Source organism: Mesocricetus auratus, unplaced genomic scaffold (genome assembly GCF_017639785.1).
Source record: "Mesocricetus auratus isolate SY011 unplaced genomic scaffold, BCM_Maur_2.0 Super-Scaffold_100004, whole genome shotgun sequence".
NCBI classification, from domain to species: domain Eukaryota; kingdom Metazoa; phylum Chordata; class Mammalia; order Rodentia; family Cricetidae; genus Mesocricetus; species Mesocricetus auratus.
The window spans coordinates 89,130,603-89,201,512 of record NW_024429189.1 but is presented as its reverse complement, the minus strand read 5'-3'; the positions used below and the strand labels follow the sequence as shown (position 1 = coordinate 89,201,512).

At 44.3% G+C, this 70,910-nt stretch overlaps 3 protein-coding genes and 1 pseudogene across 4 annotated transcripts in view; 1 reads left to right on the top strand and 3 right to left on the bottom strand.

The window, feature by feature from the left end:
- Positions 1-10,817: 10,817 nt before the first annotated feature.
- CUNH15orf48 (chromosome unknown C15orf48 homolog) lies at positions 10,818-13,894 on the bottom strand. Its single transcript, XM_005068540.4, has 5 exons — positions 13,757-13,894; positions 13,571-13,632; positions 13,331-13,416; positions 12,406-12,466; positions 10,818-11,196 (listed from the first exon to the last, which is right to left on the bottom strand). The coding sequence occupies exons 2-5, from the start codon at positions 13,604-13,606 to the stop codon at positions 11,128-11,130; spliced, it is 252 nt and encodes an 83-aa protein (XP_005068597.1). The 5' UTR covers positions 13,607-13,632; positions 13,757-13,894; the 3' UTR covers positions 10,818-11,127.
- A 5,199-nt stretch (positions 13,895-19,093) lies between these two features.
- On the bottom strand, positions 19,094-33,096 carry Spata5l1 (spermatogenesis associated 5 like 1). Of its 2 annotated transcripts, none has more exons than XM_040746193.1 (8): positions 31,946-33,096; positions 31,154-31,339; positions 28,588-28,746; positions 25,777-25,926; positions 24,582-24,774; positions 23,030-23,160; positions 22,060-22,185; positions 19,094-19,275 (listed from the first exon to the last, which is right to left on the bottom strand). In XM_040746193.1, exons 1-8 carry the CDS (start codon positions 33,023-33,025, stop codon positions 19,111-19,113), a joined length of 2,190 nt encoding a protein of 729 aa, XP_040602127.1. In that variant the 5' UTR covers positions 33,026-33,096; the 3' UTR covers positions 19,094-19,110. The 2 variants fall into 2 exon arrangements, with proteins under 2 accessions (XP_040602127.1, XP_040602126.1); XM_040746192.1 differs by having other exon boundaries at positions 25,717-25,926; positions 31,946-33,095.
- Positions 33,097-33,174: 78 nt separating this feature from the next.
- LOC101839990 lies at positions 33,175-46,096 on the bottom strand (annotated as a pseudogene).
- A 12,914-nt stretch (positions 46,097-59,010) lies between these two features.
- Positions 59,011-70,910, top strand: part of Gatm (glycine amidinotransferase) — a 16,681-nt gene continuing 4,781 nt past the window's right edge. The window contains exons 1-6 of the mRNA XM_005068539.4: positions 59,011-59,165; positions 60,322-60,540; positions 66,725-66,920; positions 67,825-68,015; positions 69,802-69,939; positions 70,069-70,233. Coding sequence (XP_005068596.1) covers positions 59,097-59,165; positions 60,322-60,540; positions 66,725-66,920; positions 67,825-68,015; positions 69,802-69,939; positions 70,069-70,233 — 978 coding nt within the window. The 5' untranslated portion in view covers positions 59,011-59,096. The remainder of the gene's footprint in view (positions 59,166-60,321; positions 60,541-66,724; positions 66,921-67,824; positions 68,016-69,801; positions 69,940-70,068; positions 70,234-70,910) is intronic.

Sequence of the window (70,910 nt, the reverse complement as noted above, 5' to 3'; positions counted from 1 at the left end):
ACGAAAGGTTGGTTCTGGGTCCCCATGAAGACATAGATAAATATTTCTTAAAGCAAGAATGTTTGCGAGCCCAAGGACTCTCGGGTGACTGAGTAAGTTGGTAAAGGACAGTTCCAGTTTCCCAAGAGAGACTAGAATTTCCCCCTCACCTGGGCTTCATGCACGGCATGCACAAAACACCTTTGATGCGCAAACGTGGGCGAGGCAGATGCTTCGTGAGAGCCCGCTAAGGAGTAGGCGGCCCGCTACTGCTGAGCGCATGCTTGCCCTCACTTCCTAGCACACTCCCATTCTCAAGAGTGCGGTCTCCTTCATGATAGACTGCCGCTATTTTGTTTCTGATCGTGTGCTCCTGGCCCAGTGCTTTGTCCCATGGATGACACAGGAGTCTGGAGTCAGGTGCCCTCTGTCCTCAGACCCACCCATGTCTGTGCCCACGGCTGCAGGAAGGGCAGGCCCAGCTGCTCAGCCCTTCACCACCGGCTTGTCTCTGGGCTCCAGGCCCAGAATCCCCCGCCCCTCACCTCTGGGTGCCACCTGTCACCCATCTAGCAGACCTACTTTGTGGGTGGATCCTGAGGAGACCCATTTCAGACAGAGTCCTCCCTCGTGCACTTCAGAAGACCTCGCTGCATGGAGAGGCCAAGGAGAGTCTGGGCAGGCCTTGCTGTGCACCCCACCTCCGACCCAGCACAGTAGATCACACCCTTCTGTCCAATCACATTTCCACTCAGCTGCCATGCCTCCCTTAAACGCAGGCAATGAACCATCTATAGCCCCCCAGAGAACAGTGTGCAGGGAACTGCGGGCATGCAAGCTTGCAGGAAGGTGTGTAGGGCTTATCCACAGGCCAGGAAGGTGATGAACCCCAAATCCACCGGGGTAAGCTTCTGTGACACAGACCTTTCCAGACCCCACCAGGTTTCTCTCCATCCGGCTGCTCATCTGTATCCTTTCTAACGCTCTTGACGACAGGCAAGGAAAGTGTTGCCCTGAATTTCTCTGTGCTGAGATTAACCAAGCCCAAAGAATGGTGCTGGGAACCCTGGCGGCAGCTAGTCAGAGAAGGGTCTGCAGCCTGGGCCTGGGGCTGTAATTGGGACGAACCGGGCTCTCAAGCTGTGTCCTGTGGGACCTGCTGCTACGTTCAGGAACCAGGAAAACAGTAGCCGCGCTGGAGGGAATTTGACGATGGAAAGGAGTAACTGAAGGGTTGGGGATCGCGGAAGCGAAGTGTCTGTGCATGCAGTGCCGGGTTTGTTTTCCTCGTGTTCTAAGACCTACCCACTCAGCAAAGGTATGTGGAAGAGACTTTGTCCTGCCTGGGAGTCCCCACCCTTGGCTCCCCACGCTAAACAGCTTATCTAAGAACCCACAGACATTTTGAACTTCCTTCTTCCTGGGAATTAAGAGTCAGATCACCTGGTCCACGCCCTCTAGTTTACAGGTCAAACTGTTAGAGACTTGGGCCTCCGAATGTCACAGCAGGAAAGGGCAAAGAATAAGGGTGCATCTGCCCCTCAGGCAGTGCTGGCTGCTTCGCACAGGCCACCCCACACCCATTGCTCCAGCTATTTGGAGCCCCAAAGGCACACTTCCAATGAACGAAACAAGGATTATAGCACTGTTGTTCTGCAACTCTCTGGGTGGAAACAGGCTCAACACCTCCTCACTGGCCTCTCCCAGGCAGCACAGGAGAGACTTGCCAGGGCCTCTGGATCTCGGGCCACCTAGGCGAGGAGCGTACCCAGACCGGCTGACAGGAGGAAACGGAGGTGGGTGTGTGCGGCTTCCTTGTCAGCTTGGGTGAAGTCCCTAAGTCCAGCCCCGAAGCCTTCCCCATTCTAGCCACCATCTCTCGGTCCAGCCCCAGTGCTGAGCTCTGCGCTCTTTCCCAGCATTCCACACTATTCCACAGGTGCCCAGGCTACCGTGGTTCCCTTGGCCTCCAATGCCCTTCCCTGTAGCTCCCTTCGTTACACCCTTTCTACCAATGTCCTTCCTCTCCCTCCTCCTCCTTCCCTCTCCCTCCTCCTTGTGCCATTTACAGCACAGTAAACTAACACTGCTATGAGCGCGTGTCCTGTCTAACTTCAGCGACGGCAATGGTCCCTTTATCTCCTGATTTGTGGGGCACATCACACTGAAGATAACTCGGTAAAAGGGAAGAAACTGCTAAACAAATGAATGCATGAATCTATTTTTTTTCAGAGCTAAGTTAGAGAGCAAAACTCCATTTATGCAAGGATCTCCTTCTGATTCATTTTTCATCAAATGTTTATTGAGTGCTGCATGTAAAGCAACGTAAGGACAAAGATAGATACGGCTCTGTCCTCGGGGAGTTTATGTTTTCAAAGTTGAGGTGTGGCGCCGGGCGTTGGTGGTGCACGCCTTTAATCCCAGCACTAGGGAGGCAGAGGCAGGCGGATCTCTGTGAGTTCGAGGCCAGCCTGGTCTACAGAGCGAATTCCAGGACAGCCTCCAAAGCCACAGAGAAACCCTGTCTTGAAAAACCAAAAACAAAACAAAACAAAACAAAGTTGAGGTGTGGCAGCAAGAACAGGAGTTAAAGGGAAAAGGCTCATGCTTGCTGGCCACCCTGCTACAGGTGGGTTGGTACACTCAATTGTAGAATAACTATTTCAAGTGGGCATTTTACTATTCCATTTCACGGATGAGAAAAAAGAGGCTTTTAGTGTTGGTAAAGTTATTAGTGAACCACAGAGACAAGAACTGAATTCAGGAAGTCTCCAGATTCCTCCTGCCCAACCACAACGCTTAATAGAACCAATGATGGGTATGCCAGGGGAAACAGGGCTTCCAGGAAGGCTTTGCTGAAGAGGTGGAACTTGAGATATGCCATGAAGGACAAGTGGGATTTCCACACATGAAGAAATACGTCCCAAACTACAGAAGACAGAGTGTCTACATTTAGCTTAATATACTGGAGGCCTTTAATAGTGTTTGTCCACTGCCAACAGACACTTGAAGGAAGAGCTTGTGAAGGTACAAGTGCCCAGAAGATCCTAGGCCAGTATTTCTCAACCTGTGGGTCACAACCACTTTGGGAGTCAAACAATCCTTTCACGGGGATCACGTGTCAGATGGCCTGCATACCAGCTATTTACATTAGGATTCATAACATTAGTAAGGTTAGTTATGGAGTAACAACAAAAGTAACTCTATGATTGGGGTCTCCACTACATGAGGAACTGTACTAAAGGGTTGCAGCATGAGGAAGGCTGGGAACCACTGTTCTAATATGTTGAGTCCACGGGGCAGCCTGGGACCAGGGAGTCCTCAGGAGCAGGCAAGCTGAGAACATTGCTCCAGATTCAGATTGTGTATGAGACCCACCCCGAAGCCCAGGAGCTCCCCGGGGTGCCTTGGGACCTATCTGTGGAGAGGCAAAGCTACCCTGCCTGCTCCACAGAGGCCATGGCACCGTGGCCAGGTTTCCTCGTCTTCTTTCTGTGTCTCAGCAGCTGTGACTGTCCCATGGCCCACATGTGCTAAAGATGCCTTTGGGAGGAAACTCCCTGTGTGAGTCCCGTGGTGGCACCACCCAGCTTCACGTAAACAGGAGCCCAGGCTGCCAGCCGCAGTGACTGCAGGACCAAGTAGGCAGTCTGTGGGCTACAGACCTGACTTACCATGGAAGGGACTGGAAAATAACAACTAAAACACTTAACTCCAGCAGAGCCCCGTAGGTGGCTGTCATGGTACAGGTGGCAGAGCCAGGGAGGGTTCCTGGCTTCACCATCAGAAGCTGCTCCCAGAAGCCTCCAGAGCCTAGGGAACCAGGCCAACTGGCCTGAGTTTCACCTTCCCACCCAGGCATGACTCAGGGGCAAATATTGAAAGCAGACAATGACTTCAGCTCCCTCACCCACAGGACAGTGTGACCATAGCGGAGAGTCCCCTGAAGAGCCTGGAGCCCAGTGTCACTGAGTCTGACAGTACAGGGTCCTTGGGTGCAGGGGAACACGGTATATTCACCAGCGTCTGCATGCCATGAGTCTCCCGCTCCTCACAGAAGGGTTTTGGGTGTTCAGAGGTTGAAGCATCTGAACACTGAAGTGACACATTAAAAACATGACCCACTATTATCTACTGTTGTGATAGGCCTCAGCTGCCTACCAACACACCACCTGGGGTCTAGAGAGGTCCTGCCACTGGGAACGGTGGAGGGAGCCCACCACTGGGATGGGAGACTTGCTACCAGACAAGAGCTGACTGAGGAAGGAAGGCACTGTGTCAGAGACAGTCACCCTCCCAACTGGCTAAGTCGTCCCAAAACTTTACCCTTTGCCTCAGAAATTCTTTCTGAAGGACCTGAATCCCTCCCTCCTACACCTCAGTCCTCACACCTACTGCTGATGGTGACTAAGGGAGAGGTCATTCTCTTCAGCAGCTGTTTTTTCCAGGTCTTTTGTGGAAACTCACATTGTTTCACTCTTACGTTTGCACCCAAATGTGTCTCATTACTTTAAAAGATTTCCTGTCTTTTGGAGAATGCAGCCTAAAGTACTTAAAGACACAGCAATGCCCTGTGTCCTGTCTCCCACTTAGTTGTCTTGAATAAAAAAGAGAAAAGATGACTAGTATAGACATAATAGATAAGACAGACAGACAGACCGACAGACACTGCCACACAAACATGAGGACCAGCATTTACATTGCTAAATAAGCTCATAAATGTGGAGTCTGGTAGTTTGCATCCGTAACACCAGCACTGTGAAGGCCAGCAGACCTCCTGGAGTTCACTGGCCAGCTAGCCAGTCTTCCTAGCTTAATCAGTGAGCTATAGGATCAGAGAGAGACCCTGTCTCAAAAATGAGGTGGGGAGTAACCGATAAAGACACCCAATGCTAACCTCTGACCTCCGCCTATACTCACACAGGTGTGCTCCCCTAGGAACACATATGTGCATACATACTTACACATGCCACACATACACAGCAGGTGGGTACACAGACAGGAAGATAGATGATGGATGGATGGATGGATGGATGGATGGATGGATGGATGGATGGATAGACAGACAGACAGACAGACAGATATTAAAGAAAATTATAAGGAAAATGAGGTAAAATGTTTATGGTGGAAATCTAGTAAAGAGCATGGAAGTTCTTTAAACTCTTTTTATAACTTTTCTGCATTTGGAATTACTCCAAAAATAATATGAGCTTAAGAGTACATTTACACCTTGCCATCCCTCTTATCTGTCTCTGCTCCCAGCTTTCACCAACATGTTACTGAACACGCAGCTGTGCCCCTGGCCTCTCCTGCCCTGCCCTTCACCATCCAGCTTCCTTGTAAGGGGCCGCACATCTTTGCCATCTTCAACAGGTGCACTTCATGCGGACACATTTTCACACCCATGTCTTAATTTCAGACTCCCATAAAGTCTCATATTTTAATGCCACGCGATTTTCCTGTTGTGTACTTCTAAAAAGCACCTTGCTCCCACACCGTGTCTTTGTGGGAATGTTGCCCACAGAGGCCCTTGTGGGTACCATGGCACAGGCTGCACCCCAGAAAAGATGATCCAACACACTCCTGGTTCCCCAGGAGCTTCCTAGTCTGACTTGGTTTTGAGAACTGGGCGGCGTGTGATTCGATCTCAAGCTAGTTTGCTTTGACAGTCACTTCGCTCCTGCCGTTGGGCCGCCCTTTAGAAAAGGAGGCCCCTCTGCAACAGTTCAGAGTGGAGCGTGTGGGTGGCTGGAAGCCAGCTCTGGACCCAGTACAGCCTCCTGTCTGTGCCCATGGCCCTGTCCCCTGCCCTCTGCCAGTCGTCTACCTAACCTTCCGTGTGCATTTGGGAAATGACTTCTCCCACCACAAGGTCAGAGCCCTGCGAGGACCTAGACTGCTGCCAATTGATCACTTACACCTGGCCTGTGTCTAGCATTCATTCATTTGAATATCCAATGACTACGTGGGTGTCTGAAGATCTTGTGATTACATATAGCAGATCTTGGTTGTAGCACGAAACTTCACAAGTGTTCACGACTGACTACAATCAGAAAACACTGAAGGAGCACTGACCATGTTCTAGGCACTCTGTAATCAAGGGCAGGTGGATAAGAAAGTAAAGAAAATAAGTGTCTTAGGGAAAAAATGTTCAGGACAGCAGTGGACTGGAACCCTCGCCTCTACTGCCATGGCCCCACATTCCCTTCCTGTGAAGGAGACTACGTGATGCAGGGGAAGCTGGTTCCTCCTGTCACGGGGCTAAAGCTGTAGCAGACATCCTGCCCCATGACCAGAACAGGCCTGTGGTCTGGTCTAAGGGTGACTTCCAGGGCAGGTGGTGACTCAGAACCAGAGAGGCAGGAAGTTTGGGGGCTCTATGGGAGAGCTCAGAGCTGGCCCTCACATCAGTCACCCTGGACTTCACAGTGCCAGTACCAGCTCTGAGGGTCACAGGTCTGAGTGAACAGGGCAGAGCACCCACCTCTCAGTACAGGAAAAGGGGACGAGGGATTTCCTGCCTTTGGGCTGTGGGGAAGAAAGGACAACTTGCTGTTTGAAGTAGGCTTGGAAAGAGGCCTGGGGCATGGGGAGTGCTCAGCATGGGAGTTAACCTAGTGATTTCCCAGAAGTCTCTAAGTGAGAGGAAATCCAAGTATCATCACCCAAGTGTTAGCCTCGATACCACACTCTAGGGAGTTTAGGACTAGGAAAGACATCTTTTGTTTGGTATTCAAAGCATCTCCAGCTGAAACCAACCATTATGAGCATCTGAATTTGTTTTCAACAGGGAAGGAGCTGTTAGCCAACTCTCCAGGTATGGAGGACACACCCAGTGTGCCCAATGTGGAAGGGCAATAGAGCAGGTACTGCCCAGGCCTTTCTTGGAGCTGGGGCCCTGGGGGGAGGGGTATCCTTCCCACCACCAGTTCCTCCACAGCCTGAAGTCTTCAGAGAACAAACCCAGGATGTGCCTTCCATGGGGCCAGCACAGAGTGAGGTCACAGGCAGGTGTGAAAAACCTTAGAACCAGCCAGTCATAAGACACATAGCCACAATGTCCATCACCAGTAAGGACAAGTGTGGTCACTCTGTCCTTGTAAGGATCTGCCTCCAAAGCTTCCCTTGACACATTTAGTGCTCACAGGTGATGGTATTAATCCTGCCATCCATGGACATCCAGGGTCTCACCTTGGGCTCTTCCTGACCTGCTCAGTTCCTGATTGCCTTCATTTTCCAACTCCGTACCCTCAATACATTGGGGTGCCAAGAGACCAATGACAGCCTTGAGGTCCTCTTGTCTCAGGTGTGCGCCTTTGCTATGGTTTGGGGAAATGTCCCTCAGAGGCTGTGTTATGTCTTGGTCCCTGCATGAGGTGCTGTTGGCAGGGCCTTTAGAGATGGGGCCAAGTGCTGGTTTTTCCTTGGCCATTCAATGGTATCCTCTTTTCTCCCCATTTCCATTGCTTTGGCTGGCCATGGCTCTACCATCTGTCCTGTGGACACTGGCATTGATCCTTGATCTTCAAAGTCTGGATCAGTGCACATCTGCAACCTCCACTTACTACGGTCATGTGTCTGTTGAAATGTCATCTCCTCCTTTAGTCTAACCTCCCCTCTGTTCCCTTGTAACTCAGGGATAATAGGCCTTTCAACCTCTCCCACTTCATTCTGATTTGAAAAGCTTCCATGCAGTAAACACCTTCAATTTCCCAGCTATTATACCCCTCTAAGCCTTGGGAAGACATTCTAAAGGGTGATCAGAATATTGAAATAATGGACCCCAAGCTGTTGGAATTTCCCCAGGAGTCTCGTGCTGAAAGGGACGAAGGATGGAGCCTGGTGCCAGCTGGAGGAACTTGTCTCCCTGAAGAGACTCCATCTGCTTCTCACTTGTCAGAGCACCTCACAGGGAAGGCTGGAGCCAAGACAATGACAGTGATGAGGTCCACACCTTCCCAATTGCTTAGTGATGTAACTTTCGTCCTCCCTTTAGACCTGAATCTCATGTCAGAACCCTGGAAATGGGCTTGAGGGGCAGGGTCACTAAACCTCTTCCCAGTGTGCCTATATTGATCTTTAATTGACCCGTTGAGGATGGGTGGCTGAGCCTAGCTTGTTGGTGACCACCAGGACCCAGGTTATCATCCTAACAACTTTGGTAACCTAAGTTCTTTTCAAATATTTCATTTTGAAATGACAGACATAAATAGCGAATATGGTAAAATATCAGCTGAAAAGTATGCATATTCCTAATTCTAGCCTTCCCCCTTCTCTGCATAATTGAAATTAAAGCAGGCTAAAAAGACTTTAGTTTGTTTTTTTTTTTTTTTTTTTTGGTTTTTCGAGGCAGGGTCTCTCTGTATTGTTTTGGAGGTTATCGGTCCAGCCCGGCCTTGAACTCACAGAGATCCGCCTGCCTCTGCCTCCCGAGTGCTGGGATTAAAGGTGTGCACCACCACCGCCCGGCCACTTTTTTTGTTTTTTATTTTGTTTTTTGAAATAAGAACCTACCATGCTGGCTTTAGAATTCATTATGTAGCCCAGGTTAGCCTTGAACTCTTGATCCTCCTGCTTCTGCCTCCCCAGTGTCGAGATTACAGGCAGATGCCACCATATCCCTCTTAAGATCACAACTTTAGGAACCAAGTCTCTTTGAAACTAAAGTGTTGTGGAAATGATACCCCCAATGAAGACTCCTGAAGCAGTTTCTGTCTGACTTTCTCCTGCCCAACTATCCCTTAACCCTCATTCTTTCCCAGAGGCAAATGATAGAAACTAAAATTCCACAGTCTCAAGATGGGACGTAGAAATGAGAGCTGCTGCTCCAAAAACCCAGCCATCAAACCTGAAAGTATTGCTTTGACTTCCTCCCACTTTTCTATATGAGAGCTTGTCAGAGACAAGTTGTCTGCCCTACCTTGTATGTGCCCTACCTTCTATGTCCTAGGGAGCATTGGGCCCCGTTCTCAGGAGGAGGAGGGTAGCATAGAGCAGCCTAGGAGAGTCTGCAAAACCTTGCTGTCCCCCTCCCCAAGTCTAGCAGTAACTGGAAGCCTTTCAGTGCAGTCACATTTCTACCCATATGATCATGGAAATTAAGCATAAATGTAGACGGTTCACCCTAGCTGCGCCTTTGGCCCACTTTTCTACACCTTTTGTCACAAAGGTGTGGGTTTAAATGATGGCAGGAGACAGATGAGCCCTTTCCTGCTCCCACAGCAGCCACCATTGCTCTTGGGCTCTGTCCCTCACAGACCTGCAGACCAGCACCTTCCATCGCCATGTTCACGATGCCCACAGTCAGCTTCATGTCTGAAAGTGAAATGTTCAGTCTTTCTCCAAACAGCACTTTATACTTTACTCTCGGGGTTGGTTAACCATTACTAGGCCATTCATTTTTATTTCCCTAAGTGGCATCATATTCTACTTCAAAAACTTAAGCAAATAAAAATGTAACTCCCAACAGTTATGTGTGATCCCTGGGATCAACCATCAGGGATTTCCCTAAGGGAGGATTTGAGGTGATAAGAAACAAAGGTTGAGCCGGGCGGTGGTGGCGCACGCCTTTAATCCCAGCACTCGCACTCGGGAGGCAGAGGCAGGCAGATCTCTGTGAGTTCGAGGCCGGGCTGGACCGATAGCCTCCAAAACAATACAGAGAGACCCTGTCTTGTAAAAAAAGAAAAAAAGGTTGAGAGAAATAGTCTAGTGTAGATCCTTTCAGAACTTCCAAGTGCCAGTGGGATGTTATTGGTAGGAAAGGACAAGAAGTTAGCCCTTTTCATATATTTCCATTGAATTCCTATAAAAATTAAGTATATTTATCACTATAATCTAATAGTTAGTGACCTTGGGTACATAATCCAGAGAAGTGAACATATGTGGCCTGGAAAAAAATCTTGCTCACAACTCCTCTTAATAGCATTGCTCCCCCCTATCCCAATATAGAAACATTGCCAATGTCCATCAATCTCAAATGGACAATGTGTGAGGTATCTATACAACATAATAGAATTCCTCAGCAAAAGGGAGGGGATGCTGATAGTCTGATGCAACATAAATGACTTGAAAATCCTCCCAGAGTCAGAAGCAAAAGTCCACACATGGTCCTGTATACATGAAATGTCCAGAATAGACCAAGCCCAGAAAATAAAAGTTGATTAGTGTTTGCCTTGGGCTGGGAGCAGAGGGGTCAGGGACAGTGATTGCTCATGGGCACAGGGTTCCTTTGAGAATAATGCAAAGGTTCTAGAAGTAGATGGAGATGATTGCCTAACTTTGTAAACATAATAAAAACACTGAGCTGTGCAATTTAAGTGGATGACTACTAAGACATGTGAATTATATCTCAATTTATTTTACATTCCATGAAAAACAACTTCCTACGTGATCCCATTTTTATGAGCAGTCAAGGGAGCAGGGGCATTCGGGGCACCCTGGGCATTCTCACTCAAGTCCCTGGCCAGGGCCCCCTACCTCTACCCCTCCCATCCGTCCATCTCCATCATCCTGGGAGCAGCAGGGTTCCCACTGGCATCTGCAGGGTATCTCTACATGCCTCCTGTTCACCAGCTCTTCAGACAACCCTGTCCCTGTCTCCACCTCCCTTCTCTCCCGGACTCACCACGCTCCCACTCTTCCCAATGCTGGGCTTGTCCTTTGATTTACTACAAACAACACATGATCAAAGGGTTTCTGGGGGGAGGGTGAATGAGCTTGGAGTAAAACTTAGAAACCTCCACTTGATACTTAAAAGATGGAGTTTTACACTTCAAAATGTGCTTTTTCCCACAAAAAGATGAACCCCCACTTTCAAAGTTAAATAATTTTTGATATGTCTTGCATAAATAATATTTTATTACAGGTAGTAATCTAATTTATACACGTTTATACATTTCAAGGAGTACACCCAAGCATCAGGAACATAAAATTTCAAATGTAAAATTGAAATTTACACCAATAAACACCGAAAACTATTTTCAGACTATGCGCTGCCTTCAGTTGCTTACACGGGATCCAAAGACTGCAGGCAAACCCTAAAAACGTAGCAGAAGCATTTCCGCACACTGGCATCAACATCTAGTTTGTGCGGAAGTGTTTCCACTAGATTCATAGAGTATTCTTCGGAAGGAAGGACAAGAGCCATCATCTGGTTGCCCTCCGGACTTTCTGCAGCTCTTCAACGGGCTTCCATTGCTGGTTGATGGTTATGAGCTTGAGAAACAAAGCAAGCAGCTGTGTTAACATCTGCTCTCTAGCCTCACGTTCCTTTAGGGGATCTGTCCTTACTCCCTTAAGGGAAAACATCACCATTGTCACCTAAGAACCACTTCTCCTGTCTCTGAAACAAGCACAGACTAGCAGACTGGCCTGTTCCTACCACTCCATCCCCAAAACCCCCAAGCCTCTGGGTGCCATAGGACCAGGGAGAGCAGTCACGCATCTGTCTTCCGTTCATTAGTAGTGTCAGAATTTCTAATTTGCTAAGACAGCATTTAAATTCAAGGGGTGCATCCACTCCTTGTAAATGGATGTACAATGTTCCAAGCACAGGGCAAGACACACAGTAGGCTCTTAAAATTTCTTCCTTGCAATTGCTTCATGAAGGCACAAACGATCCAGTCAGTCCTCATTCAGACATCCCCATCATTCCCAACAGCGCCTCCTCATCCCAGGCTCTGGGAGACACTTCTAGACTCTTCTAGACTTGAGTGTTCAGATCCTAGCTTTTTGTCAAGTCTTTACTAATGGTCCTCAGTGATGTTCATCCTGACCCCATGCTTCTAAAGCCCAGGCCAGATGGCCGGATGACTGGCTGAGTGGGCGAAAGTGCAAGCACCCAAGGCTGACAACCTGAGTTTGATTTCTGAGATCCACGTGGTGGGAGAAGAAAACTGATGGCCTCAGTCGACCTCTGACCTCTACAGACGAGCCATGGAGCAGGCATGACTCCTCACCTCCCAACAAATAATTAAAAATAAATGTTTAAAAAAATAAGACCTTTTGGAAAGGAGTAAAAGGTAGCTAATTCCACTGGGGGAAATGCACTCCCATTTTCAGGAATTCCTATCGTTTGTCCCACCTTACATTAATTTTAGGTAAGTAATAGGGAAGCAAGGTATATATTTCAAGAAAGATTCATATTTAGGTGATAAATATGGGCTGGCCACTGGGCTAAAAGGTTCTGTATTAATTCTTTAAGCTCTGAGGGCAAGTTTTATTATCAGGATCATTTCACAGATTCAGAGAAGCCAAACTGTCCAGAGTGTCTGCGCAGAAAAGTGCCAGGACCTGAGTTAGGTCTCTAGACCGCTGTTCCCAAAGTGACACTGAATGTCACTCGGTCAGTGCAAAGGCTACAGTCTGCTTTACTGGGAAAGGTTCCAGCAGGATGCCAACTGCATATTATAACTCCAGCAATACCTTTTGGGGTTGACTAGGATCCACCATTTCCCAAGGTTCTGGGTTTCTTTTTCGATCAATGCTAAAAATAAAAGAAGATTGATTAAATGAAGGTAAATCCGTGTACACAAACCTGAGAGCGATTGGATATAAAATTTCTGGAGACAGAGCTCGGTCTCCACAGTGGATCTGTTACCTTTAGTCACCAGCTGTAACAGCTGAAGTCAAAGACGCATCCACTGATAATTCGGGGTTTGTGTCAAGTTTTAAGGATCCCTTCCTCTGCAGGGCAGGGTAAGAGGTCAGTTTGCTTTACTGGGCAGGACTGGAGACTGCTCCCATAAGCAGGTAGCAATGGTGGCGGAAGGACAACCAATAAGGACCTCCCTGGGTTTCTAGAAGGGGGGGGTGGGGGCTAGGCTTGAACCGTGTAGGCGCTGGCTCTGGGTACCACCCTCCCTCTACCTGTTGTTACCTTCCTTCCTGAACCTTGAGTCAGCCAGCTACAGTCAGTTTCAGAGATATCTCCTCCCTACACCCCAGGAGACAAGACTTACTATTTTCCTTTACCCAAAGTTGAGAATAGAGTGCTTTGCCGATAGCTGAGTGTTTCAATTCTACCACACAAGGAAAGAGCTTCCTAGTAAGTTGAGATTTTGAAATTTAAAACGATTATGTTTGATGATATGTACCCCCTAAATGTTTTTTTAATATTTCAATTTCAAAACTTAGGTTTAAAAAGAAATCTAATTTTACGTTGCTACAGGAGAATTGAGGATTCAGACATACAAAACAAATGTCACTGTCAGCCTCTCTGATACCAGAATTCTTTTCTGATTCGTAGGAAAAACTCAGGCAGGCACTGACAGCATGTGTTTCAGAATCTGCAGGTCGGGGAAAAGCAGACGCAGACACCCCTACCTCCCCAGGAGGCCTTGGTACTTACACCACATCGGTTTTTTTCAAAGCGTACAAAGCAAAAGATGAGGCTCCAGTGGCTGCCACGGTTATGATGAAGGCCAAAGGAATCAGCTGAGAGAGAACAGGAGGGCAAATTCAGTATGAAGCCTTCGAAATATAGCAAAAGAGCATAAAATTCAAAATCAGTCAAAATCACCATCTTTTCTCTCTCCTCAAACAACAACAACAAAACAAAAACAAACCACTCAGAAGTTAAGAAACTTACTTCCTTATTTTTCATCAATCTCTGGAAAATGCCCATGATGACTTTAGTGTAGAATTTCAAATCTAGAAGAAGGAAAAAAAATCCAAGATACTGGTCAAAACATCCTCCTCTGGAGTCCGGGCACCCAACAGAAGCAGAAGCCCGGCGAGGGCCCGCTCCGCAGAACTTTATAGGAAGGAGACGCACCTGGTGCGGCTGTGGCCAGGAGATGTTAACGCCCAGCCCGGAGCCGGCTTTATATGCAGTCAACCGCTCGCTCGCTCGGGAAGGGCAGCGTTCTGATCACGCGGGGACCGGTCCGACCGACTCGCAGTGAACCAGCTCACGCGCGCCCTCTGCAGGATGATAGCGCAGCGCGGCCGCTAACCGTCCTTAACCTGCTGTCCCTGCTAAAGTCCCCATAGCTTTCTGTCCAGGTCCTGAACCTTCAAAAGTCTGTAAGGTTCAGGTTCCTGTGTGATAGCCAGAGCCTGGGTGAGAAACACCCAGCCCTTCTAAAAAGAAGGAATGGAGGGAAGGGTAAGGGAGGGCAGGTGCTCCAGAGTTGACTGCTACCTTCTCCCAGAGTACCACGAGAGGTTGCCAGGTGCAGGGCAGGGTAAATTTGACCAAATTCAACCTCATAAAAGTCCTAAAACGTAGCAGGGCGTTGATGGCACACGCCTTTAATCCCAGCACTCGGGAGGCAGAGGCAGGCCAGCCTGGTCTACAAGAGCTAGTTCCAGGACAGCCTCCAAAGCCACTGAGACACCCTGTCTCGAAAAAACAACAACATAAACAAACAAACAAAAAAGCCCTAAAACGTGGCACGTCGCACACACGGAGGTTGCTAAAAAGTAAATTGTAAAGTTCAGATTAACTCCAACAGCGTTACTATTTCGTCCAAAAGCGGGGTGGGGGGGGGGGGGCGGGCAGTAAGGAAAAAGAAACAAAATTCAATTGCAGAAGAGTCCAGGTGCCCATTTCTGCTGTGGACTCCGACTGTTGGTTTTGTCTTTGCACACCTCCCCACCCTCCCCACTCCCCCCCCACACACACACCCGCCACCCAACTCAGCAAATTGGACTGGCAGATGCAGAGATACTCAAGGCATGCAGATAGTGAGTGGTAAGGATTAAATCAGAACGGAAGTCTGATTCCTAACACCAGAACTCTAGTAAGTTAAATAAGCCTGGTACTTTGAAAGTTGTTTTAAATCACGCTGAGGGTGACAGTTGTGTCTCAAGTGGAAAAACCCTAGTTTAGGGTGTACTAGAGTGCACAGCCTATAGCCCCTGGACCCTGAGTTGCAGGATAGCCCAACACATTTACAGATGATATTATGGCACAATGTCAAAAAGTTGGGTGATCCTGTGGCCTGGGTTAAATTTCCAAAACCCTTTGCAGTAAAGAAACTTTTGGGGGGGAGGGCACATTTTACTACAACACAGCCCAGGCTGACCTCAAACTTAAGATCCCGTTCAGTCGACTGAATATTGGGATCATAGATGTGTGCAAATAAAAAAATAATCTTTTACATTTTTATCTTATTATTTGAGAATCTCATTCAAGGTATGTTGCTCATATTCACCACTTCTCCAGCTCCTCCCTGATCCATCCCTACCTCACTACCCTCCCAACTTAGTGGGATTTTGCGCGTACTCCCACATACGCTGAGGTGTGGGGTTATCCACTGGAGCGTGGCCACCTGCCGAGAGGCCACATTCTGAAAGAAAAGTGATTTCCCCTTTTGGAAAAGCCATCAACTGTCTACAGCTCCTCAGGGAAGGGTGGGAGGCCATGGACTCTTCCCTGTCCACACTAAACTGTTGATTACTTTGATCTCCCTCGGGTCCGTGGAGGCACCCAGCCGCCACGAGCCCACGAGCGCATGGTCCTGCCATGTCCAGAAGACAGCTTAGTTCCGGTTCCCCACAACCTCTGGTTCTTTATAACCGCCCTCCCCCTTTTCATGAAGATCTTGGGGGAGGGTGCAACACAGACATCCCATTTGTGGCTGAGTACTCAACTGACAACTTAGCTTCTGCGTTTTAACCAGTTATGGGTTTCTGCACGAACACTGTCCACTGCACAAGGAAACTCTTCTGAGGTCTGAAAGCTGCACTCATCTTTCAGGAGAGATGCGGACTTAAAGGGCAGTGATGTTACGTCTACTTAGCATAGAAATTGTGGTAAGCTCACTCCTGGGGCCTCTGAACTTCCCAATTATAGGCTCTTGGCCAGATTTCCAGTATCAAGACGTGGGTTTCCGTCTGTGAACTGGATCTTAAATTCAGTTCCTCAAATCCAAACTTTTTAATGGTTGGTTAGCTCCAAAGCATCTGTGTCACCAGTGCACCCACGGAGGTCTCACAACATAGCCCAGGCAGACGTCACACAGTGGTCATTATTGTAGCTCACAACGGGGGAAGCCACTGGTGACTCCCCACCCCCACTCCACCCCAGCAGCCTACACAGCACTTCCCAGGACACTTCTGGGTATGTAGCCAAAGGACTGTTTGCAGAGACACATGCCCATCCATGTTCATAATTGCTCGTCATACCAGCAAACTCACCATAGTATTAAGCATTCAGTGTTGGTGCCAGACAGTGAGGAAAGTTGTCACATCCTTCAATTTTATGTTTCCAAGTCTTCAGAATGAAATGTTAAAGGGAGTGAAATATGGATCTACACATAGAATGTACTCATATATATAACCTTAAAACTACGCTCATCTCTACTTGTAGCAATGACAGATCCAGGAAGCCACACCTTTGTGCTTCTGCATGAATGCCCAGGTATATTGAATTCTTAAAGATGCGGGGGTAAAGTTATTTGTTTTTCTCTTGGGTCCAAGGAATTATAGCAGTTTGAGGTGATTTGTATTCAACCACTAATCTTACTAAGGTAGCAACTTACATATTAAATTATCTGCTCAATAAATATTAAAAAAATAGGTATATGGCTAAAGAATCATACTTTTACTCTTTTTTGTTTTTCTGAGTTTGCTGTGGGCAGAACCATCTAGAATTCTCCATCACTCGGTTCTTCAGAATACTTTCCCAAATAAAACAGAACTCAGCCTCACTTCCACGCTGACACTAGAGCAGACTCCCGCTTCACAAACACTAAATATTGGCATCCAGGAGGGGCACCAGGCCACTGCTGCCTGGGAGACTAGATGTGAAACACGTGTGGGCCCCACCCTTGACATTCCAAACTCTGGCAGGCCCCAATTCCCATCGGGACACAAGGAGTAACACTGTGTGTGACCTTGTCAATTCTTTGAGGAAGCTTTGTCTCCCTGCTCCAAATGCTAGACACGCTTAGAGCTTTCTTTGGCTATGGCAAACTGGTTCATATTTAACCACGGTTGTGTGGCTTTCACCGATGGTATCTAAACTTCAGCCCCCACCTCCCCACACCCTCCAGGCTTCATGAGAAAAACTATTTATTTGTGGCTGGGCGTTGGTAGCGCACACCTTTAATCCCAGCACTCAGGAGGCAGAGGCAGGCGGGTCTCTGTGAGTTCGAGACCAGCCTGAACTACCAAGCGAGTTCCAGGACAGCCTCCAAAGCCACAGAGAAACCCTGTCTCGAAAAACCAAAAAAAAAACCTATTTATTTGTATTTTATGTACATTGATGTTTTGCCTGCATATATGTCTAAGGATGTCACATCTCCTGGAACTGGAGTTACAGTTGTGAGCTGTTATGTGGATGCTGTGAATTGTACCCAGACCCTCTGAAGAGCGGTCAGTGTTCTTAACTGCTAAGCCATCTCTCCAGCCACCAAAAATAGAACATTCATATTGTTTTAAATTCTTTCTGCCCAACCTGGACAGTAGGCTACATTGATCCTGTCACCCGCCCTTGCTGCTTTACTAGGTTTGATACTGGGAGTTCCAGGAATTCTATATGCTGGGGTCAGCAACGAAGGCTCAAGAGCAGTCTGAGCTCAGCTCAAGGGGAAAATAAACACCACCAAGATACGGCTTCCCAGGACAACTGCTCCCTCTCCACAAAGGTTTTGGCATGCAAGTGAAATGGAGACTGTTTGGGTAACAGAGTAGGCAAGTGAGAAGGAAGGGTGAAGAAAATACATGGAAATAAAGCCAACTTTTAAAATAGTCTTGGAAGTTGTCTAGAGCAATCTTCTGATCATGGAAACTGAGGCACAGAATGCCCTGGTCAGACTCTGCCATTTCCTGGGCATTTCGGTGACAGGCAGTTGGATGCCACCCTGAGTGAGGGATGGCCCAGTTAAGGTACTCCCTGTACACTGCTAGTAAGGAAAGTAGTAAAAACTGCACTATCATTGCTTCTGGGGTTAAAAAAAAGTCAAGGACTGGAAGGTTATATACCCAACTGTTTTAAATTCTTAACTGCTTCTATAAAAATACAGACAAATCTATGGCCTCAAATTATAATTACAAAACAGGGGGAAGTTAAGAATACAATAAATCAAATACCAGGTGATCAAAATGAACAATTCAGAGAGTATGTGCCTATGGTGGTGATACTGAGAAAAATCCACCAGTGATATAAAACCTATACCCAAAGAAATGCTGATGAACACAAAACTATAGTTCTGTTCTATACAAAACTGGTCTATGTTTTTCAAAGATGCTGAGGCCAAGAAATACTGAGAACTGTTTCCAAGTAAAGACATGGAAGACACATGACAACTAAACTCAATGTGTAATCCCAGACTAGATTGTCTGACAGAAAAAGGTGATTATGTAGGGCCTGGCTTCACTGGGTCAAAGAGAGAAATTCACTGAATACATTAAAATATTGTGTCGATGTTAAACTTTCTGAGTTTGGTGAGTGAATTGTAGTAGAAAGCAATTTTATTTGTAAGACACACCCACTAATCACTAGCTATAATGGAGCATTATGCACATGGAGCCATGAGTCAGACAATGTCTGAGTGACAGGCATGTATGACAGTGAAATCCCAAGACATTCTTACCTGGTAGTACAGTCAGTCTTGACTGAATAGCCACAATACTCTATGACATTCAGGACAAAACTGTCTAATGGCACACTTCTGAGTGTTATCCCAAGCTGGGTAATACATGACTGTACTCTGGTCTCAAAATTGTTCAGAAAGCAATGTGTGTGGGAGGAAGATGAGAAAACAAATGACAAAACCCTAAACTGGAGAATCTGGGCTAGAGAAGGCTGAAGTTCTCTTCCTGCAACTCTTCTGTAGGCATGATATCACTTCAAAATCACAAAGAGATCAATCAAAAATAACAAACACGTAAAATCTCTCTCTCTCTCTCTCTCTCTCTCTCTCTCTCTCTCTCTCTCTCTCTCTCTCTCTCTCTCTCTCTCTCTCTACTGTTTAGAAATAAGATGGTCCTCATCAGGTCAAGTTTCTCAGTCTCTTTCATTCTCTCTCAGTGTCTTTAGTTTCTCTCTCTCCCAGACTCACTTTCTCAGTCTCTCAGTCTCTCTCTTAGTCTCTCAGTTTCTGTCTCTCTCAGTCTCTCTCCTATGAAAGCGTAAAGTTGCAAACCACAAGCAAGCGGAGAATTGAATAAAATAAAATTTTAATTATCTTCCAAGTTAGAGAGTCCTTTCTTAAATAAGTTTTCATATAAAGTCAAGCCTTTCCGGCTTAAGGATGGCTTTACAATCCTAAGGGATTCTCTGAAGTGCTCTTGCCTCACTGTGGCTGCTTCCAGTCCGTCCTCTTGCAGAGCAAACAAGGCAGCCTGGTGACAGAGACAAGCAAGAGGGAACAGTTAATTTGCTTCATTTTAAAACTAACAGTAACATCAACATTGCAATCTGGTTGTAAATCTTTAGTCTCACACAAAGCAGTTCAATACATCAAAAATATTATGCTAATACCCTGAAAACCTGTGCTCCACAAAATTTGAAAATTTAAAGGAAATGGACAATTTCCTGGATAGATACCACTTACCAAAATTAAATCAAGAACAGATAAGCAATTTAAATAGACCTATAAATCCTAATGAAATAGAAGCAGTCATCAAAAGTATTCAAACCAAAAAAAAGCCCAGGCCCAGATGGTTTCAGTGCAGAATTCTACCAGAAATTCAAAGACCTAATTCCAGTACTCCTCAAAGTGTTCCACATAATAGAAGCTGAAGGTTCGTTGCCAAACTCTTTTTACAAGGCTACAATTACCTTAGTACCCAAGCCACACAAAGACAAAACTAAGAAAGAGAACTTCAGACTAATATCCCTCACGAACATTGATGCAAAAATACTCAATAAAATACTAGCAAATCTTGCTGGGTGGTGGTAGCGCACGCCTTTAATCCCAGCACTCGGGAGGCAGAGGCAGGTGGATCTCTGTGAGTTCAAGGCCAGCCTGATCTACAAGAGCTAGTTCCAGGACAGCCTCCAAAGCAATATAGAGAAACCCTGTCTTGAAAAACCAAAAACAAAAACTAGCAAATCTCGAATCCAAGAACACATCCGAAAAATCATCCACCATGATCAAGTAGGCTTCATCTCAAGGATGTAGGGTTCAACATATGAAAATCTATCAATGTAATCCACCATATAAACAAACTGCAAAATAAAAATCATATGATCATCTCACTTGATGCTGAAAACGTCTTTGACAAAATTCAATACCCCTTCATGATAAAGGTCCCAGAAAGATCAGGGATAACAGAAACATACCTGAACATAATAAAAGCAATATATAGTAAACCAACAGCCAACATCAAACTAAATGGAGAGAAATTCAACACGATTCCTCTAAAATCAGGAACAAGACAAGGCTGTCCACTCTCTCCATATCTCTTAAATATTGTACTTGAAGTTATAGCTAGAGCAATAAGACAACAAAAGGAGATCTAGGGGATACAAACTGGAAAGGAAGAAGTCAAACTTTCTCTATTTGCAGATGATATGATAGTTTACATAAGTGACTCGAAAAACTCTACAAGGGAACTCCTACAGCTGATAAACACCTTCAGTAAAGTGACAGGATACAAGATTAACTCAAAAAAACAGTAGCCCTACTATATACAGACGATAAATGGGCTGAGAAAGAAATCAATAGCCACAAACAGCATAAAATATCAAGGGGTAACGCTAACCAAACAAGTGAAAGATCTATATAGCAAGAACACTGAGTCTTTACAGAAAGATATTAAAGGAGATACCAGAAAATGGAAAGATCTCCCATGCTCTTGGATATGTACTCACTCATATATGGATTTTAGACACAAAGCAAAGATTACCAGACTACAAAACAAGGAGGACCCTAAGAGAGACATACATGGTCCCCTGGAGAAGGGGAAAAGGACAAGATCTCCTGAGCCAATTGGGAGCATGGGGGGGGGTGGGTGTTAGGAGAAAGAGAAGAGAAGAGTAGGGGAGAGGAAGACATGAGAGAACAGGAAGATCGAGTCAGGTGAAGAACAGAGGAGAGCAAGAAAAGAGATGCCAAAACAGAGGGAGCCACTATAGGTTTAAAGAGAAATATGGCACTAGGGAAATGTCCAGAGATCTACAAGCATGACCCCAACTAAGAATCTAAGCAATAGTGGAGATTGATGACTACCTTAAATGCCATCCTAGAGCCTTTATCCAGTAGCTGATGGAAGCAGAAGCTAACACTGAGCTGAACTCCTAGAATCCAGTTGCAGAAAGGGAGGAGTGATGAGCAAAGGGGTCAAGACCAGGCTGGGGAAACCCACAGAAACAGCTGATCTGAACAAGGGGGAGCTCATGGACCCCAGACTGATAGAGGGTTACTCTTGTAGCCTAGACACACCAGAGAGGGCCTAAGACCTGCTCCAAATGTTGTGACAGACTTTGAAGATCCCCCATGGAAGGCCTCACCCTCCATGGGGAGCAGAAAGGGGATGGGATAGGGGTTGTTGAGGGGCAAGGGAGGAGGGGAGGGAGAGGGAACTGTCATTGACATGTAAAACAAGCTTGTTTCTAATTTAAATATTACACTAAAAGTTAAGGTGACTAAAAATCCACCCTAGACCATAGTTTTTTGTACATTAAAAATCTAGCCTTAAGTGGGCAATCTGCAGTTTAGTATACACACCCTGAGTTCACATACAGTTTAAGATGAAGAATCTTGACCCAAAGATAGGAAAGTTTACACAGCACTTCTTGTAAAAGAAAGGGATGACATGTTTTATGGCCCAGCAGTTTTCCAAGATGCAGTTCCATGCTCCCATCACAGATAAATTTCATGGCAGAGTGCAGAAACTCAAAACTCAAAAGCTCCTAGGTGCCTCCAATGTAGGAGTGGGCAGCGTGATGACCTTTGGGGGGCAGCAGGGGACAGAGGGTAGGAAGGACCTAAGGAAGATTCTGGAATACCAACAATGTCTTCCTGACACAAGTGGCAGTTATAAAAGTGTGGTCACTTTACAGTTATTCGATATTATATCCTTAAAATCTATGCATTCTTCTGAATTTTATATTTAGTAAAGTTTACAGAAAAAGAAAACCTATAATGACTCCTGCCTCAAAATGAAACAGTACACACTTACTTCTTTGCAGAGGTTTCGAAGATCAGCTCCAGAGAAAAGACACGTTTCTGCTGCTAGCTTTTCTAATGAAACATCAGGCCCTATTGGCATGTTGTTTGTACAGACCTTTAAAATAGAAAGCCTCCCCTAGAACAAAACCAAAGACAAAATATTGACAATCCTTAACATTTATGTCAACCCTGACATGTTAAACATTTTAAGTTCAAAAATTATTTTTAGCATATTACAAAATGTGTATGTATGGTATGTGGTGTAGTATGTGTATTTGTGTATGTGTGGTACATCTGTGTGTGTGGTGTATTTGTGTATGTGGTGTGTGTTTATGTGTGTGTATTCATATTCAATCAATTAAAATCACTCTTGCTTCTGAAAAAGAGATCAAGTCATCAGTGGTCCACACGGCAATGGTAAAACAAGTATTTTCATAATTAATTTTTGAAGTAGCCAATCATAACCACTTCTTATGAGAAAAGATGACTTTCTTTTGGAAACAAATAGTGCTATCAGAACAGTTTTAGAGACAAACACATATAGAAGCATCAGGCATTTACTTAAACAAACAAACAAAAACCTCTAGAAACTTGGTAAAAGCCCAAGGAGGGAAAAATTCATTCTTGGAGCCCTTCACCACTGTCAGTTGCTCTGGGTGTTTAAAAGTAAGGATTTCCTGACTGAGCACGCTGCAGTCCCTGCAGACCCAGACACTGCCAAATCCCTTTCAGCACCTCCTCCACCCCAATGCCCGTAACACCCAGTGCCCCCAGCACTGCTGAGACACTGGAGTCACCTTCAGGCATGGTTCCTGAGGGCATGGACAGGCAAAGATGTGACCTCACGAGGAGCCATCAAGCAGAGAAGGAGACCAGCATGCAACAGTGGGAGCAGAGCGAAGGGTCCGCCTGCACCCAGTCTGAATTCAGGCAGACGTGCTCCCAGGCAGGCAGGGATGCACGCCGAGTGCAGTGGTTACCTCTTGATCAGGAGGGGGGACATAGATCATCTTATCCAATCTTCCAGGTCGTAACAAGGCATCATCTAAAACATCAGGCCTATTTGTTGCCACAACAATCATGACATTCCGATTAAGAATTTCTTGGTATTCTGAGGGAAAGCATATAATACAAAGTAATGTCAACAAACCGTTACTTAATAAAATCCTATCAAGTAAGTCACACATGACAATGTGCTGTTTGAATGGGGACACCCTTTCTTGCAGCCAGGATGCTTACTTGCCATCCCAGCTACCTTCTTGGTACCAAGCCACCCTACAAACAACTCATTAATCAAAGAGCTTCCTGTGTGTATAAAAGGACCGGCTAGCTCTGACAGGCGTTTCTCCATGTGAGAACTGACGAAAGAAAAGCCAGATGGAAAAACATCTGGCTGGTGCCCAAATCCACTCAGGCACCCAATGAATGACAACTATAAAAGGATGCTTACAAAGGAAGAATGCTTGACTAATGGGGGCATGTATAGTTGTGGAAAGTCTAGCTTTCAATACTCCCAAAGATGGAAATTTACTTTTCATTTCTCTTCCCAGAGGCAGATACAATGACAATTAACCTGAGCTGCAGTTATACAAACCCTGGATGAGAAGAAGATGTGTTTCTGTTTGAGGTGGGTTCTCATGTACCCCCAGCTGTACCAAAACTCCTTACTCAACAAAAAGGACCTTAAATTTCTGCTCCCCTGCTCACACCTCCCAGGACTGGGTTTCCCAGCCATTACTAGCACACTTGGCTTTGCATGGTGCTGGGATAGCACCCAGGGTTCGTTCAGACCAGGCAGCCACTCTACCACTGAACTACACACGACCCCCAGCTCAAGAGAAGAAACAGTTAAAAGCAAGACATGGCAAAGGCCTAAAATCAAAGTCATCACTGAGTTGAATAATCGAAGTGATTCTCCAGTGTTTACCCCTCAAAGCAGCAAGTTTCCCATCACGCGAAAGGGCTGCTGCACAAGGACTCCCTGCATCCTGACATCAGGTTATCGTGGGTCCCTTCTAATTACAGTGTGTTTTATCTCTGCTGAGAGGTTAAAATGCTCTTTATGTGGAGTAATTTTTAAAAATGGGCAACAAAAACAAAAAAATCAGAAATGACCTGCTCAGGACAACAAGAAACTCTCTATCTGAAGAAGGGGCTCACAGAGGCAGAGGACTCCAAGACATACTTGCTTTCAGCTACCGAAGTTACTCAAGTACTAGTTTGTTTTGTAATCAAAAAAGGGGACATCCTTCTTCAGGAATATACACATGAGAATAAATTCCCCTCTCCATTCAGTAAGATACATATCACATCTAAGATAACTATAAAACTTTTCACTTTTTCTGCCCAAATCACAATTTTTATCAGTCCTAAAAAGTCCCAAGAATTCAAGTGAAATCGTATAAACCCCGTGTAAGATTAATTCAGCCTGGGAAATGCAGCTGTGCAGGAATGCTATTTAATTCTGGCCTGGAATTATGGTGCATTCTGGGTAATGAACAATGCTTCGTGTTTCGGTCTCCTGGTATTTACCCTGTTGGTCTGATTTCCTCCCTCTTCTCTCTACCGTCCTAACTCCCACACCATCGAGTTCATTCAGCAGAACTGAAAGAACTCGCTCCCGAGCATCACATCCCAAGGTGCCGACTGAGCGAGACCCCAAGACTGAGTCAATCTCATCCAAAAACACAAGCGCTGGAGTATTGGCTCTTGCTTGTCGAAATACCTTAGTGAGGGAAAAAAAACATAACGTCACACGCCATTCCGGTGACTATTTTCGTTTTGCTATTTGCAATCATTAAAACAGAAAAATGAAGATTCTAAGTGCTTAAGAACTAGGGAATTAGTAAACAAAACGAAGGCCAATGATAAAGAGTGGTTAAAAAGTTGTCTTCTTAAAAGATATTTGCCGGGCAGTGGTGGCGCACGCCTTTAATCCCAGCACTCGGGAGGCAGAGGCAGGCGGATCTCTGTGAGTTCGAGGCCGGGCTGGACTGACAGCCTCCAAAACAATACAGAGAAACCCTGTCTCGTAAAACCAAAAAAAAAAAAAAAAAAAAAAAAAGATATTTAACATGGAATTTAAGAAGTGATGTTTTCTTTTAAAACAGGGTTTCATTACATAGCCTAGGCTGGCCTGGAACTCACAGAAATCTGCCTGTCCCTGAGTGCTAGAATTAAAGGAATATGCCACCACACCCACCTAATGACAAATGTTTAGCTTTAAAAACCAAGATACAGGGACTGGAGAGATAACTCGGGGTTAAGAGTGCTCACTACTCTTGCGAAGGCCCTGAGTTCAGTTGCTAGTACCCACTCATAATCCCTTGCTCCAGCTCCAGGGGACCCAGCCTCCTCTTCTGGTCTGTGTGAGCACTTGCACACAAGTATGTGAGCACCTTTTTAAAAGTGTGTGAGCAACTGCACATGCCACACATGGACATACACGTAATGATTTTCAAAAATTAAAAATTAAATAAAAAATAATAAAACTGGAGAAAGATAAAAGCTCACCTAGGCCTTACCAAAATCAGAGAGGAAACTCACAAACAGTAGTAATAGGTGGAAGGAAGGATCCATTACGGGTTAAGAGGGCCCTTGTTTTAAACGTAAGCATATATAACTTTTACAACTAGGGGAAAAAAACAACACGTAAAAAGAAACAAACCTGAGACAGGACTTTTTCTGAATCTCCGACATAGGGTGAAAAGAGGTCGGCTCCACTCACCGACACAAAAGAGCAGTGACAGCTTGTAGCCAGGGCCCTCACCAGACTGGTTTTGGCACACCCAGGGGGGCCATAGAGGAGAAGGCCCTTTGGCTGCTTCAGACCCATCCGAGCAAATTCCTGAGGGAACTTCAGAGGCCACTCAACACACTGTAAGAGGCAAGAAGACAGAGATGTTAGTGTACAAGGCACATGCCAAATCCCTCCCTTGGGTTACCACGCTACTCCTGAATGTTCTCCCAGCAGTTCTTTTTAAACTTTTAGTTATCTTTTAACTTGTGTGTGTGTGGCATTTTGCCTACATGTATGTTTGTGCACCAGGTGCATGCCTGGCCCCTGCAGAGGTCTCAAGAAGTCACTGGTTCCTCTAGAACTGGAGTTAAGGATGGTTGTGAGTCACAATATGGTATTGGGAACTGAATCCAGTCCTCTACAAGAGCAACAAATGCTCTTAACTGCTGAGCCATCTCTCCAGGCCTGTGTGGCTTGTTCTCTATCTCTCAGCCTTAGCTCAAATTACTGCTCGGAGAAGTCTTCCCCAAGGACCCTGGGCAGAAGTGAGACCCCTTCTCCCAGCCACAGCCTGTCCTGCCTTCCACCTTACTCAGAACATTTATAGTTCATTACTGTTCTTTCTCCACGTTGGGTTGGTCACTCTGCTCTTGCTACAAAATCAGCAGAGTTCATGCCTAAATCCTTAATACCCAGAATAATACTTGCCTGAAGCAGGCACTTAATAAATGTTACTGAACAGCGAAGTAACCCTAAACATCTCAAAATCAAACAGCCTTATGATCATTTTACAGACTCAGAAACTCCCTAAGAGTTACTGTGACCCTTACTACTAGTAATGAGTGTCCAACCTACTGCTGGTGAGGTGACAGAGCCAACAGTGGCCTCAAGAAAGAAAGAGAAGAGGGGAAGTTGGTAGGCTTGTTCCCAGGGAAACAGACCTTTAAGCTAACAACCAGGCCAAAACAGGCACTCCAAGGAGAAGGGAGACAACTGAATCAATCGACTGCCCCAGCAGTGAGCAGAGGCAATGGAGGTGAAGTGGAGACCATGGGCTCTGCAAGTTCCAACTGACAGTGCAGAAATATGTGGAACACTCTGGAAGGAGAGGAAACTGAGGCAGGGAGATCAGTCTGGTCAGAGATCTCTCCTCTCACAATGAATGATTCATGCCACAAAATTTTTAAGGCTGGGCTGAGCGTTGGTGGCACATGCCTTTAATCCTAGCACTGGGGAGGCAGGGGCAGGCAGATCTCTGTGAGTTCGAGGCCAGCCTGGTCTACAGAGTGAGTGCCAGGACAGGCTCCAAACAATACAGAGAAACCCTGTCTCGAAAAACCAAAAAAGAAAAAGTTAAGGCCTGATGTATCACAGGCAACGAAGACAGCAAGGCAGACAGGTCACATAAGGAACTGCATTTCACAAAGCCCTGGTACCACACTTCAGACAGGGAACTGAAGGCTGACTGCATTTACCTGACAGGGAATCTCAGGTGTGGAAATGGCATTGATTAGCTAGACTCTACTTTTTGTTTTGTTGAGACGGGGTCTCACTATGTAGTCCTAGCTATCCTAGAACTTACTATGTAGCCAAAGGTGGCCTCTAACTCACAGAGATCCAACTCCTCTGCCTCCCGAGTGCTGGGATATGCCCTATGCCTGACATTAACTGGACCCTGGACATGACATGTTGACAACCCTGTGGTTATCTAGCAGACAGCTAAGGAGTCCTGATGACATCAAGAAAAATTTACTCAAGACTTTTCAAAGGACAGCTAAGAATAATCTTAGACACTGTGACAATCACCTTACACTGCTGAAAGGATGTCTGGTCTGAGAGATGGCTCAGAGGTTAAGAGGTTAAGAGCACATGTTACTCTTGCAAAGGTCCTAGGTTTGGTTCTTAGAATCCACATGGTGGCTCACAACCATGCATAACTCCAATCCCAGGGCATCTGACACTCTCTTCTGACTGCCATAGGCAGTGGGCACGCATGTGGTGCCCATACATGTGTGTGTGTGTATGTATATATACATATATGCAGCCAAAATACTAATATGCATAAAATGAAAATAATTTTAAAGAAAGATGTTCATGAGTCTCTTAGGGCACCAACATTTCAGGGAAGGGAGAAAAGAGCCCAGAAAGTTGAGAAAGTGCCACAGCCAGGTTAACAGAACACAACAAAGGAGTGTGACTGATATCTCTCAGGCATTAATACTGTGACCGAGAAACGAGACAAGTCCCTGAGAAAGGCTCTGCACAGCTTCAAACCCCAGCACCCAGGAAGACTAGCACAGCATCTGTATATAACCTACATCCATTTGTTGCAAATTAGCTCTATCACTTACAATACCCAAATAATGTAAATGCCATGTACACAGTTGGATCTGTTCAGTAGATAACAGTATTCTGGACAGCTGGTTGAATCTATAGATGCAGAACCAAGGACGCACGGGCCAAATGCATTTACCTGCTCTTGACTATAGTAGTGGCAAATGAATGGCTGTGACAGCCTGCACGTCGCAAAATTAAAGCATTAGTATCCAGCTTATCACAGGAATTCTGTTGACCTGTGCTCTAGATTATCACGAACTCTTTAAAACAAAATTCTAAGAGAGGGTTAAGATGGGGAAGCACAAAAACAGGTTTTGATGTCTACAGGTGTCTAGTCAAATAAAGACTACACCACATGAGCAGGAATTTGGGTAAGATGGCACATGCCATTTGATTATGTCATTTTCATTATAGACACAGAATGCTACCATGGGATTCAACAGTGCCAACAGTAACTGTTACCTGCTTTAACTTCAGCTTTACATCTTCAAGTCCCCCTATCTGCTCCCAGGCAACAGGCTTGATGTCCATCAGTCCAATAGAACTTCGAAATGATGAGGGCTGAATCTTTTTCAAAGCATCAAGAAAGTCTGTTTCTTCAATCGTAGGAGCGTCTTGGTTCTGAAGAAATACACCCCCAAAAGCCAAAAATCAGGTAGGCTTTTTCTATAGTATATAAGCATAAGGAACTAAAACAAGACAAAACAAACAAAAACCTCTTTTGAACATACAAATCTAATTACCCTACTCTCAAGTTAAAGCATCTCAGTCAATCATTTCATCAAAGTGGAAGCACTGAGCTCAGGAGGTCACAGGTTTACAGCTGTTAATGGACTGTCCTCTATTGAAACCAGAGCCCCTCCTGCTTCTTCAGTACAGGAAGCCGTTCTCCCCCAGGACACTAACAAAGCTTTAAGCTTGCAAGGGTGTGACAGGAAGAAATTGCACTCAACATTGTGTTAATTAAATTTCCTCAATTCGGAGTGAAATAAAGGAAATAACAATTAGAAAGTCATTCTATAAAAACTATCCTGAGTAAGAACACTTGACGAGAGGACATCTTCACAATTCAAAGTGTCTCCTTGCACAATAGCTCTGTGGAGGAACCAGACACTGCACTGGTAGCTATTCAGTTGGTGACACCAATAGGCATCTGAGGGGTATTGTGCCTCCACATGGTGAAGACACAATCCTGACTATGTGCTGTTCCCACCAGGGATGTATACCTGGAATCTGACCATTCACAAAACAACTAACCTGAATCACATGTCAAAGTCACAAATCTCATATTAAAAAAAAATTCTCAAGCAGCCCCTATAAAATAAAAAACATGCACATACACAAATAGGCATTTGAGTGCATGTCCACATGCACGCACACATACAGACAGACACACACACACAATGGACAAGAGAGAATATAATGTTAATTTAGTAAAATGTTAAAAATTATGAATTTGGATAAAGGGTCTAGCTAAAGTTCTTTATTTTGCAACTTTCCAATAAAATCAAAATGATTTAAAAAATAGTTAAAAAAAAAGAACTTAAAAACAGACTCATGTTTCTGGGTGTTTTACTGCCCAGGGCCTGTCCATACTTTTCTCTCAGGTTGCTGCTCTTAACTGTCTTTAAATGTTCCTTCCCTATGAAGGAAATGGGCTGAAAGCCCTTCCCCTAGTCTTAAGTTTGCAAGTTCGCTTGTCTGGCCATCTCCAAACGCAAGCCACATCCTCACTGGCTTTCTGCTATACTCAAAGGTCAACTTCCTGCTAACAGGTATTACTTTACGATTTTCTTGAACATTCCAGTGAAGCGCAATTTTGGGTAGCTAAAAGCTCCCAGATTCATTTCCATTTTCCTGTATTGTTATTAAGTAATTTGCCTTCATATCAAATTCTAAGTGTTGGGTTGTCTACAAATTCTCATTTTCAACTATTTGATGCCATTTCTATAAGACCATGAAAGTGGACACTTATGGTAGACCTACTCTGAACAGTATTATCTAAGAACGTTAGCATCTGTCATCTCTAGGGTGATGTTTTAGGCAAGGCTCACTTTCTTTATACTGTTGTCCTGGTAAGTTTCAGGCATGTGTTTGATGGGGATACATTCTGGCAAACTTTCATCTGCTGATTTTGTCACTGTTGAGCATTTGCCCTACTGTTGATGAAAAGACTTGGGGGACACATCACCACCATTTTCTGTTTTGTTTCTTTGCTTCACTGGCTTTCGATATTAGACCCTGGGCACCAGATACTAATTAATTTAGAAATAATGTCAACTAGCATTTGAAAATTCCATTTTAAGGACACTTGTACACTCACTATTTCACTTGACTCTCCTCATCCTTGGGGATATAAATTCTTCTCTCTCCTATATTTATTAAACCATGTTCCTAATTCCTTAATTGGACTATTTCAGAAAAACTTCAATGGATTACTTGTCTGCCCTGGTACAAACAGAGCCCCTCACCTGCCTAGTGGGAGAAAAGATAAGCCAGTACCTTCCCAGATGTCTCTGTTCCTTCTTCCTGCCACTTCCCCTGGGTTGTTTCTGAACTCAGCCATCACCTGTGGTTACTAGACTTAGGGAGGTAGGCCCCTCCTCAAGCAGCAGTGAGCTGGTTGATCCACCTAAGCCAGAGATGCCTAAGATCAAGCCTGGAACATTAAAGCATCTGAATTCAAACCTGTCAGATTCTCCTGCAGGACACCATCTTTCGCAGCTGCTCCCAGTTCTAGCACTAGGGAGTTACTGTGGCGGTGAGGAAAATTCACTGAAGAGACCTCCTGAAGACTTAGCCATTTCCTCATCTTCAAACATATGTTTACATGGCATTGAGATGTAAATATATATGATAAATTTGTATACATGATGTATGTTCAAACACACACACACAAACAGTTGTGGAGACTACCAACCATGCCAAGGAAGGTACTTACCACTTCTTTTAACCCCCAAATTAAGTTGTCCTATTACCAGGGTTAGGGTTAGATGAACATAGCTGGTCATAAGTCAACACTTCTTACCTCCTCATGCTTAAGAAGGGCACACATGGCAGCCTCCCTACAGAGTGCTGTCAGGTCAGCACCAACATAGCCAACTGTCATTTCTGCCAGGAGCCCTAAATCAATATGACTGGAGATGGGCATCTTTGAAGTAATCACTTGCAGAATTGCCTCTCTTTGCTTAAGTGTGGGAGTCCCAATGACAACCTACAGGCAAAGCAAAAATAGAAAAATCTTTCTTTAAAAGCATCCTCATAAATACATACAGTCATTCAGCAAGCCCATCCTCATAAATACATACAGTCATTCAGCAAGCCATTCTGGAACTTGTAGTATGAACTTTTAGGCACACCTTAGATTCTGAATATAAGAAAATACTAATTGCTTAATGGAGCAAGAGGCCCGAAAAAGGCAGTACTGAATATTCAACTTTCTTGACAACCCAGGAAGTCAACTGTAGTTAGGAAGCTGGTATCCTGACAAGGAATGAATAAAAATACATTTAGGGGCTAATGCCTGTGTTTATTTGCCTTTCCCTCCTTCTCTTACTGTGACTAAACTCTCTTTCCAAAGCCATTTCAGATCAATATGATTGCAACAGGCTTAGTTACCTTAATACTTAACATTATTATTATTCACTTTCATGACCTGCACAACAAAGCTAATGACCATTCTGCTTCCCAGAATGATATGACTCTAGATAATCAGGTTCTGGTACAAAAGTCCCAAGAGATCTACAATTCCTGCCAGACCCAGCTATACGAAAGGGTGAGCTTCAGGGACCAGGGGCTCTAACCAGGGCTGGCTATTTACCTCTCGGTCAAACCTCCCGGGCCTGCGCAGCGCTGGATCTAACTCGTCTGGCCGGTTGGTGGCTCCCACAACTACAACCTCCCGGTCCCCGTGGATGCCGTCCAGCAGCGTCAGCACCTGGGCAACCACGCGGCTCTCGGGGACTCGCCCCCGGCCGCCTCTGCGGGGACACAGGGCGTCCACCTCGTCCAGGAAGAGGAGGCTGGGCCCGCGGCTGGCCAGCTCCCGGGCGCGCTGGAAGACACGCCGCACGTTCTCCTCGGTTTCCCCGGGCCGGGCGCCCTGCAGCGCTGGGGCGCTCACCGCCAGCAGCTCCGCGCCCGCCTCGCGCGCCACGGACCGCACCAGCTGGGTCTTGCCCACTCCCGGGGGTCCCGCCAGAAGCACCCCGCGGGGCACCGCCAGCCCAAGCGCGGCTAGGGCGAGCGGGTAGCGCAGCGGCAGGCGGAGCAGCTCCCGCAGGGTGTCGGCCGTCTCCGACAGGCCCCCAAGGGCCACCTCCCCCGGAGGCTCGACCTGTGGCGGCGGCCGGTCGCCGAGCGTGATGCAGGTGCGCGGTGTGACCAACCCGGCGGGCTCAGGGTCCGGTGTCCCGCCCACCACGTGCAGCGCCGCTACTGGGCCCGGAACGCCCGGCGGGGCGGCCACCACGTGTCCCCGAGACACCGGCCGGTTGCGAAGCAGCTCGTGCGCCACCTCCAGCACCGCAGCGGGGTTCGGGGCTCCCGCCTGCGGTCGCAGCACCGGCCACACCGCTAGGCGCCGCAGGGGCGGACAGGGCACCGGCTGCAAACTGTCCAGACTGATCCTCCCCGTCGCCGCCGCCGCAGCGGCTCCAGGGCTCGCGCACTGTGGGTCCAGCTGCACAAAGCCGTCCGCCCCGTCGCGCCGGGGCCAAGCCGTGCAGAGGCAGCAGCCGCCGGCGGGCAACGAGATCCTCAGCGGCGAGCCCAGGCGCGCGCCCAGGCTGCGGAGGGCGGCCGGTCCCAGGCGACAGCGCTGGGTGTCCCGGTCCCGGGGATCCACCGGCAGCAGCTTCAGAAACTGTTCGTCAGGGAAGGGCCCGGAGTCTGGAGCCATGACCTGGAGAGCCGCGCCGGGGACAGCCCGGCAGCAATCCTACCGGGCTGCCGGATGCAGGCGGCGCGCAAGCGCCGTGAAAGACCAAGCGTCTGATTGACGGCCGAAAGGGCTTATGGGAAAATGAGAAGGCTGGGTCTCCGAAAACTTTATGGGCTCGGCGACGTCCGTCCAGCAGCCTTACGGAGACGGTCTGACCCGGCATCCGACAGACGCAACGCCGCTCCGCTAGGGTATAAACACACACTTTGGTTACATTAGTGTCAGGTCTCTATCTTCTGACTTTTCAGTAAGAGTTTGCGTTTTGTGAAGTAAAAAAGACTTCTGGGGGTCGGGGACAGGCTGCTGAGGTGTAAGTAAAATATCTGCCAAGTTAACCATAATGCCCGCACCCTGTGAAATTTATTTTTGTTCCAAGAAAAGCTCAGAGCGTCTAGACATGGGAAAGAAGACCTAGTAAGACATAATAACCATCTTCGATGTGTAAAAGGGTGTATGAGCCGGGCGTCGGTGGCACACGCCTGTAATCCCAGCACTCGGGAGGCAGAGGCAGGCGGATCTCTGTGAGTTCAAGGCCAGCCTGGTCTACAGAGGGAGTTCCAGGACAGCCTCCAAAACAATACAGAGAAACCCTGTCTCGAAAAACCAAAAAAAAAAAAAAAGAAAAGAAAAAAAAAAAAAAGAAAGAAAAAAGTAAAAAGGTGTATGATGTGAAAGCTAATGTACTTGTGGATAGCTGTGGTATAGAACTGAGCAGGAAATGAAAGTTTAATAGAATGATCTTAACAGGGTTTCCTTGCGGATTTTGAGCATGGTCTCGTGAAAGGTACAGCCAATGGTTATGACCGATGCCAACAGAGGGAAGTACACATGAGGAGGCTCTAGCTGGCTTACCGTACAGATTTCCGTATTGATTTAACAGAGGCAGAGGCTGTGCTGATGGGGTATTCAGTGGAGCCAGCCCTTCTCCCGTCCCCACTGAAACAGCCACTCCGCTCCTTAAGTCACAAATATCGACCAGGGCTTCTGTCCCTAGGCCTTCAACTCTCATTCACTGATTCTCAGTAGAACTACAGATGTCTTTCCCAGACAGCCAGGAAATCCAACCTGCTCCTTTGAGTCAGACCATTTTCCAGCATATCATTTAAACCATTTGTACTTCTGAATTTATAATACTACAATGGCAAAGTCTTGCAGAAAACCATTCTAAGCCGGGCTTGGGTAGCATACGCCTTTAGCCCCAGTACTGGGGAGGCAGAGGCAGGAGGATCTCCATGAGTTAGAGACCAGCCTGGTCTACAGAGAGAGTGCTGGGACAGACTCCAAAGAAACCCTGTCTCAACTCCCCTCCACCTCAAAAAAAAAAAAAACTTGTAGAGAGAAGAAAGAAAGAAGGAAAGAAAGAAAAGGAGGAGGAGGGAAGGAAGGAAGGAAGGAAGGAAGGAAGGAAGGAAGGAAGGAAGGAAGGAAGGACCGACCTTGAAAAGGAAAGCATTATAATAGTTCTGTGGTTCCTTTGTTCTGTTTGATCTCAGGATCCCAAATCTGGCAATTCTACAAGCACTATCTAAAGCACCAAACTGATCCACCACTAGAGGGAGTCCAAAACCAGCAACTGAAGCCTTAGCCCCTTGGAGGATTAGGCTTTCTCTACTAAGGCTGCCACTAGATTTTCCCCATAGTTTACACCCAGTTGTATGAAACCAATCATAGTCTCTACGCATTGTCTTATTACATTGTCAGGCTACTGTAACAAAACACTATATGATGTGCAGGTTATAGTAGGCAATAATAAATTAGTTTTTTGACAATTTTTAAAAATTAAGTATGTGTGTGTGTGTGTGTCTGTGTCTGTGTGTGCACAGAGACCTATGGAGCCCAGAGGCATTGGATCTCTTGGAAATATAGTTGTAGGTGTCTGTATGCCATTCCGTGTGGGTGTTGGGAATTGAACTCAGGTCCTCTACAAAAGTAGCAGTATGCACTCTTAACCCTGAGCCAACTCTCCATTCCTTCAAAGAGTTTTTTAAATTATCTTATTTTATGTTTATGAGTGCTTTGCCTTCATGTATGTAAGCATATGACTTGCATTCAGATATTTACTTCTTGCAGTTTGGGAAAGCTTAGAAGACAAAGATCCAGGTGCTGACTGAATCAGGACAAGTGAGGGCCTACTGTCTAGGCCATGTACCTTTTCAACACTTTTTCCTAGATAGTGAAAGGAAGGAAGCATCTACCTCTTTTTGTTCTGTTTTTTTTTTTTTTTTGAGACAGGGTTTCACTGTGTAGCTCTGGCTATCCTGGAACTCCGTCTTTAGACCAGGCTGGCCTCACTTGGAGATTTGCCTACCTTTGCCTTCTGAGTGCTGAGATTAAAGGCATGTGCTATCACCACCTGGTTGCACCTAACTCTCTCGGGTCTCTTTTATAATGACACTCTCACAGCCATTTTTTGCTGTCACACCTGGGAAGAGAGAACCATTACTGAGAACCAGATTAGCTTACAGATGTGTCTGTGGGGCATTTTCTTGATTGCTGTTTGGTAGAGGAGGACCTGTGTGCAATGCCATCCCTCAACAGGTGGGCTCGGACTGTGTAAGAAAGCTAGGTGAGCAAGCCATGTGAAGTAAGCCAGTGAAGAGCATTCCTCTATGAGCTCTGCTTCCGTTCCTGCCTCTAGGTTCCTGTCTCCGGCTCTTGTCCTGGCTTCCCTTGATGACAGACTGCCTGCTGAGTCAAAAAAGCTCTTCTTCCTCGGGCTGGATATGGCCAGTGTTTTATCACAGCAACAAAAATCAAACTAGGACAGCAAATGGTACCAGAGAATGGGATGTTGTTGTGACAGGCCTGACCAAGTGGCTTTTATGCCTTGGAATGTTTTGTGTGAAGAAACTAAAGAATTTTGGAGCTTTGAGCTGGAAAAGTCATTAGATGCTCAGAGTTTAATGAGCGATCGTGGAAACTTGGAAGGTAACCTTGAGAGAAATGCAAACAATGGAGACCTGACTTGTGACATTTCAGAAGAAAGACAAGACATTTCCTCCCAAAATGCTAGAACTACGTATGTATTATACTACCACGTGTGGTGCTGGGATGGAACCTAGATCTTGTCCACGCATACTAGGCATATACTCTACCGCCCAAGCTGCATCTCTGCCTTTGACCTAAACCCTTCAAGGAGAGAAAATAGGGATTTCTCGTCCATGACCTACCATAGAGCCCCAAATGTGTTAGTGCAAACAAACAAACAAAAAACTACAGAACCATTATGTGAATGAATGAGCGAGTGGTGGCTAGGCTGAACTGGTAAACAGAGATTCCATTGAAGAACTCGGTGCCAGCTCTTTTGTCATTCTCTTCCAGGCAGTATGCTAAGAGATAGAATGACATGTAGAGCACACTAGTGACTGAGAGGGCAGATTTACAGTATCCACTCTGCCCAATAAACCTTTGACTCCAGCTCGCTCATTTAAAAACTCTCAGCACATAATAACCAAGGAGGTTTCCCTTACCTCTCTACTTCAAAGTTCTCTTATCTTACCCTGAGGTCCTGTGGCACCATCCATACATTTGTGCATCTGGTTGCGTTTTGTTTACATCATTAACCAGTTATGAAAATGGACTTTTTAGTGTCTTTCCATTGTTGAGTCCCTCTTTTTAATAACTTGTAATCATCTATTCCCTATCCCAACACTGAGTAAGATGCTAGGTGTCCAGTAACTAAACTTCTGTGTTTCTTCTATTACTAGTGAATTCACTTAGATTTGTTTGAATCTAAGACAATGAGTTTGATGATTTTCAGAAAATATGGTTTGGGTATTATACACAGGCATATTATTGCTGAGAATTTCAGCCCATCATATGACTCCTGTATTTTGGTTGACAATGTTATATACAGTCTGATCCTATAGGCTGAGCAGAAACAAAACCAGCCTAGAGATAGGGAGGTGACTGTTCATGGTGTTTCCCGGGTCTCTGTCCCATTAAAGTTTTCTCTGGTGATTTTCCACATTCGTTTCAAACACGAAGCACATTCCTTAATTCCCACTTTCTAAGATACTGGCGCCAAACAGAGAGAGAAATACCTCCTTGCTGAAATGTTATGTTTTACTGACCACAAAGACCTCTCTGGGTAATGTCAGCCTTGAGGAAGAAGAGAGAAAAAGAAGGCTTGTGACCATTTGGACTGATAATGGGAGGGTTTCTTTGAGAAGGTGATAGTCTGGCTTCTGAAGTAGCAAAACGGAGGACAAAGGGAGGAAGACACAGTTCTGAATCATCTGAAACAGCAGAGGAGAGACTTTCCTCAGAGTAACCACAACGTTCCTGTTATCCTGGCTGCTGAATGCTCCATTTGTCCATTGTAATGAAGGTCACCGCTTTCCTCCCACTCCCAGAACTGTGCAGGAGTGACCATGAATGCCGTGGCATTTCTCAAGATTTTATTGTACCACTTCTTTCTGTGTTGTTACTCCCAGATCTGCACATCTGTAGGATTCAAGTAAACACAGTGTGTTCCAGAAAGATGAAATAGCACTTGACCTGTTTCAGAACCACTGGATTGGAATCTTGGCAAATGTGGAAGGATTCACTCTTGTCCTCTCATTCTCCTCTGCGTTCAATCTGAACCACTGCTAGCACTGTCATTTTGTTTTGACAGAATTGTTCTTGATAATTCATTTAACCTCTCTAGGCAGAATTCCTACAATCTGCAAAATTATTGTGATGATGAAGTGATATATCATTGCAGTAGCAGTAATTTTGATCACCCACCTTATGAGGACAATCCCAGATAATGTATTGAAATTTCTTTTGAAAAACTTGAAGCCTTATCGGCATGTAATATGAAGCTCTAGTCAACAGTAACAACTGTGCAGACACAGAGCCAGACACAGCATTTAATGCATTAATATGAATTGTCTCATTTACTCCTCCTAGTACATTTGGGAGGTTGGAAATAATTCTGCTTCACTGATGAGGGAACTGAGGCATAGCTCTCCTAAAATCCACAGAGCCAGTGAGTTTCCAGACAGGGGCATCAAACAAGTGGATTGGCTGGGCCCAAAGTTCTCACTCTGAACCATTACACTGTACTATGCTATAACCCAAGCTGGATATACAAACAAGGTCTCCCGGTTAACAGTTTGTCACCTTAGGCAAAGCTTTAAAATTCCACACCTAACTTTAGGATCAAACTAATACATACCTAGTAGATTGAAATGTTTCTTGACCTCTGTTTAACATGGGCTGGGAAATATGATAATTAAATTTGCTTAATATACTTCTGTTAGGCAACAATTGTGTCTACATTGAAACATTCCTTCCTGGAAGGAAGAAGAGGCTCATAAAAGTCTGGAAATAAATGAAACATAAAAGGCCCAGTAAATACAATAAAAAAAAGCTCACAAGCCTCTGAAACAAGAATCACAAGGCTATTCCCAAAGGCTTTAAGAGCAGTAAAGAATTACTGGGACGAGAAGACTATGCAGATAGCTGCCTATAAGTCATGCAGGGAGGGCCAAGGATGCAGCTTTCAGTAGTTATTACCCTTGCTGAGATGGGATTTTTGTGATGCAGTGTCATTGAGTCATCCATTGTCCTATAAGCAACCCATCCCCCCACATTCTTGTGAAACAAACAAGCCAGCAAGAACCCCATAAACTCGACAGTTCATTATACCAGACTTGGATGAAGCATTTCTTAGGTCTGTTTTAGGTGACTTACCCTAGGGTGAGTAGACATTCATTCCCTTTCTTTCGGAAAAGTCACACGATGATTGGTGAACAAAGACTGACAGAACCAAAGATGAGCTGGGAAGGAACGGTTGTGTGGTCCCCATGATGAGTGCTGGTGTGTGCAAATGACACATACCCATGTGAGGGCACAATGTCCATGGGGCAATCCTGATATGCCTACCTTTCCGTGTGGTCTGGGGCAGTAAGCGTCCTTGAGGAACTAGTGGTTGCATGCCCTCAGGAACAAGTGGTAGGTCATGCAGCGCCACCAAAGCATTTGTGAGTACAGTGTCCTTACAAGGACTGATGGAAAGGCAAGGGCCATAGTGCTGGGCCAGTCTGCCATACCTGGAAAGTCAGTTCCACAGGAGGACAGAGTACAGCCTGCTTGAGTCTGAGTCCAGCTAGGGAGTCAAGGCTGCCCCACTAAGATGGCCAGGGATGTGGAGATGGGAAACTGTCCCATAATAGCAGTACCTCAGGATTAGAAAGTAAGATTATCTCATGGAAAACAACAGAGCTTGATTTTAGTTGGCTAGATAAGATAGTGTAGTGTGTGTGTGTGTGTGTGTGTGTGTGTGTGTGTGTTACTCTACCCAACATTGCTTTTAGAAAAACAATTGGTAGAAGCGTCAAGGTATTTTTGTTCTATATTAGACCTTGCTTGTGTTTTACATTAGTATCCCCTTAGCTGCCTGAGTACAACTGGCACATACTTGGGATGGATGATAGTGAGCCTTCAGCAATCCTATCCAACATCTCTAAGAAAGGATTTCATGGAGACCCCACAAGCCAGTAAGACTATTTATTGCCTTGCTTTTGTTTGCTTGCTAGAGTTACATGGGTAAGTTGCTGTTGTTGAACACACTGTGTTCTGATTGCAAGACATAACTGGAAGCTTCTTTCCTGCTAACTGACTTTCATAGTGCCAGAAGATGCCATAAAAGATGCTGGGGGGAATTGTCACCAAAAACGTCCTGCTCAGCTATGAATCCCACATATTATAGCACCAAGATGCCGAAAACATGGTCCTACTGGCACAATAGTGACGCAACTGTTACAAGGGTTACTAACTGCTTTTGGATTGAATATAAAGCTTGTTCCATAGGCAGTAACTCATATATGGCACTGTAACCAGAGCAAAAGCCATGACTGGAGGTCATAGACTTCAAGGGAAGGCCAGTGCTATTGTTTTGTTGTGTAATTGTGATGTACCTGTTAAATTGCCTTCTAAACACTATACTGCTGCTGTCAGACTCAATTAATAGTGGAGAGAGACTTCTTTTTGCAATGGGTTGTGAAGTGTGAAGACTCAAAATCCATATAGCTCTTGAAGACAGGTGACTGTTGATATGGCAGTGGCCCAGTGCTCAGCCATAGGTGAAGTAAAATAACCAGCCTTCTGTATAACCCCTCCAAAGGCTCAGGGAAGGCTGAGGAAGAGTGGGTGGAAGGAATGTAAGAGCTGGAGAAAGGAGGGGTGTGTTGTGTAGCTACTTCCTATAAATTGAAACATTCCATTCTGGAAGGAGGGGAAGTAAATTAAACATGCAAATCCTAGAAAAGAAATGAAACTTAGAAGGCAGAAGGCTGGAGCCTTCACAAAGGCTTCACAAAGCCCTTCACTAAAGTTATGAAAGCAGTAAACAAGTTCCAGAGCTCGCCTGGAACTCTGAGGATACAGGCTTTGTATCCATTCTGGGTGAACTTTTTGTTCATGCAGCTACTGTTGACTCATCCATGGTCCTATAAGGTCCCACAGTCATACTACTGTAAGTAACCCAATAAACTCACTCCTTCACTAAACTAGACGTTGGTGGAATCATTTCTTTGATCTGCTATCAGTGCCCTGTCTATGGTGATGAGACATTTGTACATTTCCTCAGGAAAAGTCACAGGATTTTCCATATAGGCAGCCACTTTTAAGTAGCCAGTGTCAGTTACTAATTAATTATTATTTATTTAATAATAATGCTCTAGTTTCATTTCTGTTTCTCTGATAAAATACCACCAACAAAAAGAAGCTTGGAGGAGGAAGGGTGTATTTAATTTATAATTCCAGTTACAGTCCATAACATCAGTCAAAGTAACAAGAATTTAAAAAGCTGGTCACAGGACAACCATAATCAAATGCAGAGAGAAACGACTGCAGGCATGCTTGATGCTCAGCTATCTTTCTCCGTTCTTTTACAGCCCATCTCCTAAAACTATGGCACTGACACTTTCAGATTGGGTCTTCTCACATCACTCAAGACAACCAAGACAACCACCCATGGATATGTGCAGGCCAACCTCGTCTGGAAATCTCTAATTGAGACTCTCTCCCCAGGTGATGGTAAGCTGAGTGGAATTGACAACTACAACAAGTAGCAAGCTATTAAATTATCTGATACATATTCCCTAACACCCAGCTAGAGATTTTGTTCTATGTCCCCTAATGGCATTTTAAATATTTCTGATCTATAGAATACTGCCTTGCTATCTGAGGGGAAACAAAACTCAACAATTAAGAAAACGCATTGGCACGGATGTTAAAAGGAAAGCATTTGTTACACAATAAGAGCCAGGCAGGACATGCAAAAAAAATGCTTGGCACCATCAAGGAGCACGAAGTGCATTCAGTGAGTGTGTAGATGCATCCTGGACAGCGACATGGCAACGTGTTACTTCTCTGATGACATGTAGACCAGCCCAACAACCATAGCTCTTTGTGTGTGTGTGTGTGTGTGCGTGTGTGTGTGCGTGTGTGTGTGTGCGTGTGTGTGTGTGTTTCTGATCTCTGCCTCCCGAGTGCTGGGATTAAAGGCGTGCGCCACCACCGCCCGGCCAACCATAGCTCTTAAAACACACCTGGAAAACAAGGCATGCAGTACTCCTTTGTGCTGAATTTTGCCCTACAGCCTGACCTGCCCACATTCTAAGAGAGTTAGAAGTATTTCCCAAGTTTTATAAGAGACTTTGCCTCTCTGGATTTGCAAATAACCAAATGAGATGGTATATATGAAATTGTTTTAAAATATCACACACACACACACAGAGAGAGAGAGAGAGAGAGAGAGAGAGAGAGAGAGAGAGAGAGAGAGAGAGAGAGAGAGAGAGAGAGATTTATATGTGTTGTCCTGCCAGGTGTTGTGGTACACATTAATAATCTAAGCACTCAGGAGGCTAATGTAGGAGAATTATGAGTTTAAAACCAGCTGGAGCTAATAGTAAGTTTTCTCTTAAAAATGAAAAGGTGTCATGGTATACAGGAAATGAACTCTCAGTGTAGGAACCAGATATGGAAAGTATTTTCCTTCCACATTTCTGAACCTGCTGTCAACATCTTTTTGTTTCTTGATGTCACTTCCTGTCCTGACTAGTTCCCCTTCTCCCCATCTCAGTCCCCAATAAGGATAATAATAACAACGTGTAAAATGCAGTGAGTGCTGTTGTAAGAGCTCCGCATACATTAGCTCATTTGATCATCACAGCATTTCTGTGGGTTACAGCCTATCCAATTTGAGAAGCCTGACGTACTGGAAGATTAAACAGCTTACATAATATCGTCCTGCTAGTAAATTATAGATTCAGAAGATTTAGCCCCAGAGGCCACAGACTTTGCCACCATCCTGGACTGTTTCACTCTGCCCCAGTGCCTATCGTGGCACTAAGCTTAAAGTGTTCAGGAAAACAGGCAAAGGTTTTCCTCTTTATTCTTTATAACTTTATCAACAGACATAGAGTCAATATATTAAAGTAACTCTAATATATTTGTTACTAGCAATGAGAAATATTGAATGGCATAATTCATACTACCAACTTTGTGTGTGTATGTGTGTATGTTCTGAATGTGTGAATGTATGTGTGTGTAAGTTTGTGAGTGTGTGAGTATGTGAGTGTGTGTGTCAGTGTGTGGGTATGTGTGTGAGTGTGAGTTGGTGAGTGTGTGAGTTGGTGAGTGTGAATGTATGGGGGTATGTGAGTATGAGAGTGTGTGTGAGTGTGAGTATTGAATGTGTGTATGTGTGTGTGAGTTTGTAAGTGTATGTGTATGGGTGTATATGAGTATGAGTGTGTGAGTTTGTGAGTGAGTGTATGTGTGTGTGAGTGTGCATGTATATGTGAGTTTGTACGTATGTGAGTGTGTGTGTGTGTGTGTGTGTGTGTGTGTGTGTGTGTGTGTAATTATCTAAGGAAAAGAAGAGTGCCACAACAGCTCTGCACAGGATTACCTAAGCCTGGGCTAGTTTACAACACAGTTTATCTATCAAGAACTAAGGTCAAAGTTTCCATGTTTTTCTTGTTCTGGTCTCTGGTATAAAATAGCACTTAAGCTGCCACTTACTGAAGAATAGGTTAAACATGAAGTTAGCAGAATCAGTTTATGGCATCATATAAAAAGAGAAACACTTCCTGGGAATGCAAGCACGACACCTTTCAAAAGCAGCAAGATGGAAGAGTGAAAAACCAGCACTCAAAAGGACACATGAGATTACCAGTTTGTGCAGCTAGGCCTACAGAGGCTGCACATCTCATCCTGGGTTATTCAAGCTCAGAGGCCGAGCAGTGGCTAGATTTCAGTTCTCTTGACTGGTGGGCAGACTGCACTCTGTAGCACTCTCTCCAGAGCTCTCAGACAGGCAGACAGATGCGTGCACAGTGGCATGAGACGCCCTAATAAAGGTCACCTGTCACTTGGGACTAATGTGCTTTGTTTTATGCTTAAATGGGAAGGTTTCATATGCTCTATTAGCTTAACTTGAAAATAGGTAAGGGCTTGAGCATGGCCATGGCTTAGATCTTGGAAGACAGAGAAGGCAGAAGCAGAAGCAATCTAATAAGATGCCCATTGATGTTGTCCTCAAACCCTTAGCTACAACCCAGAAGGCATCAAGTTTCAGAAGAGGACATTCTATCCCATCAGCCTGATGAAAAAGCAATTGACAATCTTTTCAAACCAACTGTTCCTTTGTTGGATTCAGTAAATGATTGCTGAAGTTTTTAAGATTTAAGGAGATTCTGCCCAGCATTTGGTCATCATCTCCCTATTGTTTGCCACCCACATCCCCGGACGTTGTACCATCATTATTTCTGCTTCCAGGAGCTTAACTGTTTCAGACAGAAACATCGAAGAGCACCCAGCATTTGATCTGTATTTGAACCTGTGTGACTTAGTGCAATTTTTACTCTGATATTCTATCATGTTTCAAATGGCAGCATTTCTTCCTGTTTAGGGCCACATAGTGTTCATTGTACATATTTTCCATAGTGTGTCTATCCACTCATCCATTGGTGTCCACTTAGATTCAATCCATATACTGGCTATTGTGATGGACGGGGGTGGGGGGGTGAGCATCACTGATTTCAAATCTTTTGGGCTAGCATCCAGAAGTAAGACGGTTATATCCCTATTTTAAGATCAAATGTTTAAAAGATGTTTCATTTTTTGAAGCTTAGAAATTGAAATGTGATTATGATAACTAATAGATTTTAATATGATTTCTCATGTATGGTATTGAAATAAAGTTTTCCTACCTTCAAAAAAAGATTTAAGGAGAAAAGTATAAAATTATAAACAGAATGAACGGTTAAATTATGTTTTGAGATTTATGATTTTAATATCTTACATACAAGCTATCTTAAAAAATTACAATTGAAGAAAGGGCCAAGTTCTCATGTGCCACCTTAAGCAAGTCACTGCCTAGCACTGTTTCCAAAGAGATGGCTCCAGAACAGCCCAGCTCTGCTTCCTTTCCAGGGAGAAGGTAGCGGTTCACCTGCACCAGCTCTCTGCATTCCAACCCTCTACTCTGGCAGGCCCAGCACTGCCTAGTGGGTACCAGGCTGGCTGAGTGGCTGTTGGTAAGATAAGCCATGGTCCATCCGGATTCTTATATTCCCAACACCCCTCTCTACCCCGTATTAGTGCTCTACTCCTCCTTCTATGAGGGATCCAAGCCTAGTGTGAACAGAGTTCTAAGGCCAGTTAAAAACCATACTGATTCTAGCAGAGAAAAAGAGGTAAGACTATAGGGGAAGCTTGGGGTGGGGGAAGAGTGGCAGTGTTGTGGAATATTTAACTAAGAAAAATGTGTTATAGGGCTGGAGAGATGGCTCAGCAGCTAAAGGCTAGGCTCACAACCAAAAATGTGTTATATTTGTTTATGCTGCAGAATATTACTTTAACTGTATAAAGATGTGTTACATTTGTTTATGTTGTGTTTGTTTGATTATGTAAAGATGTGTTACATTTGTTTCATCTTGCCTGCCTATGGCACCTGATTGGTCTAATAAAAAGCTGAATGACCAATAGCTAGGCAGGAGAGGGATAGGCAGGGCTGACAGGCAGAATAAATAATAGAGGAGAACAAGAGAGGACAGTGGTTTTGTGTGCTGTGCTATGAGGGTGACTACAGGGAGCTGTGAGAGGACACGGGCGAGCTGGGAAGCTACAATGTGGTGAGCGAGAGGCTGTCTTTCCAGGATAGGGAGGAGCAGTAGTGACATGTGGCTCATCTCTACGAGGAGCTGGATCAAAGGGAAAGAAAGAATACTTAAGAGTGTCGCCAAGTTCTGTGATTGCAGCTTGATTACCACAATGACAGCAATACTTTGGAACACTGAAAATTGTTACTGCATCCTGGTCATGGCAGCCTCCATCACCAGCTGGTGAGCTCTGGACACCAACGTGTGGACATTGGCATGATTAAATGTCTCAGAAATACCTTGGCCAAAGGCATCTCCAGCCACCACGGTCATCTGGATCTAACCACAAGTCACATGTTGAACCCTCATGAGGAACTTCTTGTAGGCAATCAAGTGCTGGGATGTGATTCTGTGTGTCTATGGATGGTGATAGACTCCCATGTAGACAGAAGGTCTGCCCATCCACCAAGGCAGTCAGAGGAAGATAGTCAAACAGGTCTGCGAAGTATCTACAAACATTTGCATTTCTGTATTAAACACTCATCGTAGAAATCATAAACTTATACGATCTGTCTACTCTCATGATTCCCTGGAGTGTGGTGATAGGCTCACAGCAATGAACCTTAAGAGCTACAAACAGTGTAACTTTCAACTGAATAATATCCTCTGTCCACATAGTCTCTCATAAACAAGTAATTTGTATCGGTGACTTACCACCTATTCTAAAGAGTTCATGAAATTGCTCATGCACATCTCCACACACAGTGGCTGGACATCGAACCTCTTGTACATTGGATTCTTTCATCAGGATTTCTTTTGCCTTCTCCAGAGACTGTTGGCCTGGATTTCCTTGCATTGGTCCAGCTCTTTGGTGAACAGCCTCTCCATGATGACAACCGCTGCCGGAACCATCTGTGGAAGAGCCACTCCCAAGCACTGCTCCCAAGAGCTGTTCCCAAGCCTCCTCATGCATCCCAGCCACAGGCATATGCAGCCACCACTCCCAGGGTGTTTCCTGCAGTCCCTGGCAGCTGCCAGGTGCTGGCTCCAATCTGCAGTGCTGGGCCACAAGCGGCTGGGCCTCCTCTGCTCTCCTTAGCTGGGGCTCGGTTTTCTGTTCAGTATTAGTATTTAAAGAACACTTAGGATATGTGTGGTGAATAAATTTACACAGGACTGAACTTTTTGTTCAATTTGTTATTCTTTATTTATATGACATAACAGCATGTTCTGAAAACCTCTGCCCTCATAGAACTAGTCTGTTCTGGTAGCCATAATAGAAATATTTGCAAAGTATGATACTTGGAATACATTGGCTACCATGAGGATAAGATGCATAAAATATTTTTGCATTTAATAATAGTGGTTTAGAAGAAGCATTTTGGGTCTTTATCAATACAGTACAAAGTTTTGCCTGTTGGAGACACTTGAATTTTAAAGACCTTTGAGAATTAAGTAATAAAGAACTTTAATATTTTGATATAATGAAAAAGACCATTGATTTGGTTTGGTTTTTGGTTTTTTATTTGTTTGTTTGTTCTTAAACATTCTATGCAGCCCTGGCTGTCCTGGAAATTGCTATGTAGACCAGGCTGGCCTTGAACTCACAGAGGAATCCTCCTGTCTCTGATTCCTAAGTGCTGGGAATGAAGGCTTACAACAGCATGCCTGACCTTGGTTTTTGGTTTTTTAAAACAGTCTCAATATGTATTCTTGGTTTTCTGTTTTGTTTTGTGTGTGTGTGTGTGTGTGTGTGTGTGTGTGTGTGTGTGTGTGTGTGTTTTGGTTTTTTGAGACAGGGTTTCTCTGTATTGCTTTGGAAGTTGTCCTGGAACTCACTCTGTAGACCAGGCTAGCCTCGAACTCTCTGCCTCCCAAGTGCTGAGATTAAAGGCATGCGCCACCAATGCCCTAATACTTAATGTATTCTTGGTGGGCCTGGAGTTGCTGAATAAAGCAGGCTGACTCAAGCTTAGAGAGGTGCTTGCCTCTAACTCCAGAGCCCTGGGACTAAAGTATGTATTACTACACCTGGCTGAGAACTTTTTTTATATGACCACTAAATGTCAATGTTAGTTGTGCTTTGAAAATATAAAATAACATATGTGGACTAGAAAGTTTCTGGCCACACTTATTTATTTTGGGACATGGTCTTTAATAGGCAGGGTGGCCTTGAAGTCCATACTCACCTGAGGATGATGGCCTTGTCTTGATATTTTAACACCGACACAAGCCCCTGTTCAGCTTATGATATAAACATGTAAAGTGTGAAAATGTTGCTCCTTGGCTCATACTGCATAGGTTTTGATTCAGAGTTGAGAAATAATCTTGTTTTTCGTTCAGATCTGTGTGGTTTCTGTTTTGTTTTTTTTTTTATCCTTTTTGGCCCATGTCCACACAAATTAGTTCTAAATCATCTTTATTACTCAACTTTCCTTTTAAAAAGCTAATTTGTTTTTGCAATTATGATTTTTGCATATCTTAGATTCTCTATTATTCTAGATAATTTTTGTGTTGGAAATAAAACCCAGGCAGGGCTCATGCTAGGCAGTTGCTCTACCACTGAGAAGGTCCCTTCCTTGGAAATACTTGTTTGATGTTTGAAAATAACTTTCCTTTGGTATGATTTCAGTAAATAGATTAAGTCCTTTGCTAATAAATCTTTTGTATTAGTTCATGTGTGGGTTTTCTCACAGTTGGTAATTGCGCTGTTAGACAACTTCATTTCTTCATTGAATAAAGACTCAAGCTTTTCTTGTGGATAGTAATGAGACAGAAAGAGAGGGGGGAGGAAGAGAGAGGGAGGGAGGGAATGAGGGAGAGAGAGAGGGGGAGGGAGAAAGAGGGAGGGAGGGAGAGGGAGGGAGAAAGAGGGAGAGAGGGAGGGAAGGAGGGAGGGAGGGAGGGAGAGAGGGAGGGAGGGAGGGAGGGAGGGAGGGAGGAGGGAAGGGAAGAGAGAACAAGGGAGAAAGAGAGGGACATGCCCAGGGCCAGAAGCCAGGCACATGAGAAGCAGGGAAAGTAAGAAACACAGAAGGAAAGAAAGGTAAAACGTAGATGAAGAGAAACACGTTGAGTTATAAGAGCTAGTGGGACAAGCAAAGGTGGAGCATTTAGAACTAATAAGAAGTCTCCATGCCATGATTCGGGAGCCGATTGGTGGCCCCAAAGTAAAATCTGCTGCATGCCAGCCTTCAACTCCTAAACCAAATTATAACCTTGTGGGCAGGGGAAGCAAATTGTTGTCTCCTTCCCTGAGCTGGTGACAAGAGTAGTCCAGAACAGGACAGTGTGGGAGGAACAACTACCCAGGACCCCACGCAGAGCAAGGAAGCAACTTGTAATCACTAGCAGGTGAAGTGCCTGGGCTTGGGGCCCTCATGCTGAGTTTGAGGCCCCTCAGCCACTGACCTGCTCCTTGCCCTCCTATCCTTGGCTTCCTTAAGTCTTTTGATGTAGTGGACAAGTCCTGAAACCATCAAAGAAACCACAGAGGAAGGAATGTTCTAGGCAGCTCTGTTTAGTTTGTTTGGGTTTTTTTGTTTTGTTTTGTTTTGCTGTTTGAAACGTTTTTTAAAAAAGATTAAGCAACCAGGCCAAGGTTATAACTAGAAGAGATGGGCAGGGAAAACTAGTCTTGAGTGTCTTTAAATAAAACAGGAGATGAAAGTTAATTTTCGTTTTCTTCACTAGCATATCTTATAATGTTTTATGAAATAGCATTTCTGGCTGTTGTCATTGACCCCCCCACACACACACACACAAAGAAAAGGAACTGATTTAGGAATTCTTCCCACTGACTAGTTTTTGTTGTTGTGTTTTTGTGTTTGTTTTTTCAAGGCAGGGTTTCTCTGTGTAACCCTGTCTGTCCTGAGACTCATTTTGTAGTTCAGGCTAGCCTCAAACTTGGAGATCTGCTTGCCTCTGCCTCTTGAGTGCTAGGATTAAAGGAATGTACCACCATGCCTGACCCCATAGATTGTTTTTTTTTTTTAAGAGAGACTTGAATTCCTTATTTTTGTCACTAGGTTATTTTTACAGTTGTATTTTATTTTTTTATTTATTTTTCAGTTTAAATTTAGATAAGAAACAAGGTTGCTTCACAAATCAGTTCCAGGTCCCTTTCCCTCCCCTCCTCCCGTGCCCTCCCCCAACCCCCCCGTATTTTATTTTTAATTTTTAAAATTTTATTTTATGTGTATGAGTGTTTGCCTAAATGTACATATGCACTCCACACGTGGGCCTGTCTGGTGTCCCCAAAATTTAGAAGATGGTCTTGGATGCCCTGGAACTGGAGTTTCATATGGTATAAGTCACCATGTAGGTGCTGGGAATCATACTCAGGTCCTGTAAAAGATCAGCAAGTACTCCTAACTATTGAGCAATCTCTCTAGCCTCTTAATCCTATTTTATTATTACTGTGTATGTATGTGCCTCAGTGGAGGTCAAAGAACAATTTTGGGGATTCAGCCACTTCTTCCAGCCTCTTCACTTAGCAAATGATACCTGATTAATTAAAACATGAGAGCCTGCGTAGCCTACGAGAAAAATCTCTGCACCACTCAGCGTCTCAAACGCCCAGTGAGCAAGCAGGCGCCACAGTTAGAGTGTGTGGGCTTCCCTGGCTCGCCCCACTTAGCAACATTGACAGCATCTGGGAGAATGCTGGAGTCTAAACACCTCCAGAGTGTTACAAAAGTTCTCTGGCTTTTATCACCCTCCCCGTCCTCCTCATTCCACCCCCAACAAAATAGAGACTTTCAGGCCCAGATCAGAACTTTTTTTCCCTGAACAAGAGTTCTACTTACTTGGATGTGATTCCTGTGGGCTGCTCTGGGTCCCTTTGTGTGCTTTTCTGTGGCTTTCAAATAAGGCTGAGACTATAACACCGAATTCCATGGTAAACGTCTCAAATTAAGAACGGGCGTATGAGGGGCAGAGAGATGGCTGAGTAGTAAGAGTGTGCACTGCTCTTGCAGAGGACCTGAGTTTGTTTGTGATAGCTAGCTAGCAACCTCTTGTAACTCCATCTCAAGAGGGGCCAATAATACCTCCCCGTATCCTACAGGTGCGCACGCACACACACACAATTAAAAACAAATAAATGTCTAAAAACAAAATCCAAATTCTTGGTGGTATTAAGCTGTCATTTCATTAGTTTGGTCTGGTAATTAAGTCACAAAAACTTAGATTGGAAGATAATCACAGACCAAGCTCAGTCATCACCACTGCTGCGTGCATTGGTGAAATCACCATCTCCCCCTCCGGAAAGGTTCACTTGTGTTCAGGATGTTATTTTCAAGAAAATAAAAGGAGTTTGGGAGTAAATAGGAGCTTACATATTTAAAACAAAATATGTACTGGCTCAAGGAACTTGCTTCAGTTATCATGAAAGTTTACTGACATGAAATGTCTGGGCCATGATAATATCCCATAAGGAGGCTTACTTATGTATGTATGTCTGTATTTATTTTTATTCGTTTTTTTTAATTTGACAGATTCTCACAATGTATCCCTGGCTGACCTAGGACTCTTTCTGTAGACCAGGCTGGACTTGAACTCATAGATTCACTTGCTTTGATTCCTAATTTTTAGTCTTTAAACTTGTATTCCAGTGTTGTCTTTCCTATCAGTCAAAAGCTGCTGCGTTGCACAATTATAATTTTAGCTTAATTCTCAACAGTTACTATTACCAGTGAGATGAAGTTTTCCTCCCCCTCCCGTGCGGATGCAATGAGAAAGGAGCTTTCTTCCCAAACACTCATAAGAATAGCATTAAAAAAGTAAAGGGCAGCGCAGTGCTGGGGCTTCACGTGCCTTAAAATATCAAGGTCCTGGGAAACAAAAAGAATAAGATGCTGTTCTAGAGCAGACAAGAAATCACAACCAAATGTGTTGTGGTCTCCTGGCTTAGATCCTAGAACAACATATGGACATTAGAGCCGGGGAAATCCCTAGTCTAGAGTTTAGCTGACCATTTGCAGTGTTGTTTCCTTGTTTGAACAAACACACCAGGATCTATGAAAGATGGCTGTGTAAGGAGGTAGGATTGAGGCAACTGATCCAGGCTGACAAGTATACAGGAGCTCTTTGTACTATCTTCATAACGTCACTGTAAATCCAAAAACTACAGTGAAAAATAAACACAACAGCCAGGCATGGCTCCTGTCTGTAATGCCAGCTACTCTGGAGGCTAAGGCAGAAAGAGCACAGGTTCTAGGCAAGTTCGAGGCCAGCCTGAACAGGCTAAGGAGACTCTGTCTCAAATTTTTAAAATAATAATAACAAAGGGTTTGAGATGTAACTCAGTTGAAAAATGTTTCCTTAACATGCATAAGACCCCGAGTTGAATTCTTAGCACGTGAATAAATAATTTCCCACAAACCTATGGAAAAATTGAAAGTATGACTGAAGTTTAAAAGCGTATTTCATCTGGTTTTCTACTATTTAGAAGGAAGGCATGTGTGAATGCCCGTGATCCTCACACTTAAACCCTTCCATGGCGGCCTGTTGCACCATTTTGTTAAGCACTGAAGTTAAAGGTTTATGGATTTACATTGCCAGAGCATCAAATCAAAGTCCGTTTTGCTTTGGTTCATTTAACTCCCGAGAAGAAAATTATGCTGAGGACTGCTTTTCAGAGTGCTTCATGAATCTGGATGGTTCTTGGGCTGTGTATCCCACCTGTAGAAAGAGGTCTATCTCAGCCCTAAAATTCCTTAACGTCTCTCAGATATTTGCAATATTGTCTTAAAGTGTGCAATCAACTCAAAGGGAACTTTGGGGTTAGGCAATGAACTCCACCAACACGCACTAAGTGGGAGTTGCTGTATTAGGTACAAAACCTCTCCAGAGGTGAAAGATATAGCTCCATAAGCAGGCTGGGACAGCTGTATGGTAAGTGCTGAACTACCGAGATGCACTGGTCTACCAGGAAATTAATTCACTCCCTCTGTAGAAGTCAGAGGAGCTTTGGGCACAAAAGCTAGGATTATGTGAACCTTTCATCTGACCAGACTCAGTGAAGAGTCAGTCCAATGATAGCAAACATTTGTCCAAATGACTGGGTAGGGAAAGTTGAGATCACGTGGTATTTTTCCACAATTGAAGGGCTTCTGGTGTTGATATCCCATGGCTGCAGAGTTAGGCTAGAGAAGCATGCATGTAACATGTTACAGGAGCCTTTGCTAGGAAGAATCATCAGCTTGAAATCTGTCTCCTAGGTCAGTGAGTTGCTCTCCAGAAAAGACAGTATGTCGGCTATGGTAATCTATCACTTCCAAATTAGTCCTTCATAATAAAAAATAAAGTAAAAACCCTGCTTCTCAATGCATTCCATCTCCATCCTGCGGCATTTCTGACTTAGGCCTTGCAATATATCCCTGGTATTTTGTTCTGCCCTCAAATTTTGAATACTAGAAGCAGAAATAGAGGGTTCCTAAGCAAACATTTAAAACTAACCATATGAATTCATGCAGGTTTCTCTGAAAGCCAGGGTAAATAGCCACTTTGCTCACAGATGGAGAGAATTACAGGACAGTTTTCTTCCTTTGTGATAATGCTCAAGATCGGGATATTATGGACTCCTGGAGAACAGAAAATCTTATTCTGGGGAATTATAATTCTGGGAAAATGCTCTGCAGTGATAAGGGAGACAGACAAGAGTAAAACAGCAAGCGCAGGGCTGGGCGCCCCTGCAAAGTGCACCAAAGATGTGCTTTCCCACGCCTATCTCTTATCCAGGCCAGAACTGCCCCGGGACAAGGGGAGCCAGGTGGCCGTGGGAGGCTTTCTCCCAGAACAGCGCTCACAGTTTTGCCCGAGCTGGGATGCAAAGGAAAATATCACTGACAACAAGGAAGCATCTGTGTCTAAAGAAAACCAGCTTTTATGGTTTTCTTTCTCTGATTATAAATGTAATAATGTCCCCTGCAGAAAAGTACATGAGATACTTAGAAACAGAGAGAACTACAGATTAGCATTTGCATTTCTAGCACAACAGGTACCATTGGTGACATTTTAATGAACTTCTCTGGGTTTTTATGTGCACACATGTGTAATATCATTGAGAGATTACTATAGGTACCATTTTATATCAGGTTGTTGATGTTTGTTCCATTTTTGTTTTTGCTTTGCTTTGCTTTTGATACCAATGTTATTCTGGGTTGTTAGAAATCTCTTTGTGCCGGGCGGTGGTGGCGCACGCCTTTAATCCCAGCACTCGGGAGGCAGAGGCAGGCGGATCTCTGTGAGTTCGAGACCAGCCTGGACTACCAAGCGAGTTCCAGGACAGCCTCCAAAGAAAGAAATCTCTTTGTAAGCCTTCTTCCTAACAGGGGCCAAGGATGCTCCCGAGCCGGTAAAGACGCCTGCTGCCAAGCCTGAGGACCTGCATTCCATTTCTGGGACCTGCATGGTGGAAGGAGAGAACCAGTTTCCTTAGGCTGCTCTCTGAGCTCTGTCTGTGCATACATCCATGGAATTGTGTGCTCTCTCAACACAACAAATAAATCAATGTTTAAATCTAAAACTGAAAAAGAAATACTAAGAAAAAAATGTATCTGTTCATTTGAGAGTCGAGAATTCACTCTGTGTCAAAGGTGTTGTAACTCCCTGAAGAACCGTTCTCTGGAGCAATGCAATCTGGTTCTTGCATTGTAGAATTTTCTTTTAAAGCTCTAGACCAGAAACAAAGATAGGGAAGTCAGCTGAAAGAAAATTGCTGAAAGCAGACTGAAGAGGGGTGTGGGCTGCAAGAACGGAATGAGGGAGGAGGCACAGATGAGAGTTGATATTGTGTGGATTATATCAAACTGGTGTTTGAAAAGCTGCTAAGTGTCTGGCTAGCTCTGTAGATAGAGTGAGACTCAAATGCAGCCCTCTTCCCATTGATAATTTGTCTGCTGTATATTCTGATACAAAGATACTATCAGATGGATTGACATAATCTTTTAGTGTGCATTTGCCCAGGACCTGAAAGAAAAGAAAGTGTTTACAGCACTGGAATTCTAGAAGATATCTGAAAACTACTGTGAAAGAAGAAAGGAAGTCCCCAGGAAAAGACGCTGTTGTTTCTTTTCATCTTCTTAGTGTTAGATCAATTTGAAGGCTGACTTCAGCTGAGATTGTTTAAATACTTGAAGGAAGCTGCTGTTTACCTTCCCAGGTCCCCCTCGTTAGGAGATGCTGAACAATTAAAACATAGCTGTTCAGAGCTGATACAAATCCTGAATGGATTTGCAAGGTTGTAGCGAGAGGCTGCCCCCCACGAGCTTTCAAAGCTTCAGCTGAAGTCAAAGATTGGAAGATATCAGAGAGGGCTGGGCTTTCAGCATTGAACAATTGATTGAGGGTCGTGCTGTGTCAGGGACTGTGCTCAGGACATAGTGGAAGATAAAACAGATTCCCTGTCCTTGAGGAGCCTGGAGCCTATGGAAAGAAAAATGGACTAGTAAGCAACTCCTGGAGAACACTGTGAGCTAGGAGCACTGGGTATTGGACAAAGAGGCCAATCCTGTAGCATCCTTGGTACAGAAAAGGGATTTCATTAGCTCCTCAAATTGATTAGGCAAGCAGGAAACACAACATTAAGAAAGACAATGGGCTATTAAAATGTGTTAGGAATATATAACTCATAGATCAAGTGCTTGATTATCACATATATACGACACTGAATCGAATCCCTACCGTCACGGAAGTAGACAATGACAATGATGAAGAGAAAGAAAGAGGAGGAGGAAGGGGAAAAGATGGAGGAAGGAGAGGAATAGGAGGAGATACTGGGGAGGAAAGACTGAAGTGCACTGAGCACGGCGAAGCCTACACACTGACTTGATACTTTTCGAGGGACCCAATCTTTCAGCCTCCAGACTTCTTAGTATCAGCCTACTTGGGTGACTCCTTCCCCACGTCAAGGGTCCTGAAAGAAGAAGGTTACTTTGTGACAGCAATAGTTGGAGGAATCATTCTTATCGATAGGTTCCACTTTTCCAGGGACCTGAACATTCTGAATTCACCCTTAGCTGGTGCTGGGTTAGTAGGCTTCCTTTTAAAATTCCATGTTGGTGTTTGTGCTTCTGCTAAGTGCAATCTCTCAAGTATATTTTTATTTTTTGGCTAAGTCATTCATATGTCAAAATTCAAAGCTACAACAGGTTTACAGTGAAAAACTCTCACCCTATGACCAAGCCAACTGGGGACAACTTAAGCTATCAGAATTCTGAGTATCCTTCCCAAGAATGTTTTTTTAATGCATCACAAATTTATCACAATACTTTTTAAAATACATATTCTTCAAACAATAAATTCTGATTTTGGCTTTCCCTCCCCCCAATTACTTCCACATCCACCCCAACACCCTAGCCACCCAACTCCTCTCTGTCTCTTTTTTTTTCTCTCTCCCTCTCTCTTTCTCTCATTAAAATACAAGCAGGCATCTAAAAAATAATAAGATAAAATAAAAACAAACTGGACTATAATAAAGTAAACAAACCACCAGGAGAAAAAAACACAAGAAACATATATAGACACCCACACCCACACACATTTTCGCACACAGAAATCATAAAATACAACAGTGGAAAATATATGTGTATGTATGCATTCATGTGTGTATGCATGTATGCATACATGTAAAGTAACTGTAATAGGGAAAAGAAAAAAAAAAGAATGCCCAGGTGAAGCATTATGAGACAAGGAACCTCCAAAAACGCCATTGAGTTTGTTTTATATTGGCCATCTACTGCAGGCCACAGGGGTCTGTCCTTGAGGGTGGTTTGTGCTTACACCAAGTGAGACTCCACTGGAGAAAACCAATTTTCCTTTTGCAAGTGGTTATGATTAGAGACAGCTTCTGGGTTAGGGATGGGTGTTTGCGCCCACTTCCTCTCTCGGTGCTGGGAACCCCTCACACCCTCCCATGTGACTTAGACCTAGGCAGGCTCTGTGCTCACTGCCACAGTCTCTGTGAGTTCACGGGTCAGTCCTATTATGCTCAGAAGGCCTTGTTTCCTTGGTATCCCCATCCCCGCTGGCTCGTACAGTCTCTGCCTCTTCTGTGGGGTTCCCTGAGCCCCACAGAGAGGAATAGACCAAGTGGTCCAAGGTCTCTCACTCTCTGCTCTTTGTCTCTGTTTTTGCTTCCACCGACTGCAGGAGGAAGCCGATGATGGCTGAGCAAGGCACTGCTCTGCGGGAAGCAAACTGCCATTAGGAGCCGAGGTTTTCAACTGTTGCTTTTCTTATCTACAGTCCACTTGTGAAGACATACTTCAGTTACCTTATTTGAACTTGAATATTGCTATATATCTTTCTGATTTAATTTGGGAGTATCCAGTCCCCTACACTACAGATACAAATGCATCTCAGAATAGATGACTTTTACAGATAGCTTAGCTTACTCATCGTGTGTGGACGTGTGGAATAGTTTCAGAGATTCCATGTCTGTACACACGTTGGTGTCAACCATAGCTGTGAAATATGGATTCTTCCAACAGCTTCTTTGGTTGTTCATTTTGCTGATCCAGTGACTTTATTCATTTTTTGTTTGTTTGTTTCATTTTGATCTCAGAAAATACTTTTAAAAACTCTGTGTTTTATAGGTTGGGATGAAGTTGAATTAGGTGTATCTTCCAGGCAGCATCAATGAGGGGGGAACTAAAAAGCAAAAACTCTTTCCCCATGCTTCTGAGGTAGTTTCCTGCCCTTTATCTTCCCATACCCACACTACTGGAAATTAGGCCTTTTGATCGATCTATAAAGTATGCTACTATTAGACTTTTATATGCTGTAGATATTAGTAGGAGACCACCACATCCTAAAGCTCTTACTCAACTGCTGTTACTGGAGTCACCTTCAGGGAGGAGAGAAGGCAAGCAGCCACACACTGCAACTTCTGAATGAGGCAGCATTGTCAAGTGTTAGGACAGATGCCTTACAGATGTGGCCTGATGTTAGGCACACAGCCAGTGTAGAAGACATGTGATTTCAGTTAATGAGGTCACAGGAAGCACAACTACAGACGTTTTCAAACCCTCAAAACAGAAAAAAAAAAGCAAATGTGGAGAGGGTGATTTGCTTTGCTTTTGTAACTGTTGGAGTGGTGTGTGAGACTCTTCTACCTCCCTCTTTTTCCCCCTACTGGATTCCAAGAGGTAAGTGCATCTGTTTGGCTAGTTTTCCACCTAACCTCATTTCAGCCAGGCACGCTTAGGTCTTACACTTTAAAATGACAGTGATGCCTTTAATGAGAGACATGAAGATGTTTTTCAGCTCTCAGAACTGAAGTGAAGCGAAGCGAAAGTCGTGTTAAGTGAGGCAGTGTCTCAGGTAGTTCAGGCTGGCCTTGAACTTGCTATGTAGCCTGAGCGGCTATACCCGGCCTTATAAGGTTTGTGGTGAGGTTTTTGTTTGGTTTGGTTGTTTGGTTGTTTTTACATGCATGTTGGGTGATCACTCAGCCACTAAGCTACATCCCTAGCCTCTCCCAATTTTTTAAATCCCTTTACTGAGGTGAATGCATCTCTGGTCACCCTAGGCTTTACCCAGAGAAGCAGCCCCCCAGAGCTGGCTATGTTCTTCTATGGGGTGAAAGTGCTTTTTAAGTTTTCAGAAATTCTTGAGTCCTCACTAGCAGAATGAACTTCCATTAGGAAGATCAAGGGTTGTGAGTCTAAATCACGCAATATTTTAGGAGCATGAGATAGGAACCTAGACACAGTGGTTCCTTTGATAGTAACAGGATCTTATGACCTCTTTCTTGAAAGTTACCTTATATTTATACAACCTTTAGAGCCGACTTTACCTGCAGCATCTATCTTGGTCCTGGTTAGCTCGTGGACCAGGGGAAATCAATGCAACTGTTCTCAGTTTCTATAAAAGACAAACACAGAGAAGCCGGCGGTGCTCATCGTGCAGGCCTATAATCACAGAATTAAGAATGGAGGGTCGGGCATTGGTGGCGCATGCTCGGGAGGCAGAGGTAGGCGGATCTCTGTGAGTTCGACAATACACAGAAACCCTGTCTCTAAACACGAAGAAGGAAGAAGGAAGAAGGAAGAAGGAAGAAGAAGAAGAAGAAGAAGAAGAAGAAGAAGAAGAAGAAGAAGAAGAAGAGAAGGAAGGAAGGAAGGAAAGAAAGAAAGAAAGAAAGAAAGAAAGAAAGAAAGAAAGAAAGGAGGGCTGGAGGCCAGACTGGGATACACAGCCAGACTCTTTAAAGCATAGAGGAACATACAGTAAAAAAAAAAAAAAAAAAAAAAAAAAAATCACAAGGAGAAGTACTCAAAGATTTTGTCCCTTCCATTAAGAAGCGGCATATCTATTTGAGTTCCCTAGTTTTAGTTCTACAAATACAGTTAAGGAACTATGCAATCGAGCACCCAAGTCATGTCGAAAGAAACCTTCTAAGACAAGCTTTGGAAGGAAAGGCTATCTGTAGTCTTTCCTTATTTCTGACTTAATATCTGTGTGTTTTCAAGAAGGAAGAGCCAGTGTTCTAAAGTATAGCCCACAGGCTCGGATCGCAAAAGTAGGACTCTACCACAGGGTCGTTTCATTCGGTGTCATATTGGGTTCTGGGTCAGCGCCACAGACCTGAATTTAAGCCCAAGATTGTCCTTGGTCTTTGCACGTTCAGGTTGCAAAATGGACTTCCAAAGCGACAGACGAACGAACGGACCACCCAGAGGAGGCACTGGGTAGCCTCCCGGTGGAGCTTCGCGGCGATCCCTTAAGCCGGTTCTGGAGGCACAGCTAAAAAAGGGCAAGCCCCGGGACGTGACCCGCGGGCGCTGAGGCCACCTGTTCTCGGCAGCCAATAGGCCGGGCCCGGGGCGCGGCTACAAAAGGAGCGCGCGGCCGCAGGCTGGGAGCTGGCGCGAGGGCGGTGGCTGAGACCTTGTGCACACGGAGCAACCAGGACCAGGGCGATGCTGAGGGTGCGGTGTCTGCGCGGCGGCAGCCGAGGTGCCGAGGCGGTGCACTACATCGGCTCTCGGGTGCGTTTCTCTGCGGCCTCGGGACCTCAGCGGGATTCAGGGTGGGGACCCAGAGGGAGACTGGACTAGACCATGGTGTGGTGTGGGTTCGGTGGCCCGCGAAGGCATTTTGTTTTTGTTTTTCTGGAAAGATGCTTGTGGGTGGATGGATGGAGCTACCGGCTCCGGCTGTAACACGGATTCCAGGGGCTTTCAGGAGAGTTGGAATGAGTCCAGCCTGTCCCCCACCTGCTGTTCCGCCCTGCCCTCTGCTTCCCTGGGATGTCCGAACGCTCTCGCATGCCTGCAGACTCTCCCATGCTCCTCAATAGGAATAGCTCTGGCAGATGAGTTCTGCCAGCAGCTGGTTCCTTAACAGCTGTCACTCGCCCTCTTGCTTTGGTTCTCCACCCTTAAGTCCCTCCAACCCCCTTCTGGAGGAATTTTAACTGCCTGATTGAGATGGGGAGCCGGTGAGGTTTGCACAGGGGAGGGAGTGAGGGAATCTTCCTGCTCTAGGTTATACAGGCCTGTGTTTTTAAAAAGATGCTTTGACATGCTTAGATCACCTCTTAAATTTAAATTCTGTGCCTGTCAGGGTTAGCCCTTAGGGTAGCTAGGGGCCCACGGACCATCTGTAATATGGTGCAAATGATAGTTGGTCACTCTCTGACTCGAAATGCTAAAGAATGTGAAATATGTGTCTGATGCTTAAAAAAAATAGGTTGGAGCTGCATATTCTGAAAGATACGAGCTTTTCAAATGAGTCCGTGTTATTTACAGTAAAAAAGAGCTCAATTTTAGTAACCTTCCAGATCGAGGAAGGAAGACGTCCTCCCCCAGTTGGACACGGAGCATTTATTTAGTGAAGGGAGTGACCTGTCTCCAGTGAAAGTTTCTGAAAGCTTGCTTGCATTATTCTGAGATACAGATGGGGGATGTGGTGGCCAGGAACCAGATCTTCCTAGGGGTTTTTAAAAGTTACATCATTTAACATAAACAAACAAAAGCAAAATGTATAATCAACAAAAAGTTGTGTGGCTTGTTGAAGCCACACAACCCCTCTATTAAGCAACAACTTGGTATCTCCTAAAGTAGACGTCTGTCTGTGTTATCCTGGGTTCTCAGACTGTAACCAACCCCACCTTGTTTGAGTTTTGTGCTTTTGTTTCTTAAGCTCGGAGGATCCTTGACAGGATGGGTGCAGCGAACTTTCCAAAGCACCCAAGCAGCTACAGCTTCCTCCCGGAATTCCTGTGCAGCTGAAGACAAGGCCACTGATCCCCTGCCCAAGAACTGCCCCGTCTCCTCTTACAACGAATGGGACCCGTTAGAGGAAGTGATAGTGGGCAGAGCAGAAAATGCTTGTGTCCCTCCGTTCACGGTTGAGGTGAAGGTAAGTAAGGCTTTACAAGCAAGGTTCTCTCCTTACGATCTGCAGCCTGATTCTGCTCCCACCTCCTCGGCAACTGCTTTCACCTCAGTGCACGTGTGTGTGTGGGGAATTGATTTGTAAGTAATTTTGCTTGATACCACCAGTATTTGATATTATTCACACATTGTTTCCTCCTTGAAACGTCCCTGGGAGTCGAGGAGAACTTTCCTGGGGGGCTGTTTTTTAGGTATTCCTCCATATTTTCCTTCACAACTTGTTAGCCTGTTGTTTCCCTTTCGTCCCATCCTTGTAGCCATTCTCACAGCTTCGGCTCCCTCATCCACTCGTCCAGACCACTCCCCTACCTGCCGTCTAGTCTGTGTCTACACTGTGGATACTGCCACTTGGCACAGCTAGAGTTCCAGTTGTGGGACACCTCTAAGCCAGTCTTTATTTCTTCCTTTTAATTTTTGGCAGTTTTACTTAATCAAATCAAAATACCAACCATCTTTGGTTTCTCTTTCAGTCACATCTCCCACATCAAGCCTTTTGTCAAAAGGAATCTTGCCCATGCCTCATCTCTTCCTTAGGTCTGGAGTTCATCAATGCCTGTTAGCTCCCAGCTTCCTCTCCTTCACTCCCCTCACCAGGCCATATCCCATTCACTATTGGAATGACTTGTTCTAAGCCCAAGTTTGATCATGTGACTCATTGTGCTCCCATCTTACTAACACCCTCCTTCTGGTACTGAGAATAAAGCCCTTGTGGTACTCAGGTTTCTCCATAAGCTGGCTCTTTGCACCTCCAGGACCCCGATTCACACACATCGCAGAGGTGCGTGGTATGGCAAGTTAGCCGATATTCATTTCTATTTAAGTTGTTTTCTTTTCTGGTAGTCTGCCTAGACTTGTAGCAGACATTAGCAAACAAACAAGAACCAACAAGAACCATGCTCTCACCTGTGTCTCTCACTTCCTTCTGCCTCTACCTAGCTCTAAAATGTCTTTCCCAATACCTTCCAGGGTTGCCTGGCATTAAGTATTATCTTCCCTTTAAAAAAATAAACTCCTAATATGTACTTGCAATATTCTTATGGCCAGAGTCCTTAGGGGCTAGTGTTCGGATGAAGTGTTATATAAGGGTTCCTTCTGTTTTCTAGGCAGTTTCTAAGATCTTGTTAATCGTGAGTCATAAATAACATTTCTAGTGTGTTTGAGTTCTTCCTAAATACCTATACTTTCATCTGTAATGCAGAGTGGGGAAATAAGTCTGTAACCATGCCTGTGTCACCGGAAATGCATTGACATAAAGGAGCGTCAAGTCTGTTTGGAGAGATGGGATGAATACCTTGATGCAGAGGCTGAGTGCCTCATGCCACCCAGCTGGCAAGGCAGTGGAAGCCCAAGGAATGCTAAGGGAAGAGCATGCCAAGCACTGGGCAGTTACAAAGCACTCTGAAGGAGGCAGTTCTTGAGTGAGACCTGGCAGGGATTGCAATGGGTTCTTCCTATTATTCTGAATATACCTTTGGTTCTGATAACTGAAATTTGGTATGCAGATTAATTTCTATGCTAGCCCCATATTTTAAAATAAATAAGACATACTTTTTCAAAGTCTTCTTTTATAAAGAAGTATCCCTACCCATTTTGGCTGGGAAAATTCAGATTCAGCTAATAGCTTATCATCTAATCTGTCTTTAAAATTATTGACTATTACACATTCATATGATCTGACCTTAGATGTGTCTGTGTCTACATGCCTGTGTAAGTACTCGTGGTACTTTGCCAACTACCTTACAGGATTAAACTTGAAGGTATAAAATTATATGTTGAAAAGTACAAAATACATAAAGTATAAGTCATAGTTTTAGGGATCCAGTTTGCTGGTTACATCACAAAAGTATCTTGGGGGTATATTAGCTGTAGATACCAGTAACAGTAGCCGTGTTGATTTCATTCACTTTTCTGGTGACTTCTGTTTTATGTGATAGACTAAGCTAATTGATGAAGAAGAAGAAAGTAAACAGAAGACACATACATCCTTTAGAAGGGAGACAGAAAGATGAATCTCATGAAACCTAAGCTAACCTTAAACTTGCTGTGTATCCAAAGATGACCTTGAATTGCCGATCCCCCTGCCTCTACCTTCCAATGCTAGGGTGACAGACATGCGCCACTAGACCCAGGAACATGGATAAATTACTCTATTTAAGAACCATAAAAGCTGGGCTGTGGTGGTACAGGTCTTTGATCCCAGCACTCAGTGGGAAAGTGGGAGGGAGGATAGGAAGGGAATGCAAGGGAAGGGAAGGGAAGGGAAAGGAAGGGAAGGGAAGGGAAGGGAAGGGAAGGGAAGGGAAGGGAAGGGAAGGGAAGGGAAGGGAAGAGAAGGGAAGGGAATAATGACTGGATTAGGTGGCACATGCCTGCATGCTAACATTCAGGACATTGAGTCAGGAGTCAAGACCAGCCTAGCCTACATAGCAAAATCTTGTTTCAAAAAGAAAAGAATGATAAAATAATGTAGTAGAGTGTCTCTAGGTGAGTAGAGTTTAAAATATGTTACAGGACATACACGTTGGAAATTTTTTAAAAGGAACAAGAAACGTCGGTCAAAAGCACTATTTCAAAAGTTAATGGCTTTTCTTTTTGTAAAACATAGTAAATAGTTGCTTTTGTCTTTTTAAAAATAAGGCCCTTGATAGAGGACTTCAAAAATATTACTAATTAAGGTTAATATAATGCAAATTTATTGTCAGGTTAACAAAAGATTTGTGTCTATTGGTATTTCATAGAGTTTTCAAAGAGGGTGTTTGAAAATTAACATAGCAGACAGACTCTGCACAGGTGTTTAGGCTGGGGGGGGCTACAAGGTTTCCAGGAATGCAGCTTCATCTCTGCCACAGGTTATTACAGACGTCATGTGCTACAGTAGAATGCTCATTGTCTGGAAAATGCTTGGTAAATGATTTCTAACTCATTTAGCAAGGTCATAAAGGAAGTGTAAACAATTTTTAAGTCTTTCTTAGAAAATGTAATTTGCCCTGATCATTTGGACTTTGTCCAATGTTTGCCGGATTATAAACTGCACAAACATATGTTCAAATAAATTTTTTCTCCCAGAATAGTTGACTTAATATTTCATATCAAGGCAAGGTTCACTCTAAACAGATACTCAGCACTAGACACCTTGGAGTGAGTCAGGCAAGACAACACGACTGTGTCTGCTGTAATTCAGTATTGAGTTTTCAAAGGCTTCTTGTCCCTTAGTGGACTGTAGGAGATGTGCCTGGCATGAGAAGATGGGAGTGGTGAATGGATGGGTAGTAGTACCAGGACGTGTCAGAGAGGAAAATAAAGAACCATTATCTTCTGTCTCTAGCTGCTATGGAAGAAATTCCTACGAGTAGAAAACTACTTGTTGTTTGGTTTGGCATTAGTTTGTTTTGGTTTTTATTTAAATTCTTTTTCATTTTACATACTAACCACATTCCTCCCTCCCTCTCCTCCTCTCACCCCCCTTCCCATTTGCATCCCAACCCCCTCCGATTTGTCCACACCTCAGAGGGGGTAAGACCTTCTTTGGGATGTACCAAGTTGAGGCAGCACCAAGTCCCTCCTCCCTGTATCAAGGCTGATCTAGGTATCCCACCATAGGGAATGGGCTCCAGAAAGCCGGTTCATCCCCTGGGTTAGGTCCTGGTGTTACTGCCAGGGGTACCCTAACAGATCAAACCACATAACTGTCACCCACATTCTGAGGGTCTAGTTCGGTCCCATGCAGGTCCCCCAGCTATCAGTCCATAGCCCATGAGCTCCCACTAGCTCGGGTCAGCTGTCTCTATGGTTTTCTCCATCATGGCTTTGTTAAGACTAGATTAGCCATAAAAGTACTCAAATGTTTCATGCTGATAACATTTTTCCTGGGTTAGCAGTTGAGCCTGCAATTTGTTCATAGATCTTCAAGCTAATCAGAACAGAGACCAACAAACTTTGTTTCTGCCTAAAGGCATACAATAAATGATTCAGGCTTTGCAGAGAATGAAAATCTACATTGTAGCTTTTTGATTCTCAGCCCTACCACTATAGTGGGAAAGCAGCCACAGGCATTGCATAACAAAATTAGCTTGAAGAATCTCCTTAAACTTTTCTTTGGAAAAATAAGTGGCCTGGCTGGATTTGACCTGGGGAACCTTAGTTTACCAACAACTCAGCTTTCAGAGCCTAGTTAGCTAGCCTCCTTCATGTTTTTGAAAGAGCTGCTTTTCAGCTTATTTTGTAACCTCTAGCCTGGGTTCCAGACTTAGTAGAGGCTAGTTTACACTCATATAATTTGTTTATCAGATTAAGGTAAATAAGGAAGAAGAGACATAAGCTTGGGAAAAAATTCTTTGATATTGAAGATCTAGGTAGTTAGTCCAGTCCTGATGAACAACACTTAGAAACACCAGGTATGGTAGTACACACCTTTACTTCCAACACTTGACAGAGGAAGGCAGATCTCTGTGAGATCAAGGCCAGCCTGGTCTACATAGTGAATTCCAGGCCAATCAGGACTGTAAGATGAGACCCTGTCTCAAAACAAACTAAAACAAAAATCTTTAAGAACAAGAACCATAATAAATAATCCTAGTTTTAGAAGGTTTGTGCATCAAGGTGAAAATGTTCAAACTTGTAGAACATAGTAGCCAAGCCCCTCACTATCTGGAACACTGTCCAGTCAGAGGACTGAAGTTTTATCCTGTTTAGTCAGGTAGGGGGTGAGTGCCTGAGCCTTGTCCTTGCATGTGAAAAGGTCATGTGTTTGAGCGCCTTGTCTCTTGGGTAGGATTGCCAAGTGCTGTAGATAACTAGCTAAACTAAGTGAGCTTCAATGTATTTGAGCCTTTAACCTATCTTTGCCCCTTCTTTTCAAATGTCAGATTTGAAGGAGAAAACTTATGTATAAGACATGATTAGAACCTGTAGTTGGTTGTCAACCAGTAACAAAGAAACTTTAAAAAAAAGAAAAAAGACTTGATTTGAATATGTTTTTCAACTTAAAATATTCCATGGCTTTTCCAGTGTTGTGAAGAAGTTCTAAGAGTTTTTCTCAGGATCTGGGTCCTCTGCTTTATCCGGCTAGGTAATTGTAGTATGCAGCATGCACACACCCAGTGTTTTTCTTTAAACTGACTGATAACTTAGACAAATGGCAAACAATCTTAATGTGGACTCTTGATTTTTACGTTTTGCATCTCACCATTGAAAAGTGTTTACATACTTAGCTAACTCTGTGAATTTGCATTTCAGATTACTTTCCTTCTAAAGAGCCCAAAATTATGTTAGATTGGATTTGAGAGAGGTGAGGGGTGTTAGGTGTGACACACACTGACAGACAAGCTCCAACACCTGGCTTGCATCACTGCACAGTTTTGTTAAAGGCAAAGTCTGTTCAGTGGGAAAATGAGCCATGCATGTTAGGGCATGTAAAATATATTTGAGAACATAATCTTCTCACAGTTAAAATATCTTTTTTGTTCCACAAAAATCTCTTGAAGTACAGCATTACTGTAAGAACTCGGGAGTTTGTGGATTGCGATTGCTTAGGGTCTTGGCTTAGTGTAGGGTTTTTAGTCTTTGTTTTCCCTCTGGTTTCATCTCACTGAGGCTCTCTAATAGGAGTGTCTGTGTTCTGTTTTGCCTGTGAAGCATGGCCAGGAAGATTTGAAGCCTGTATTGGGAACACACAAGCTGTTAGGGGTTGGGCATGAGATGTGAGCCAGAAGGATCAAAGGCCTCAAGAGAATTTAGGGCTAGAGAAAGATGCTCATTGGTTAAGAGTGCTTCCTGCTCTTCCAGAGGACCCAGGTTTAGTTCCAACACCAATATCTGGCACAGCTCAGAACTGAGTGTAACTCCAGATCCAGGAAATCCAGCCCCTTTTTCTGGTGTGACACACACACACACACACACACACACACACACACACACACACACACATCTTTGAAGAATATATTACAGGATGATTTAAAGATCTTCATTCAGCAAATCCTGGGTGTCTGTTGAGAGGCTGGTGTGCTCAGTGCTGGGATGAGCTCTGAACAAGCTCTGTTTGTGGTCTGCGTCCCTCTTACGCTAGACACATAGCTGCTCATGGCCTAAGAAGCTAACGTGAGCTGTAGAATTCTCCTGTGATGCTTTCATTTACTTTCTTCTGCTTCTAGGCCAATACATATGAAAAGTACTGGTCATTTTACCAGAAAAATGGAGGTCTTTATTTTCCCAAAGATCACTTGAAAAAAGCTGTTGCCGAAGTTGAAGAAATGTGCAATATTTTAAAAATGGAAGGTGTGACGGTGAGGCGTCCTGACCCCATTGACTGGTCACTGAAGTATAAGACCCCTGATTTTGAGTCTACAGGTCAGTACTGTCTTGAAAGGAATCTGACAGAGCCTTGATTTGCGATTTCCTTCTTCGATACATAAGGAGAATGCTCTTAGAATTTCTTGGAGAATCCTTTGTTTCTCTTACTAATCAAACTTTAGAGATTATTTGCTTACTAATCAAAACGTTAGAGACTACTGAGGAAGCATCTGATTCAGTTTGATATGGTTGAGGTGTACACATTATAAACTTCTAAAAGTTATAGACATTTTACATAAGAAGAGTGAACTGTACCTAGTTTTCCTTAATGGCAGATATTAAAAGGGAAGGTGAGGGGGTGGAGAGGTGGCTCATCAGTTAAGGACCATTACTATTCTTGCAGAGGACCTGGGAGTTCAGTGTTCACAGCACCAACATCTGGCAGCTCATAACAGTGTGTAACTCCAGTTCCAGGGAACCTGACACCCTCTTCTGGTGCACATACTCCCACACAGACACGTATTACGTACATATTCCAATTTTTTAAGGGGAGAATGGAAACGTTCCCTTTTTTAAAACTACCATTACTTCACAACTGCTCTTGTGTTTGAGTTCTATAATTTATTTTTCAGAATGATCTTAGCCTAGTTCTAATTGTGCCATACTGTCCATTATGAACTCTGTTTCTGTATCTAAAAAAGGAACCTGCAACTAGAGAAGGTTTGATGGTTCAAAATCTCTCTCACTTCTTCCTTTACATTTTTGCTTGACATCACCACCCAACAGGGAATTCTTGCCAACAGTCTATTCTCATGTGTATCATTCCCTTTGCCTGTTTTATATAATTATGTAGACAAACAAGGTTTTAGGGAACTTTTTCTACAAATAGTTTATGTTGCACATACTTTATGTCTTGGAAATTTGCATCACTAAGGTGGCCATGGAACTTTTGGTTTGATAGGTTTATACAGTGCAATGCCTCGAGACATCTTGATGGTTGTGGGGAACGAGATTATTGAGGCTCCCATGGCGTGGCGTTCACGCTTCTTTGAGTACCGAGCATACAGGTCACTTATCAAAGACTACTTCCACCGTGGTGCCAAGTGGACAACAGCGCCCAAGCCCACCATGGCTGATGAACTCTATGACAAGGTAGGTCCCTAGACATAGACCAGCTTGTTAATATCTTCCAAATAATCCACAAAGGGTAAGAAAGGAATTCTCTGGTACTTTGCACATATTATGCACTTCCATTTTAAAAACTTACTATCTTTAGATGAAACTAGGAGTAAATGTTAATGATCATAACAGCAATAATAATAGCTAACATTTACTGCTTACTCTGTACTGAGTCCTGGGCTCAGGATACATCATCGATCATATTTGTTCTTACAAAAATTCTAGAAGGAATTGGGTGATAGTGGCACATGCCTTTAATCCCAGCACTTAGGAGGCAGAGGCAGTTGGATCCCTGTGAGTTCAAAGCCAGCCTGGTCTACAAAGTGAGTTCCAGGACAGCCAGGGCAACACAGAGAAGAAGAAGAAGAAGAAGAAGAAGAAGAAGAAGAAGAAGAAGAAGAAGAAGAAGAAGAAGAAGAAGAAGAAGAAGAAGAAGAAGAAGAAGAAGAAGAAGAAGAAGAAGAAGAAGAAGAAGAAGAAGAAGAAGAAGAAGAAGAAGAAGAAGAAAAAACTCTAGAAGGAAGTGATAATGTGGTTTCATTTCATCACTGGGAGCAAAACTTGTCCTAAATGCACATAGCTATTCACTGCTGGAGCCACAAAAATCCTTAGGTTAAAGTCCTTCTCTTCTTCCAAAGAAAAAACACCTGGTGTCTTGGCCTAATTCGAGGTAAGAGGAAATATGTAGTCATCTCCTGCCCTCAGGTTCTGCACCCATGAATTCAAGCAACTGTAAACAAGTAATATTTTTGAAAAATGCCCGTCCTGTCATTCAACAACAGCATAGCATATCAATTATTTATATAACACTTTGGTTGCACTGAGGATTGTGGCTAATCTCGAGATATTTTAAAGGATTCAGGAGGACATGTATAAGTCCCAGGCAAATGCCATGCAAGTTTCTGCAATGGACTTGAACATCCATAGGTTCTAGGCATTTAAAGGCAGAAGTGAAAAATAAGTTCAGCACATCCAAATTTGGCAGGGTATGAATTGGGCTCAGGACCAAATTCCTTCTCTAAAGGAGAAGGGTGACTTCATCCCGCTGGCTTTTCAGGATTGTAACTAGGTACACACATGCGTATGTACCCCCTGCACCACTTGTTTCTCTAATGGCTAACTTTTCATTTTGTTGTGGTGGTGGTGGTTTTGTTGGTTTGATTTGTTTATGTTACTTTTCTGTTTGCTGTGATGAGGGACTTGAGAGAAGGAATCTAAGTGAGAAGGACCTGTTTTAGCTCACAGTTTGGATTACATTGGCTGACCCCACCCACATGACTTGGCAGAACAGCGTGTTGGCAGAAGCATACAGGAGATGTTTTGACTTCTTGGCAGACCAAAAAGAGAAAGGGGATACAGGAAGAGACCAGAGCAAAATGGAGCCCCCAAAGATACACCTCCACTGACCCATCTTCTCCCAACTAGATCCCACCTCCTAACTTTGACCACCTCTCAGTAATGCTATTAATAAAGGGATTGATTCTTTGATTAGGTTAGAGCCCCTTATAATCTTTTTTTTTCTGGAAATGCCAAAAGGATAGGCTTCACTAATCCCTCAGGCTTTCCTTAATCCAATCAGATTGGATTGTCAGAATTGATCATCACGGGCCAATATCTCTTCTATGGGTGTTTTAATCTAGAGTTGAATTGTAGTATCTTGGGAAATTATAGTATTGGACTAATTTCTAAAATCGTGTATATCCTTGTAAGTAAGTTCCTTTAAAAATAAATACATTGTTTGTGTTCTTGTTCTAACTAGGATTACCCCATCCATTCTGTGGAAGACAGACACAAATTGGCCTCTCAGGGAAAGTTTGTGACGACCGAGTTCGAGCCATGCTTTGATGCTGCTGACTTCATTCGAGCTGGGAGAGATATTTTTGCACAGAGAAGCCAGGTTGCTAATGACTGGCTCTCACACTGCATTATTGCATTCTTTATTCCTAAATTTTAAATTTTAAACCCTACATTCTTTTGGTTTTCCAAACTTAGAATGGAATATTTTTAATATTGTATTTATTTTCAGGTGACAAACTACCTGGGCATCGAGTGGATGCGTAGGCATCTTGCTCCAGACTACAGAGTGCATATCATCTCTTTTAAAGACCCCAATCCCATGCATATTGATGCCACCTTCAACATCATTGGACCTGGGCTTGTGCTCTCCAACCCTGACCGGCCATGTCATCAGGTAGGAGAGTTCTTAGGACACCAGAAAAGCTAAAGAGTCTAGAAACTTCATTTTAAGCAAAAGAACCTTGGCACTGTAAGTATTTCCCTGGTTCCCAGTGGTTCTGAGCGGCAACTTTAGCAATGATCAGTGGCATTATTATCTGACATTGATTTGCTTATGTTTTTGCAAGCTTCTCAATGTGCAAAAATCTACACTGCCATTGTGATGGCTAGCATAGTATATCAGACGGAGAATTTAGCTCTTTGTGGCTGTCAAAGCATCAAATTTGAGTGTTTGTGTTGTCATTCAACAGGGATTGTCATTTTCAATTGCAGTTCAACAGGATTATAAGCAAGTGACTTTTGTGTGGCCAGAGAAATGCCACTGAGCAGTAGTTATCTTGCCCCTCAAGTGGGTCAGCCTCCCTTCAGCCTGTCCATTTGGGGAGGAGCAGATCTGCTCAGCTTGCCCTGCTCTCTCCCTGTCACCCACAGCCCCTTGTCTTCTACCTGCTGCCTCTTGGCCCAGATGGGAAGTGAGTTATTTGCAAGGCTGCAAGACACCTTTTTAGAAGTACTTTCATGCCATGCAGAATTCATTTCTATCCCTTATTTTCATACCTAATGACCAAGATAATCCATCCCATCTAATAGAATGTACTGATATTCTAAGTGAGAGTGTGGTTGTATGTGGAA

Coding starts and splice junctions, on each gene's coding strand:
- CUNH15orf48 (XM_005068540.4), bottom strand. CDS start 13,606: ATGGGCATTTTCCAGAGATTGATGAAAAATAAGGAA. Junction 13,417..13,570: donor GATTGATGAAAAATAAGGAA/GTAAGTTTCTTA, acceptor GTTCTCTCTCAG/CTGATTCCTTTGGCCTTCAT. Junction 11,197..12,405: donor ATCCTAGTCAACCCCAAAAG/GTATTGCTGGAG, acceptor TTGTTTCTCAAG/CTCATAACCATCAACCAGCA.
- Spata5l1 (XM_040746192.1), bottom strand. CDS start 33,025: ATGGCTCCAGACTCCGGGCCCTTCCCTGACGAACAGTTTCTGAAGCTG. Junction 28,747..31,153: donor CCCTTCTTAAGCATGAGGAG/GTAAGAAGTGTT, acceptor GTATTTCTTCAG/AACCAAGACGCTCCTACGAT. Junction 19,276..22,059: donor TTCGAAACCTCTGCAAAGAA/GTAAGTGTGTAC, acceptor CTCTGTCACCAG/GCTGCCTTGTTTGCTCTGCA.